Source organism: Medicago truncatula, chromosome 8 (assembly GCF_003473485.1).
Source record: "Medicago truncatula cultivar Jemalong A17 chromosome 8, MtrunA17r5.0-ANR, whole genome shotgun sequence".
In the NCBI taxonomy this organism is placed as follows: Eukaryota; Viridiplantae; Streptophyta; class Magnoliopsida; order Fabales; family Fabaceae; genus Medicago; species Medicago truncatula.
In genome coordinates this window covers 12791255-12863343 of record NC_053049.1, presented here as the reverse complement: position 1 = coordinate 12863343, position 72089 = coordinate 12791255, and the positions used below count along the sequence as shown (strand labels likewise).

Genomic DNA, 72089 nt, shown 5'->3' with positions numbered 1-72089 from the left:
ATATAGATATAATCGATGTTTTTTCTCTCAAAAAAAAAATAAAAATATAATTGTTGTTTAATTTTTTTTTTTTTGTTGTTGAAGGAAATCGATGTTATATTATAAATTTTTAACATTTGATTTGGTTGGGCACATTATAACTTTTTACAGGAAATTAAAGTATAAAATATGATCTCGAAATGTTTGTTGTTTTGAAGGAGCATTTTGCATACATAAGATTGGACAGTGTATTTATTAGTACAATTTAAAAACTTATGACATGGTAGCTACTAGCTTAAATGCAATACGTGTGGGGGAAGACGAAGACTCATAGAAGTCTACTCCTCCATCATCTTAACAAAGGCATGCACTTATATCTGTTTATTTGGCCATACACAATAGTAATAAAGATATTATTTTATTATTTATTACAAATTAAAACATAAGTTAAGATAGGTTGGATTAGATGCAATAGTTTTTCTACCCTTTGAAAGCTATATTATTCAATGTGTATATATAGGGTTGCTAATTTACATCCAGATAAAAACAATAAGGTTTAAATTAGAAATCTACACCCACTTGATTATATAAACTCATTTTTATAAATTTTATCAAATTGTTTACACCCACCTCACTAATTTAAACCCATTTTCATCATTCCAAATATTGTTTCCTTAAAAGTTTGTCTCTATTACATGTTTTGTACCTTAAACATGTCATTGTGTTTTTTGTTTCTTTTTTTAAGAGTCTTCCTTAAGATAGTTACAAAACTGCCCTTCTATTTAAATTTAATTAAAATAGAAACAAAAAGGTGTTTTAGTAAAATATAAGTGGGTGTAGCTTACTATTTTACACCTTAGTGTTTTTAGGTGAATGTAAATTTGCAGCTATATATATATATATATATATATATATATATATATATATATATATATATATAGGGGTTTGCTAGAACACACCCACTAGTTTTTATGTGGGAGTGTTTTAGCAAAGCTACACCTTAAGGTGTATTTAACCACTTTTTAGTTATATACTTGCTAAAATACTCCTTCTAAAAAATAAGTGGGTGTATTCTAACAAATGCCTATACGATTTGCTAGAACACACGCACTTATTTTTTTAGAAGGTGTGTTATAGCAACATACACCTTAAGGTGTATTTATTAACTTTTTAGTTATAATTTGCTAAACACTCTCACATAAAAACTAGTGGGTGTGTTCTAGCAAATCCCATATATATATATATATATATATATATATATATATATATATATATATATATATATATATATATATTCTACATTTATTTTACCACTGATAAACCAGATTTGCCGGATTGTAGTTTGACCTACTTCTTAGTTAAGTTTAATTGTTTGACTCATAAGTTTATTATGAGTTATGTGTTAGAATATCAAGTATGTGTAAGAGTTTTACATTAGATGCAAAAATTGGATGTAGATTTACTTTATAAGGGAGATGATCATAAATGTAATATTTAAGATTTTAAACTCAATTATATGATTGCTCTAGACCAACGTGGATGATCCTCGGACTCCCTAATAACCCAATATTATGATAGTCTAAAAAGTAGTGCTATGTAGCGCGACTCAAAAGCCCATGAATGTAGCACGACGTGGCAATTAAGTCTCTAGCAAATATAAATATGGGAAAGAGAAAATCATGAATAAAAGGAAAAAAGCTCATCCAACGGTCTGTAATGTGTCGTGCCCATTCGTTCTTGTATTGCTGTCGTGCCATTAAGCATTTTCCTAGTCTAAATTTTCACTCCAATTCTATGATATGCTCATCTCCTCATTTTCGGTATTCATTCATGCTAACTGTTTGCCATCATTCACTTTAAATTTTCACTCAACTACTTGGTACCTTGCCAACAAACACCTCTTCCATGTCAGCAACCTATCAATCAATAGCAGTTAGACACCTATATATAAGATCCAATGAATCAATCCACACTATTTATGCAACCTTAATATGACATTGACACTTCAATGTCACCTAAGTATTTTCCATTATTGGACGTATAAGTAACATAACTAACGTCCCCGTGAGCATAGCTCAGTTAGCAAGGACAATGCATTGTTATATGTAGGGGCCGGGGTTCGAACTCCGGACACCCCACTTATTCATCTTATAAGATGAATTCTAGCCACTATGTTATCTGAAAAAAAAAATAACATAACTAACTGCATGCTTGATAATTGCAGTGAAATCAAAATCACAAAAAACACAGTCGGTAAATATTTCGTCTCTAACACGTGGCGACAAAATTAAAGATATACTTTTCTCTAAAAAAAAAAAAATTAGAGATATATTTTGTCCTTTTCATTCTCAAAATGTCCCCAACTGTTTTAACTTTTTTTTATTAGTACTGAGTCTAGTGACCATCCTCAATCTACATTCCGCATCAAAATATATATTATTTGTATTTAATTAAACTAAATAAATATTATATCTTACCACTGTAGTGTCCACATAGTCCATATCAAGCAATTGCCAAGTTCTTGATGCATTAAATGCATGCTAGTATTTTTCCCTCTAATAGCAAAGCAAAATTATAAATTAATTGGCACCAAGCAAAAAGTTTGAAAGTTCTTGACATACAATATTTTGGGGTCACGTGGATTGGTGGAATAGGAGTGCATGACTTAGCAATGTTTTTTTTATTTTTATTTATTTATTTTTTTTCCTATTCTCTCTATAAATGTAATAGGATAGTGTCTGAATGAAATAGGCTTTTATACTTTCTGCACAATTTGACATTCTGACCTGACAGGACATTTGTCGCTACGTCGACATCAACTTTCTTTGCCAGTGGGTTTCTGTCATGTCATCACTTACCCCAAACCGCCTTTTCTTGCCGAACAAAATATTTGACGCCACGACGACATTTAGGCAGAAAGAAATAAGTTATGTTTTGTCATTTTCTGCTATGGTGACATGTTGTGGCCCTGGCGACAGGTTTTTTTTTTGTCATTTCCCGCTATGGTGACAGGTTGTGGCCTTGGCGATAGGATTGATGAATTGAAACAAACTTCAGGGTATGAATTACTGAAATCATAAGTATGATTTAATGGTTTTGATAGTCTTGTATGTGAAACCAAGATAATTGTGTAATGGTTTTTAATGAAATTATTATTGTTACATTGTTTTAAATAATGATTAAGATGTTATACACTAAAATTATTACTGAACCATAATTATGGTTTAATGATTTTGATAGTCTTCTATGAGAAACCAAAATAATTGTCTAATGGTTTTATGAAGTGTTTATGCAAGGTGTATAAGGAAATGACTTATGCATAATAACTTTTGCCGTCTCTCACGAGTTTCTTGTTTCTTTTGTACTTTTTATTGTGTATTAGTTTTGATTTTTTGAATGATGTGCAACATATTTAAAGATGGTGACATAAGGATTGACTTCCATATTTCTTGATGTTGAGTTCATATAATGCACTTAGTTTGAATTTTTAGGAAGTTAATACAAGTAAATATTCATATTGGTATTAATTTTTCAGTTGAAAACAGATGCAAAAGAATACTAGAATAGAAGTCATAGATGTTGGGTTCTGCAGAAAAGGCACCGTGCAGAAAACACGAGCAAGTGGAATTTGAAATGCAGAAGTTTTGTCGAGAGTAGGCATGGCAACAGAATCCGTACCCGCGGGTACCCACCCGAATCCGTCCCGATTTTGACGGGGAAAATCCGCTTTGACTGGGTTTGGGTTTGGGTTTGGGTTTTCCCCGATTTTAAAGGATGGGGGTGGGGCGGGTAATGGGGAAACATGTACCCACCCCGAACCCGTCCCCGAACCCACCCCGATTTCAATAAACAATGATTTTTATCTACTTGTGTTAGCAATTTCAATGAACAATGATGTAGTTTTGGAATATTGCTTTGGTTATGTGGTTGTTTTGATGGTAGTTTGGAATACTCTTATCTACTAGTACTATATTATTTGGTTTTGATAAATTTGATATTGGTTTTGATAATTTGGATTACGAGTTATATGGTCGCTACATTACTTTATTTGAAATAATTTTATTGTATGTTCAGATGAATTTTGGGTTCATGATATATGTTCTAGTTTTGGGTTCAATTATTCATCCCCGTCGGGATACGGGGCGGGGAACGGGGCTTTATCAGGGAATTGGGTTTGGGGATGGGGTAGGTAAAAACCGTCCCCGCTCCGCCCCAGTGCCATGCCTAGTCGAGAGATAACAAGAACACTTTTTTCCAAGAGAAATATTTCTATTAGTTAGTTAACAATAACATGTTTAAGATTTATTCTCCTACTTTATTTTTGAACTTTTTTGGGTCATGTGTGTGCTCCTTCTTTAGATGTATGAATCAACCATGAAAATTAGATATTTTGTTAACTAGATCCGCACGGGCTAATTATATTTTTGAAAATATTAAATCCCATATTATTTCATGGGATCAAATTTCTAATAAGAATTTTTGTTTACATACGATACAACAACACAATTAAAACGTCAGTATATCGGAACTTGTATTGAATTGTAAAATTTCTCTTACAAAGTTGTAAATTGATAATATATCTTACATTTTAATAGTGTTTTTTTAACAACCCAAAATGAAATTTATATTAAACGGCAAAAGATCCTCTCAACACAAGATGTGTCAAGAAAGAGCAATAGAGTTCAATAACGAGGATTGAAATGTTACCCAACAATGGAATAAAGTGTTAAAGATTTATCTGCCTCATAATCGCATATCCTCTCGGGATACAACATGTTCCCTAATATGAATCATATCAAAGGTGACAAAACAACTTGAATCTGATAAACACAGGAGATGCAACCAGGAAGCATAACCTTGATTTTCTAAGGAAGAGGAAAATAATTTTTTTTTTTATGCAGAGCTAGGTTCTCTGTCATGAGTGCTTTTTCTAGGTCAAAAATAAAGGACCGTGAGTTTTTCTTATTGTGAGCAGGCTTGGTGGTTCCTTATAATTAGGAAGTAATTAACACATGGTCAAAGCAAAAATTAAAGTAAACATTGGAAGAGAAAATTATAAGTAAGGCTAATTTCCCAACCCACATTTACAACTTTCTAAATAAATCAACATGTGGTCAAAATAACAGTTTATTAAAATAAAGCATATTTTTAATTAACTTTTGAAATAAATAGAACTCTAAAATTACAACAAAGAAGATATAAGCAGTGCAAAAGCAAACTGATAAACCTTTACAATATGTATATTGATTTTATGAGCTAAAAATGTGCAATGCAAGAGATTGCCACATCGCCTTGTTTGAATTATTCTTCATTTATCTATAAGAGAAATGAACATCACACTCAATGTCAGATTTATATAGCCAAATCCCATTGCATCAACATGAATAGATTAGTAGTAAAATTGATTTCCCGCCAATATAGTTCAGAATTGTACATACTTTGGTACCTAGGTACTATTACACACATTTGTAAAGTCATACTAATCACATAAAGCATAGGCTTCATTCATTGTTTCTACACTTGAGAGCACATCCTGCTCTTTTGAGCTCCCCTCAAGAGAATTTTCACTTTGGTTTCCGTTATGTCTGGAAATCCGATAATTGTTGGTGGCTTGATAGCAACCAACATCAATGAGATAGCAAGATTAAAGTTAACAACCTTGGGTCAGAACAGTTTGATTAATTGGTTTTATGAAGAGAAACATATTCCTGATTTCAGAAGTGATATGCGTGTGACATCTATTCTATGGATTAATGATAAGGCAATGCTGGGATTTGAGAAGACACACCAGATGTACATGAAGGAGAAAGAGGCTCAGAGAAGTCAATCGAGGGAGCCGGTTCAACACCCTCATTCAATGGAAGGGGAGTCTGGCCAGTAGGCACCGCAGTATCAGTAGCCGGTACCTTTGTTTGTTGAGTTATTGTATGGGATGGCAAAATGGATGCAAGATGCTTTGCTCAGTTGTGCATTGATCCTCCTTACTTCTCTCCGTAATTTACTAAAGCTGCCAACAAGAAATGTTAGGGACCTAGAAACTCCTATCAGAGGTTGGAACTAAGGAGAATATGAGAGGTTATTTCTATGAGGAGAGAGAAATGGCCTCAAGGAGGGAGCAACAGATTGAGGAAGATTTAGCCAATGGGCAATGGGCAAGCAGACGAAGAGGATACCTATTTTCATCATTGTTATGTTTATTTGAGTCAAATAATGTGTCCTTAGAAATATATAGTTGTATCGCTTATCATTGTAATGCATTTGAACGTGATTATTATTAATGAATTTTCTTGTTTTTAACTTCTTCTAGTTTTGTAACAAATCAATTTTCTTCACTTTGTATTGTCTTCAGTAACCTGTTAAGAACTTTTGATCTTCAATTTTTCATCCTTGATCCTTCACATGATGTCTTGATTTAATGATTTACATGATTCCTCACTTCAAAACACTCAAAACGCCTATGGAGTGGCATGATCTTGGAAACAATACAATATGTTCCTAAAATCATCAACAATTCCTCAGACTCTCATCTTATTTGTCTTCAAATGTAAAGGAAAAGTACTAAAAACATAGCAAAAATATCATATGATGCTCTGTCATCAAGTCCCTAACTCAAACAAAAACACAAATTAATCCCTTATTCATCACTTTGTTAAGTCATTTACATATGACATTTTGCAACATTTTTCTGGTAACAATTGAAAATAATAATTCACAACAGTAATTATACATGACACATTATCTTACAAATCAAATAGTAATGTGAATTTTTGTCTTCATGGTTGTTGAGGCAGAAGTCAACATCATCTTCAGCCGTAAAATCCCACTAAAAACAAAAAGCTTAACCAACATTGACAACAATCATATACATGACATGGGGACTAACATTCGTTGTAGCTTTATACACAAAATCAACATCTAGGTACAAATCCAATGTTTCGCTACAGTTTTCCCATTCTATTAACAACAGAATTCCTCTATATTGTTGTCACAACTCACCATCGATCCCCAATCCTCCTCAAACACCACCTCAAATAGATTAATATCCTCCACCTCTACTGAATTCATGCATTCGAACACTTGGTTCTTTCTATATATATACCAGCATGTACAAACCTAAAGTAACATTAGGGTTCACTACACATAATTGAGATCTAGTAACAATCGAAGATTGTAACTAAATCATACAAATTGTTACCAATTAAATTTGGTAACATTTGAACAATTGTTAGGAAAAGTCCATATTACTAAAGAGCTTTAGTAACACTTTATAGTAGTAGTAGTAACATTAAAAAAATGTTACCTATTTGTATTTTGTAACACTTTTTATCATCGGTAACATAAAAAAAATCTCAAATCTAAATTTTTGAGAAGTTGTAAAGTTGACTACACTAAAAAATTGCGAGTCTACCAAAAACTGTTACTAATTGAAATAGATTAAAAAAAGTGGATTATATATATGAGGTTTTGTAGTGCATTCACCAAAATGAATCTATCACATAGCAAGTCTTTTTACACAATCCAAATAAATCACAATACTACATTTGGATCAGCTATTTTGGATAACAAAACAATAAAAAAAGATATCCAAACTAAACCTACGAATCACTTTTTCCACAAAAATTTTGAACAAAAAAAAAAGAAATAGCCATGATGGGATCTAAGCAAGCTAATGCAAAAAAAATCTTGGTTGTACTTTTAATTGTTTAACAATCTTTCAATACCATATTTTATAGCTTCACTTGAAGCAACAACAATCTTCTAGCTGCAAGTATTTAGAAGGAATGTAAGCACAAAAACAAAATAAAAGTAAATTTGAGGTATAAATATTTGAACCAAATCCAATATTTACCAAAAAATTGAAATATAAAATGGAGCAAAATTTACTTTTACTAAAGATAAAGCAAACAACAAAATCTTATTGATTTAAGTGTTGCCATTTTTCTGAGCAGAGGAAGGATATGATATTGTTATAACAATCACGTAGAATTATGAATTTTCATTAGAATAATTTCTTAATGCATATTGTGTTAGCATCCACCAAGATTTGTTGAAAGTAAAACTAATCCTACCATATTCATACACAGAACATACAAGCTACTCAAATAGTGATCAAAATCAGATCGGAGACGGAAGGAAGACAAAATCAGACCGGATAACTTCCGTTTTTTTTTTTTTTTTTTTCAAAACTTCTTCCTAGAGGTTTTGTATTCTAAGATACAACATTTTGATCAGTCTATTGAACTAAAGATACATTGAAGCAGGAATTATAAATAGGAAATCAAGCACAATGCTAACTTGAATTCTGATCCTCCACAATTCAAGGTGTGGAGGAGGAATTGGATCCAACATCTCACAAAATATCTTCAAACATTTTTTGACCCTATGTCTTTTCCACATAGTTGGCAATGGGCATGTTTGCTATCTAAATCTAGCAACTCTATGCATTAACTATGTTGTTAATATTTATGAACAGTAAAAAAGATATCTATGCTTCTTCTATTCAAGTTGCTTTATGTACAAAACATATAAGTAGGCATGATCATGCTATTATCATATCAGTGTGACTATTTTTAAAACATGTTGAGGAAACTATACTTGTTAAATATCTTTAGAATTAGGATGGAAGGCACAAGTTGATTCTGCAATCAAGATATCCATTTCAATTACAATTGAGAAGTGATGAACATTCGAGTCTCGGTATAAACAAGTTAATGTTACTTGAAAAAATTAAGTACAAAAAAAGAGTGTTCTCAAACCTTTAATAAGCATTAGCTTCCTCTTTTTCACTAAATCCTTAGAACTTTTCAAGGAAGAAGAGAGAACTATGCAGAAGGTGATGAAACAATTGAGAAACTGTCACAACCAGCCTTATGATCCCCAATTCACCTACAAACAATTCATAAAATAACTTCAATCGAAACCAATTCCAGAATCACTGATATAGCTAAGCAATGGTCAATAACCACAAATAAATTTAGTACTAGAAACGCTAACCAAGCAAATTTCTAAACCATTTCTTAAATGTGTACAAGTTTCAAACTAATTTACTTGCGAGTCTACGAATCGAGTCTTACAACATAAAACATCAGTGTCGATGCTAGTCATTAATAATATTTTAACTCCAAAGAAGCAAACTTCAAAGTTTCACTACATAGGATCATAATTGACAACACATAGCATGATAACATAAATCCCACATGGCCATTCTACAGAGAAATAAAATGTAAATTTTAAGAGAGAAAAAACAAAAAACAGAACCTTTTATTCTATATACCATTAAAAAACAAAATTGTTATGTACCAAAAAAAAAAAAACAAAATTGTTATACTTTACAACGATACCATCTGGGAAGCACTAACTCTTCATATTTAATGTGTGTCCGGTGTCAGTCAGATGTCGGATTTATTTGATCAAATTCAATTACTTTTCTTTTTTGTTGTTTTTGGATTTTTAAACTCTTGTATTTGTATTTTCAAATTCTATTATTTACCGAAGTTGTTACTAGGTTGAATCACGACGAAGTCGACGTTTCGTGGCACTGCCAAAATTGTGCAAGGCAGACTATCAACCACGCCGTCTCAGGATAAAACAAGCCCAGCTACAACTGTGCGGTTAACTATGCACTATAGAAAACCGTTCGAGAATTACACCCTCAAATATGGTACTAAGACCACTCTTTAATACTGAAATCACCTTAATATGATATTGTAACCACTCTATTATGGTGTTGAGACCACTAAAATATGGTGTTTCCACCATTCTAACTTTAATTTCTCCAAAACATCAATATGGCACTACGACCACTTAAATATGGTGATACCACCATTTCTCCTCAAATAGAAAAATATTGAAATACTTTTTATATGTACCGTTAAGATCATTCTTAATTCCAACGGGACATTGTTATTCCAAATAGGGACTATGATTTTAAAAGTACTCTTTATTCTGAAGGGACATATATTATCGAAGGGACTATGTTTTAAGACCATTCTTAATTCCGAAGGAACATTAAACTGAAAAGGGACTATGGTCTTAAGAACACTATTAATTCCGAAGGGACAAAAAAAGGAGATGAAGACAAGAAAGACTTGTTAACACAAGTCAAGAAAGGGAGAAAATAGAAAGAGTTCCCGACAACTCAATGAAACTCTTTGGTGTGTTTTTTGAACTGAGTGGAGTCCTCTATTTGTATAGAGATTCTGTAACTGTTTTAGCAAAAATTGTGACAGTAGTTACTCTAATGGATAAGATAAAAATGAAGTTTATACATTAATCAGTTCAACAACACTTATGGATAAGATCAAAGGTACAAATCCATACAAGTGAAGGAAACAAACTATTGGATTTGAATGAAGGAAATATAAGAAATTTAATTAAACTATTATTTTTATCACAACCATCATAAGTTAAATTTATTGAAAATGATATTCTCTAATAAAAATAATAATTACTATTATTTTTATCATTATCAAATATTTAAAATTAAATACCACAATTTAAACCCAACTAATGTGTGTGTTCTATTTTATGTGGGACCCCACACTCTATTTTTTCAATTCACACAACATTAGATCAAAGTATAATTATTTAATGTTTAATCTTCCAATTTATTTTCCAACATCACAGTAATATTCCAACATTTTTCAATAGAATAAAGCACAGAGGATTTAATATAGTCAAGTTACAGTCTGAAGGAGCGTGGTTAAACGAACAAATAACTTACATCATATCCTGAATAAAATGTGTGCTCTAAGAAATTTAGATTAATCTTTATTCTTCAGAGAATAACTCAAATGTTTCAGGGATAACACCATAAAGTAGTGCTGCAGACCCTGTGATCAGGTACAAACCAATCACCCTGATGAAAATCTATACAAACTCAACAATTTCAATGTCAAAGTCCATTTAAATATCAATCTAATGTGAACAGTTTCATTTTAATAAAAAGTAATAGGTAGAAAGTTATTATCAAAATATACACAGTTAATGCTAAATGGATAGAATTAGAATCGCTATGGTTGTGATGAAGAATTGAAAGGTTATAGAAATTCAATAAAGAGTAACTACTATTAGAAACCCTAGATACTCATTAAAATCAACAAATACAAGTTAAGAACCACTGAAACCCTAATAAGACTTATGTGTTATAACAACCTCTGAGACGGTTAACATCAATTTCGTATAAAATTGATATACAAACTTCAAAAAGGAATTATCAACAACAGCGAGGCACGATGAGGATTCACGATGCTTTTGCAGTGGTAAAGAAATAGGGAAGGAGATAGCAGATAGGTGAAATATGAGCAAAAAATGAACAAACCAATAAAGCAAAAATCAGTGAAACCTTAATGAAATGTGAGTGAAGATAACAATCAGATTTGATTGCTGGTAGTGGTAGGGGATCAGAAATAGCAATTGATGTTGAAGAGAGAATCTGTGAAAACAATTGTGATTATTGTGGAGGCTTCAACGGAACAATCTGATTGTCCGCCACACAAGACCATGGGCACAATGAGGCCATGTGTAGATATAAACGTGTCCATTACGACAATGAGTTCAAAAGTATGGGATTATCAGGATTCAACCTTTGCAACGCCAGTGGCATCAACGCGGCTGCCATATCAAAAATTGATCAAACTTGACCACTAAACTGACAGTTGATGTTCGTACTTAAAGAGCAATGGTGAAGAGGCAGCTTGTTTTCACCTCAAATAGATAAATATCTTTATATTAGTTTTTTTCATTACTAATAATATGGTTGCAGTTTGTTTTCACCTATATTTAGATTCTTTATGTTGTCATACATATGCAAATAACTAACCGTTAAACTCATTTACCTTCTTGTTTGTAGTCACAAATGAAAAAGGATCGATAGAAGAGAAAATATAAATTGAACAAATATAGAAGTTGATAGCAAAAAAATGTGCGAGGGAGAAAAATTTGCCAAACCAAAACACAAACCGTCAAAAGAGTAACACGTAAGAATGCATGCATGACTTAGCACCAGAAAAAGCTGAAACTCCTATCAAATCACCATTCCGTTGGTTCTCACCCCCATTTCCAAAAATTTCATTTCTCTTCAATTCTTACACAAACAAATCATTACAACCACCATGATAATAACAATGACAAAGACCACCGCAACGCACACAAAATTAAAACCCGCATATTAGAAGAAGAAGAAGAAGAAGAAGGAACCAACAAAAAAGAACAAATAATTATGAAGCATGTCACGCCTCCTGCATATTTTGAAGTAAATGTGATTAATTCTAATCGAATATGGCAAACGGACAATGTTATAAAAACTGGGGTCGCCTATAATGCCGCGACAATTGTCGCCATCATAGTTGTGTCTCGTTTTTGCTTCTTTATCTTTAAACCCCTTCATCAATCTCGCATCATTGCACATATCGCTGTAAGTATATAAATTCATTCCTAATAGTATTAATTCATTCCCAAAAAAGTTGTATTAATTCTTTTTTATACAAAGTAGTCATAATAGCTCGTAATTAATTGTGAAATGAATTTTGGTTAAAGCGAGTTTTACACATACCTACAAACACCTCAATATATATATATGTATATATATATATATATATATTTGTGGATATGTTTAAAATATTAATATAGGTCAAGAGCAATGATATTTGAACAACCATTTGGTACAATCTATTTGACAATCTTTCTTTTCTCTCTTTTCATTGGTAAAAAACAATGGAGAGAGAAAAAAGAAGAGAGAGAGTAAGAATAGAATGTGAGTATGAGAGAGAAAGTTGTCTAAAAGTTGTCATAAAGTAGTTGTACAAATATCATTTCTCATAGGTCAAATGTATACTGGGATTTAACGTTTGTATTAGATCAATCCTTTTAATTTTGTCATTTTGAAATTGAATTTTTGTGTCGGTAATAGTATGCACCATTACTCTTCCATTAAGTCACTTATTTTTTAAAAAGCTTGTGTCCATTAAATGTTTGACACAAAATCTTTGTTCAACACTTTAGGTACAATTTTTTTTTGTCAGGTAGCCTAGTGGTTAGAATTCACCTTTTTTAAGGTGAATAAGTGGGGTGTTCGGGAGTCGAACCCCGGCCCCTACATATAATAATGCATGTTCCTGCCAACTGAGCTATAGCTCACGCGTGATATAAAAGAAGGATAGTGCTCCTTAATGTTATCATATTTGTCCTCATCTGATTCCTCATTCTCCAACTATGATGACTAATATTCTTCATCCGAGCTTTTTACTTTTCTCATCAATTTTTTTACCAATTATGATAGACACTCGTATTTTTTCAAACGGAGAATCACCCGAAGCGTAACGATGCACACATTATTGACATAAATGACCAATTTAAATATAAAAAAAACATATTAAAATGACTGATCCGTTACAAACGTTACATTTAAAGGATCATATGATGCATTTGACCCACACTACTAGAAAAAGTAAAATTAGCAAGGAATATTAGTGACGGAAAAAATGAAATTCCTCACAAATTTCTTGATCGCAAAATTTAGTGACGGAATTAGAGAGGGATTTTACATTTTCCCTCACTAATTTTTGTTTGTTTAGTAGTGCCATAATATATAACAAGTGACACAATGATTGAATGTTTTATTCCTTATAGATTTTTTTTCTTTTATACAAACACAGTTATTGGGTGCATATATATATATATATATATATATATATATATATATATATATATATATCCATTCTATTATAAACAAAATGATTTATTGTAATAATTTGTGGGTTTTCCAATTATTAAATGTAGGCTGGTATTGTATTACCATTGCTATGGGCTTTTGCACCATCTACGGCCCTATACCTTTTTCCTGTATCTAATATGATCAGTGTCGAAGTTATATCAACTATTGGTGTTATATATTATGCATTCCTAAGTGGTTTGGAGGTGAACTTGAATACCATTTTACATGTTAAAAAGAAAGCTGCAACTATTGCAATTTCTGGGATAATTTTTCCAATGGTGATGGGACCAGCTTTATACCTTCTACATCGAAAATTTTATGGCAAGGGTGATGGATCTAATCTTGAAGAAAGTACAATAAATGTTTATATATTATGGACTTTAGTTCTTACTGTGACAGGTTTTCCAGTTGTAGTCCACACCCTGTCTGAGCTTAAACTTCTCTATACTGGTCTTGGGAAGGTTGCATTAACATCAGCCATGATCAGTGACACATATGCTTGGATTTTATTCGTATTATTTGTTCCATTTTCAGTTAATGGTACAGAGGCAATATACACGACGTTAAGCACTGCAATATTTATATTCATTTCCATCTTTGTGGTGCATCCTATCATTGTAAAGGTCATTGATCGCAAGACAGAAAGAGATGAATGGGATGCTAACCAACTAGTTTTTGTCTTTATGGGCCTTATGGTTTTCTCATTCATAGCCGATACTCTTGGCACACATGATGTTGTTGGGGCTTTTTTATACGGGTTGATTTTACCTCACGGTAAATTTGCTGACATGGTCGTGTCAATGACTAATGATTTTGGTATTGGCTTTCTTGCACCGATCTACTTTTGTGGCAATGGATCAAAACTCATGGTGAAAACCATTTTCTTTCAGCCAAATTGTGCCTATACACTTATCATTATACTCTTGTTGTGTGTTCCAAAGATTTTAAGCACTTTGTTTGCCACTTTCTTCTTTGGCATGCGTGCTCAAGATGGTTTTGCTCTAGGCTTGCTTCTCAATACCAAGGGTGTCGTTGCACTGATAATGCTCAATATTTCCTGGGATAGATCGGTATTGATCTACTTGAAAATTATTATTTACTCCCTTTTTTAATAACGCTAACGTCAAAATTATAAAAAGTTCAATCTTTGATTTGCTAATGTGTATTTGTAGATTCTTTCTCCACCAACATATGCTGTTTTAACCTCTGCAGTTCTTCTAATGACTATAGTGGTGGCTCCTGTCATCAATGCCATATACAAGCCCAGAAAGAGATTTGAGAATAATAAGCTAAAGACTATACAAAAGCTTAGACTTGATGCAGAGCTTAGGATTCTAGCATGTGTTCACAATACTCGTCAGGCCGTAGGAGTTATTAGCCTCATTGAATATTTCAATGCCACTAGAATTTCCCCTATACATGTTTTTGGCCTTTACCTTGTTGAAATCGTTGGACGTGTTGGTGCCCTTGTTGCTTCTCATATGGAAAAATCTAGTGGCCAATCTGGAACACAAAATCTTACACAATCCCAGCTAGAGTTAGAAAGCATTACCAATACCTTTGAAGCATTCAAAGAGGCATATGATGCTATTAGAGTCCAAACACTAAATGTTGTGTCAAACTATGCAACCATTCACGAAGATATATACAACTCGGCTAATGAAAAATGTACAAGTTTGATTCTCCTTCCATTCCACAAACAACTAAGTTCAGAAGGTGCACTCGAAACAACTAATACTGCATACAAAGATATAAACTTGAATGTGATGCAAAGTGCACCTTGCTCTGTGGGAATATTTGTGGACCGTGATCTTGGGTCATTACCAACTTTAAATTTTCGTATTTGTATGATCTTTGTTGGTGGTCCTGATGATCGCGAAGCCTTAGCTGTTGCATGGAGAATGGCAGGACGCATAGGAACCCAATTATCAGTGGTTCGGATGCTCCTGTTTGATAATGCTGAAATAGTAGACACCTCAAGTCATGCTGAACCACAAGGGATACTATCTATTGTAATGGATAGTGAGAAGCAGAAGGAGTTAGATGATGAGTATGTGAATGGATTTAGATTGACAGCGATGAACAACAATGATTCTATATCTTATTCAGAAGTTAATGTCCATTCAGGTGAAGATATTCCCACAACCCTCAATGAACTAGAAAATTTTTATTGCAATTTATATATAGTTGGACAAGGGAATCGTAGGAACAATCGTGTCTTTTTAAATTTATTGGACTGGTGTGATTGTCCAGAACTTGGAGTTTTAGGGGACATTTTGGCATCAGATAATTTTGTTTCGAGATCATCTGTGCTAGTTGTGCAACAATATGGGTATGGGGGAATGGTTTTGGAAAAGCAACCCAACCATGTGACCACCAATAACGATGGTTTTGAGTGGTTGTAGTGAATGCAGAATGAGAATAATGGTTTTTGAAAAGATGATATATGCATATCATGAAAAATATTTCTTACAAAAATACTAGATTTTGTTGTGCTTAGATTTTGTAGCCCAATTAAAGGATACTTCTACTGCTCCATGAAAATAAAAACAAGTTTATCCAGGTTAAAAGTATATTTGTTTGAGAGTGGTAAGGTTATCTTTTAATTAAGAATGTATATAAAAATTTAGCCTTAATTGTAATTTTGATCCCTTTATTTTTAGAGGATCATTCCTCCAATTTTAAAATTCCGCAATATAGGTCCTTTCCTCAAATTGTTGGACTAAAAAAAATGATGGAGGACATGTTTCTTGGACTAAAAAAAATGCTATTATCACATTGTATGCTAATTAAGTTTAAATACACAACTTCATTATTTTTTTAGTTCAAGAAAATGAAAGAAAGATCAAAATTGGAGAATTTTAAAACGGGGTACCGTTTTCATAAACATGTGAAAATAAATGGATCAAAACTCCAATTATGTGAAAAATCTATACATATCATTGCCTTATAATTTTGTCAATTTCAATGTCAGAATTACCGTATTGTAATCAGATTTTATTTTTGGTCCCATCAAGTGATCCCCGCTTCAGTTACTATAAGTGAATTTCAACTATAGATTGCACACCATAAAATGTATTATTGTTATTAATTGACATGAATAAAATTTATAGTTATGAATTCAACTTAAAAACAAAATAAAAAGTAATATTATTGCTATCATTAAATCTTGAAATTAGAGCTGTCAAAACAGGCGGCTCGGACGGACTTCAGGCTTTATCGGGCCGGGCAAAAAGCCCTGTTGCAATATGGGCCTGAAATTTACAGCCCGAGCCCGGCCCTACACGGGCTGCGGGCTAACGGGCCAGCCCGTTTTATATAAAAAAAATAAAATTACTATAAAATACCTCTATAAAATACCCCTAAATATTGAACAATAAAAACATGTAGATTATTATATTTTTTTAGGTAAAACTGCACTTTTTGCCCCCTAAATTTCAAAATGTTGTGATTTTGGTCACCTATTAAAAAAATGGCAAAATAGATATTTCGCAAAATTTATGGATGAATTTGGCTGATTTTTGAAAATTCAAGAACGAATTTGAGGTGTTACTCTATCTCAAAAACAATAAATTTATCGCAACTTTCAATATTATAATGAAGATCATATACATTTTAGTAATTAATTAAATAACATTATAAAATACTTCTTTTGTAAACTACACTTTACTTCTGGCCAATTACAATATCTTCAAGTCTTTTCTTTAGGTATGTTACAACTATATCTTCACCATTATGGCAAGTTACGAATATCTTCCAATCTTTTTTTGAAGTAACTCTCAACATAACCTATAGTTCCTAACTAGGGGCGGTTTTACCTTCCTGCAAGTCTGGTCAATATTTGAACTCAACTGATACTTTCTTTGTATCACTATAAAAAATTTGACCTGTAATGACAACCAAAATCCATCACTATAGGGTTAATTTTTGTAGCTAAATATCCATAGGACATTGGCCGTGCATTTTTCTCAACAACTAGCATCGGAAATGTGCCCGTATGTCATTGTCAAATGGTTGTAATTGCACGTTTTCCACCTTTACCTACGGACAAAACTGTAGGTAATTTTAAGGATACCATTTTAAAACATTAAGGACCTCTACCTACGGTTGCGGTTGTCACTAAAACTTATCAGAGTTTTATTTTTATTTTTCTATTTTCTATTCTACTATAAATTCTAAAAATGAATAATTTATAAAATTAACAACAAAAGTTCGAAGTCCACCAGTTGTCAACCCATGTCAATAAGTTAGTAAAATAATCTTATAAGCTCGTGAGAAAAAATTGTTACCAACAAGATCAATAATGTGTGGCTCAATGACTTGATGATATGATATGTTACACCGAGCGGAAGATATTCAAGTCACTTGATTATGTTGATATTATTAGAACATATTAACCGCGAAGAGGTCTCGAAAAGGACATTTACCTCCTAATTTTATTTAGCACACTATTGTCAGATTATATTTCATATCTCTTATTTCAAATTATACTTTGTTGACAAAATAACGAGCCTATTTAATTTCGATTTATAACTATTTATATATTATGTCACATGTGAATTTGAAGTTAAAATTTTGCGCACCATATAAAATTCTTGACTTCGCCACTGTTCCTAATACTTGCATGACTTTTTCAACAACCGCAGAATCAATTAAAGCTAATACCTTTCATTCAAGCAAAATTAGGTGTATGCTTCCTCTGCAGGATTGACACGACCTTGTGTAGTCCAATGAATAATCACCCGAACCTTCACTTGAAAATCAATCTTTCTACCAACACTATCGGAAACGTGAGTTATCTTTGAAACCCCATTCCCTCAAATAACAATTATTTCACCATTAAAAAGGTTAAAAGAATAGCAAACAAAGTAATTAATAGTGAAATAAATGATAACTTAGTAAAGATATAATGATTTTGTTGTGAATTCCGTTCTCAAAGTCACACCAATACGAACTATGATGTGTGGAGCAAAGGAAAGTAGTAACCAATATCAAAGTGAACACAAGCAATAATCAACAATAACAGCACCTAGATCTAATCTAGGAATCAAAGTGAAAAGCACAAAACACAAGCACAAGATAAAAGGGAGAGAAGAGAGAAACAAACACACCAAATATTGTTCACCCAGTTCGGTCCAAACTTGACCTACTCTGGAGGAGAGATTGAACTCTCCAATCCACTATCAATGAGTTCTTACAAAGAGATACAAAAGGGTTACAAGAAATTAGCTTTGACAAGTTCACAAAGAACAACCCTAATTTCTACCCTTTTTCCCCAATCTCACCAATGAACAAGACACTCAATGATTTTCACTCACCAAGGTATTTACCATGTTTTCCAACCCAAGAGAACTCTAATCAAAGACCCTAAACCCTAAAGTTGCTTCCTTTGATTTCCCAAGTTTCTCTCTCTTCAAGCTCACCTTCAAAATCTGCAAAGAACACTTTTATAGCGGTCTTCTGCGTCAAAATCGTGCCACGTTTTTCCCCAATCGTGCCACGATTTATGCGTACGATCCAAGGTACGACCAACCTTATCCTGAAAATCTTGCCCAGCAAGCCAAAAAATCGTGTCACGATTTCCCAAAATCGTGTCACGATTGCCAAATCTAATCACGATTTCTCTGCTTCCCAACTTTGCAATTTGAAGACATTACACAACAGATTTATATCAAGCTCTCATTTGCTGGACATATTGTTCGTAACAGAAAAGCAGGATATCAAAACTATAGTTTGTAATGCTTAGTAAGAGAGAAGATGTTGGATTAACAACTAAGTAGCATAACTGTATTTATTTATGGTCTTGTTAACAAGTACCTTAAGGGCATTGTTTAAGAAACCCACAAAAAAAAATTATGTCTTGAAAATATAAGTCAAACACTTGTTAAAGTCATAATTACAATTTACAATACGAAAGTTGCTACTTTTATATGCTTAAACAATATCCTTAGAGCACTTATTAATATTTTCCTTTATTTATAGAGCAATTCTAGAAAATTTTATGCATATATTGCAAGCATTTGTGCAAAGAACATATAGAAGACAAAATTTTAAAAGACGTGTCAAAATTAAATACTAGACCAAAAACACAAAAAACAGCACTACAATTATTGTTGTGAGTTGGACATGGTAAAATTCTCAATATGGTTCCCTGGGAAAGTTGTTCCAGGGAACAAATTTTGCTTCCTGAAAACAAACGTTATGGTTCTTGGGCACACAAATTGTATTGTATGCTAGGTAACAAACTCTTACAGTTTCTAGGCAGCAAAACTATCATATATACTACGATGTATGCATAGAGCAGTGACTAATACATTTAATTAAACATATTTTCTTTTTTTGCTCCCTTTATTTCCTTTTTAATTTCTGGAGCTCTCTCTTGCTCGAAAAGAGATTATTGTTAACCTTATCATTTTTTGTAAGTCCTATAGATTACATAATTGGAGTTGGTTTCTTAATATAAGACCTATGTGATACTATTATTTAAGTGAAACAATATTTCCATATTCAATGAGAAGAAAATCGTTGCTCCATAGATTACATTCTACAAGAAGAAACTGGTATTTTGCTTCTTGCAAAATTTAAATTTAATCGCGTAGTTTAAGAAATCAATTTAGAATTTTCCAGAATTTGAACTACAATTGTAAATGTTTTATGTTTATCCTAATGAATTAGCTAGGAGGAAATACATGCCTTCCATTAGAAATGTCACTGTTGTATGCCTTGTAATAATCAATGATATCTTTTGGCTCTTGTGATTTTAGAAACTATGCATTATGTGTGCAAGTAATACATATGAGTATAATATTAAGAATTTAGAGTCTTGATTATGTATCTTCATCTAATTGTTTAATCCTACTCAAGAATTTTCCAAACTCTGAATTGATGTCTAGTGTTTTCTTAACCTATTCTAGAAATCTCATGCATTATTGCATAAAGTAATGTAAATAGTAGGAATAAACGGAGAAAAAAAGAAGCAACATTGCTTCACTTACCATGTTCAGTTATCATTCTCCACTACAAATGTACCTTTAAGTGTTAAAGTTTGGGTTAATAGTGTTTTACCCTCCTGTAATATAGGTCATTTTCGATTTTATCCCCTATAAATTTTTTTTATTTTTTTATTTCGTCTTTGTAATTGGAAGATTTTTGGTTTTGGACCATCATGAATTTTGACGGTACAAAATCGAAGATATGGCAGGGGGTAAACCGAAATTTGCTAAAATTAATGGGGATAAATCGAAATTTGCTCAAATTACAATTGGGTAAACATAAATTTGCTCAAATTACAAGGGGTGAAATTTTCCATGAAGGTCCAAAACCAAAAAATCTTCAAATTACAAGGATGAAATTCAAAAAAAAAAAATTTACAAAGAGGAAAACCGAAAATGACCTATATTACAGGGGGTAAAGTACTATTAACCCTTAAAGTTTTACTATTGACACCCATGAAGGGCATACATCTAGAGACGTTCCAAACTAATACTTTTATATGACTTAGCATGATATAAAGTTGCCTTCATTGGTACAATACCACTCATCTTTGATAATATTCACTGTTGTTCCGATGTTGATCTTTTTCTAGTGTTGGTTTGAATGTTTCAGAACTCTAGTGCAGAATTAACTTTAAATGGAGGGAGCACTTTTTGAATTGAATATGTGTGATGATGTTGGTAAATCTTCAATGATACATGAGCATGCATTTCTCTCGGTCTTTGGTGTTTCTGCCATTATTAGGGATTTTGGAATTTAAGGCTCTGTTTGGTAAAAATAGCGGATAGCTGATAAGTTAGCTGGTAGCTTTTAGCTGATAGCTTTTAGCTGATAAACTAACTGAAGTGTTTGGTAAAAATAGCGGTTCAACTAGCTGATAAATGTAAAATGACATAAAGGGTATTCTTAATTCATAATAAAAATTATATCATTAATTTAAGTATTTGTAATTTTGTAAACTAATTTTTCTTTAAAAAAATACTTTAAATTTATTAATTTAATATATCCTATGTATTATAAATTAAATTAAATTTTATTCACTAAAATTTTATCTTATATTTATTATCATTTAAGTGTTTCTACTTTATAAAGAAAATAACATTTACCTCAAAAACAAAAAAAAAGGTAGCACTAATAGAGTAATACTAATAACAGAGAATAAAGAAAATAACACTTGCCTCAAAAAAATAAAAATAAAAATAAAAGTAACACTAAAAGAATAATAGTATTTTGTTTCGTAAAAAAAAAAAAACGAAGGTATATATTTTTACAAAAAAAAAAAAAGCAGCTGATATATATACAAAAATTGGAATAAAGGGATAATAGTCTTTATTACGTAGCTTATTATAAAAATTATAATGGATAAAAGTACAATTTAAATGAAATAATAAAGGTAAAATTTGAAGAAAAAGTGAGAAGCTATAAGCTATAAGCTCAAACGCTATTTGGAATAGCTTCTGAAAAATAGCTTATAAGCTCGTGAAATAAGCTATAAGCTCATGGTGAAAAAGTGTTACCAAACAGAGCTTTTTTTGTCAAACGAACTTATAAGCTAAAAGCTCTTTTTTTGGGTTTCCCAAACAGATCCTTAGTATATTTTCTTTCTAGTTGTAGGCTAGTTCCATTATGTGCTATGACATTAGGTGTTTTGTTACATGCTATTTGTTCCTTCTTGGCTTTAGTTTGTAACAACTATGTACTATGTGTTGATGGCACTATGTTTCCTTAATTATAACTGATTAATAAATTTGTACTTGCCTTTTCTTAAAAAAATGTTCAAACATCTTTGGTGTGTATGAAATATTTGAGAGATATTAAATATGATTTAAAAGTGTTTTCACAATGCATTGGACCGTTAATGAAGATTTTTAATCAATAAATTCAGCATTAAGAGCCCGAAATAGTGACCCGCATTAGTCGCTAATGGTAAAGAAATTCAGTTCAAAATAATCACTAAATTAGTCACTAGAATCGGTTGCGAATTTGTTCAGCAAAGAGCAGTTGCAAAATCAGACTTTAGATTCAGTCTCTAAATTAGCCTCCAACAGCAGTCACAAAAGCAGTCGCTGAATTTTTGTTGGTCGCAAAGGATTTGCGAGTATTGGATTAGCAACTCTTTTTTTGGTTACTATTTCCGTCATGAAACTATTTAGTGACCGGTTTTGATGATATAGCGACCTAATATTCGGTCTCTAAAAGGCTGATTTCTATGGAAGCGGGGAAATCCACCACTTCAAGAAGTCGATGTTAATAACACAAAACTTAGCCAACTAATTAATCAGCGCATTCATTTTCTTTTTGCAAAGTATCATTAAAGGAGATCACGAAAGAAAGAGCACAAAGCTTCCTGGTGAGAGTAAGCAAACTTGCATGAGGATGAAAGTCATTCTATTTAGTATCATTAATTAGATCCAAAGCTGACTGAAACATTTCAAAATAGCTATTAGTTCAGCCAATGAATTTTAAGCTCTACCACAAGTTCCAGAAAAACATTGAATCCGAATTCCCAAATCGTTTCTCAAAAGACCGCCATAATATGCATTACCAAGATTGCCAAAAGAATAGCCATCCACATTAACTTTAATAATACCTTCAATAGGGGGGTGCCAATGAACATGACCGGTCACACATTGCATAAGAATAGGACCAAGAGCTTGGACCATTGATGAATGATACGAGAATATATTATTCACTGAAGCCAAAGTGTCTTTCTTCACATCTTGAAAAATCTCATTATTTCTATTCCGCCAAATCTCAAAACATGTTACTATGAACATAGTACCAATCTCAAACCAAATTTGACAATCTTGTAAGTAAAATTTGTTAGGATAACTGTGATGAAAATACTTCCAAATAGACATTGCACTAAGGCAATCACGAAGAGTATGCATGTCACTCTCAACAGCTGCACCACACCTATGACAAGAATTATTAGAAGTAAGATGGCAGAAACCTTTGAATGCATTAGTAGGAAGACTACCATGCATCACCAACCAACAAAAGTGTTTAAGGTTTTCAGTAACTTGTAGGTGCCAAAACCAGTTTCAGCAAGTAGGTGGTGCAAAATTATGAATTGAATCCCGATTCAACCACTTATATCCATGACTGGCCATATAAATACTATTAGGGGAAGCACTCCAAATGAGTTTATCATCAATTTAATTGTGGATGGTAATACTACGAATACAATCTAGGGAAAAAGGAGGAAGTTGAGTCTAGAAGTTGTTGAAGTTCCAGACACCATTTTCTCATAAATCACAAAGGCGAAGGTTTGTGTTTCTTATATTAACATATGGCACATCTTTTCAAAGATAAACATTATCAATTTATTTATCACCAAAAGTATATTTGGCCTTTCCCGACTCTAAATAAGAACCTTGGCCCCAAAATTTCCTTTGCCTTCACTATAGCTCACCAAATGCAGGAATTTCCAGGCTTAAAGGAAGTATGAAGAATATGAGTGTCATTCAATTATTTGCTCCTCAACAGTTGAACCTACAGCTTTTGCGGTTGGTGTAAGATGTCCCGAATGTGTATACCAAGCAAAGAGATATTCGAGTTTCTGACAGTGGGAATACCTAAAGTTAGAATATACACAATATATATATATATATATATAGGCTTAATTGCTTTTTTGGTCCCTTAAGTTATTATTTGGTATCGCTTTCATCCATTGTAAAAAAAGACTGTTTGAGTACTTTGTTTATATCAATGTTACCTGTTTTCGTCCCTTATGTCAAATAAAATAAAAAAAAACATTAAGTGAGGGCATACGTACTCAAACGGTCTTTTTTTTATTTAAGGGACCAAAGCGATACCAAATAATAACTTAAGGGACCAAAAGAGAAACTAAGCTTTATATATATATAGAGTCAGGATCCGTTGACACCCGGTATCAACGAATTCGTTGACACCAAATCTCAACCGCCAATCTATTTTAATCAAAGGCTAATAATATTCTCTAAATTGACTCACGCTAATGTATCCTTACGTAATTACTTTTGATGACAATTTAAAATCCCAATTATGTTTGTTCACCAAAAAAGAAACTCAATGATGCTCAATTGTTTTTTCTGGACAATGCGCTACTCTCCACCACATCCATTCCTTGATTTATTTCTCATATAGATGCAGGGGCGTAACCCATCATGACCAAGTTTGGCTACCCCAAAATATATACTTTTCTTCAATTTGCTGGTATATAATTATATCCAGCTACCTCAAATAATAAACATTGAGCTACCCTAAATAAATTCAGTTGTCAAAAATTAATATAAATAATAAAGTAAAAATATCAATACATGATTGATGGATTTATTTATTTTGGTTTGATGCTTACCGTCTCAATAATAGTTATAGAGAAAACTTTTCAACGGTAAAAATTATTAAGACAATAGTAATAAACAAATTAAATGGACAATAGTTTCTTACAAATAATCTATTTGCTTACATTGGAAAATACATTATTAATCTATTTAGTAAACAGTCAATTAATTTATCTATTATTCATGAAATCGATTGGAATTAGAGGAAGCTAGTGAATTCATGGAATTTTCGATGGCTTCGCTTTGATTGGTGGAACTTTAGGTGTGAAAATTGACTTTTAAAATTTAGATTTGTGAGCAACAAAGATTGCTTTTAATTGTGTTCTTGAGTTCTTTAAAATTCAGGCAATTTTTTTTTTTAAATTGAGTTCTTGAAACTCAGGCGGAAGAATTATTTTTGAAATTGAGTTATGATCAATTTCTAAATTTCTTTGATCGGTGAAATTAACATGGAAATTGTGTTTCTAAATTTTGGATGGGTTAACATTGATCGATATTGGATGGGTTGGTTATTTAATGTGTGTTGGAGAAGATGAGGCAGAACAACGGGCATGGGATCAGGTGAGATTAAAAACAAAAGATACATAAGTTAATTGAACCAATAATTATGGACCATTGGATTAGACAAAATTGATGGTTGGGATTTAGTGTCAATGAATTCATTGACATCTAGTGTCAACGAATCCTGTCTCATATATATATATATATATATAATACATAAATTTATTAAAAAAATTTAAGAGTTTAAATTTGATTCGTGTCAACTCAAAAAAAAAAAAAAAAACGAGTTTAATCATGGTAAGTTGATGGTCCTAAACAACTTTGCACACACAACTAATCAAAATATTCAGAATTGTCACATATATTAAAAACATTAATTGATGTGACAATTTTAAATGTTTTGATTTATTTTGGGTGCAAAGATATTTTGGTCTGTAAACTCACCATTATTAAACTAAAAAATATATATGATTCGTATCAAAAAGTTTTACACTTTTAATAAACGACACATTTGACACAATATTTTTCCATAAAAAAGTCAAATGCTCAATTAATGACACATTTGACTCAATATTTTTTCCAAAAAAAAAGTCAAAATGCTCAATTACTGACATATTTGACTCAATATTTTTTCCAAAAAAAAAAAAGTCAAAATTCTCAATTCAAAAATGTTTATTATTCACAAGTTTTAAACTTTCAATAAATGCATATTTGACTCAAATTTTTTTCACAAAAAATAAATAAAAATAGTTTACTTACATTATTAATCTTTAAACCATAGCATGAGTCTATAAATATATTTCAAGATTGTACTTCTCATATGCAGTTTTTATGTTATTTGATGTTATTTCTCAAGGTAGTTATTCTTCCTTGAAATTTCACAAACATGTATATTTGATGTTCTTATACATGTATATTGGCAGGTAGATGTAACCAGCTATTAAGTTTTACATTCCCATTTTGATCGTCAAGACCTTCATTTTCAACCCCAAATATATAAATCTGCATCACAAAATTAGAAACGAGCTCAAAAATGCATGTGTCGTCAAGATTGATGCCATTATCACGAACAAAAGCCATCCATCCCACAAAAGGTGTGTGTTGCTCCCGCATGAGAATTCCGTCATAGGTTCTCATGCGGGAGAAACACACATCTTTTGTGGGGGATGCATGGCCTTTGTTCGTAATAATGACATCAATCTTGACGACACATACATTTTTGAGCTCGTTTTTAATTTTGTGATGCAGGTTTATATATATGGGGTTGGAAAAGAAGGTCTTGACGATCAAAATGGGAATGTGAAACTTAATAGCTAGTTACATCTACCTGCCAATATACATGTCTGTGAAAATTTAAGGAAGAATCACTTTAGTTAATATTATCTGAATCACATGTCTCTGATCGTCTTGAGTAGGGATCTGATTTTTAAATAAAATTTGCTGTTTAAAAAGATATGATATTTTTGCTAATTTTAATTTCACTTTGTAGATATGTGTTTGAGCTTGGAGTTACATGTTGTATTTTAATTTTTTTACTGTTTCGCAGTGCTTGGAGTTACATGTAGGCAATATCAAGTAGGATCCATGTAATCAATGAGCACGCCATGTCATCTAAAGAGGCGGGGGATCAGAAATTTCCGTTGACTTTATAAATAGGGGATCAGAAACTTAGTTTTAGAAATTGGGGTATAAAAAGTTATCAAATTTAAAAATAGTGGGATCAAAATTGTATTTAAACCTTCTAAATATTATGTTGAAAGTATTGTTATTATTTTTTAAAAATTGTAATTATCACATGTGAGTGAGTATAAGCTAATTGAGTACTTATATTAGTACTTTTAAACCCTATTGATTTGAAATATTTGGTATGCAGATAGTTAGTGTTGAATCTCAATTGCTAATCGCAAAAACATGCGAGGTTTTCCTTAAAGAGGTCCCACATCTTGCTTGGTTTAATACTAAGGGGAGAAACAAGAATACTAAGGACATTTTTTTGGATCGTTACATATATTTAAGAAGAATTTATAGCTCAATCTATACGATAGCTATTCATTAATGATAGTTAGTCATTAATGAATTTGTAAATTGTAGCCTTTGAATATTGATATTATTAATGAAAGAATAAGTCGATTTTTCCTTTTAATAGAGAAGAATGTCCTCTTTTTTATATTGATATTAGGTGTTGTGATGTTTACTGTCTGTTTTGCTGGATGGTATGTGAGTGTATTATCATCGCAAATCCCTCCTCCCGGTCAATTTTGCTCCGCAGCGGTTAAAAAACTGTTTGCATAAACTTTATCCAACTCGTGCGATATTCCAGCTATATTTACTCTTGTTCCTATGTTTTGAATAATTAAGGGTACATCCCTAGTTTTTTCTCAATACAAAAGACCATCCAATCATAGATACAACCCAACTTTATCCAATTCCAATGATAGGTTTTCCAGCATGAATCACGACCAGTTATACAGTGTTTGGTCGGGATGTCTGATATTGGGCAAGTAACGGTCTAAGCACAAGCGCATGCAGTACTACACAATCGTTGCTGAATAGAGTTTCAGATGGGCACTTATGTTCTTTCAAGTTAGTGTCCACAATGCAGCTATGCTCATTCATGAAGGGATTTAGTACAAAAGACAAGGAGGATGCAAGCCGTGATCTATGAACTTATTGGTATGTCAGATTGTCAAGATGAACAAAGAGGGATGCAATGATGTTTTGGAAACAATTTATGGCCCAAAAGTTTAAGGCCAATAACGGAAGCCTTGGTGGTGGTCTAGTGGATGGATAGATGTGATTGGCGGTGGCTGAGGTGGCGAAAACAGTTTTAGAGCCTAATTTATGAAAGTCAGCATAGCAAAGTACAACAACACCTGTCAGATTGAAAACTAATCCATGACATACATAATGAAGCACATAAATGACATATGATTGGCATAACCAAGATGTCAAAATATATGGCGAAAACAGTTTTTTTTGTGGCGGTGACCTGAATGGGTATTTTAGTGGTGGTTTGTCCAATTTTTATGGTCGTGACGGATTCGTCCAATGCTTCAATGAATAAATTTTTATGGGACGTTTTGAGAATCACCATTATAAATGCGACGACCTAGGCACATCTAGTATTTGATTTCGGTTAGGTAGAGTTATTCCGATAGATGGAGCCGCCCCTATGGAAAGGCCGCCATTAGGTGGAGAGAGCTATCAAACAGATGTAAACTCTCTAATTGAAAATGTTTTACAATTTGTTTTGAGTAGAGAGAAAAGAGTTATCTGTTAGATGGAGCTACCACTATGAGAAAGGCCATTCATAGTAGGAAAGAACTATCAACGAGATGGAGCAAGTTCACGATTCACCCATTTTGGTTATTTTCACTAAGTGGACTTTTCTATATTTTCTATAAAGACTTTTATTTAGATTTTCGGCAATATGTTTTTAAAGATTTTTATTATGATTTTCGACAGTATATTTTTAAAGGCTTGTAATATATTATGGGATTTGATTTTATTTTCACCTCATTACGATATTGGATTTTCGTTGAAGTATGCTTATTTGATTGGAAATATTTAAAATGTGTGAATTTCCATGTTTATAAACAGTTGTGGATTACTAGAATTTTGTACGGTTATTAGTTTTGTAAATGAACATTAGATTTGAGAAAAGTAATTATCGGTGCCCTTGTGCGTTTCCCTTTTAGTTGATGGTGGTTGTTGTCTCTCACTATGTCCTTGTGACTTAATCTTTTATTTTGTATATTTTTTTAGATTCCCAAGCAGCTAAGTAGAAAGCTACTAGTATATTTGAAGTTTGGCGATGCCACTCTTTTTGGTAGGCTTCCTTCATGGATGTCTTTATTGTTTATGTATATATATGTTGATTCAAAGTATCTCCATCTATTTGGAATCTAGGAGTGTTTTATTTTGAGATGTATACCTATGCAAATATGTCTTTGAAATTCTGAATGAAAATACAAGTTGATAAACATAATTAAAATCTTGAAAAATATTCAAAAATACAAATGATACTTTGTCGAAATTTCAGTGGATATCATTTTAAGTGAAAATCAATTTAAAAATTGTTTAAATATAGTTTGTCAAGTTTCGTCAATAGATTTTTCGGACTAGAATGTTTTAGTTTGTGCACCGATCACAATTGTGAATTTTGGGTCGTGAAAACTTCCTCTTAACCTTTCAATTGAGTTGTGCATTTATACTCAATATTGCTATTAAAAGAGATGTTTCAGCTACATAAATTTAGAATATACACAATATGTATATCTATAGTAAGTACCTAAATTATTTTGAATTTATTAAAAAAAAATGTTAAGAGTTTAAATTTGATTCGTGTTCAATCACCAAATTAGAAAGAAAAAAAAAAGTTTAATCGTAGTGGGATGATGACTATCCAAAACAACTTTGTACACACAGTTAATCAAAGTATTCAGAATTGACACATAAATTATAAACATTAATTAGTTGACGTGACAATTTTAAATATTTTGTGTGAAAAATGTTTTGAACTATCAACTCACCGTCATTAAACTAAAATAATATATCTAATTCGTTTCAAAAGTTTTACACTTTCAATAAAAGACATATTTACTTCGGTCCTATATATAAAAAAAAAAACAATTGACTTTTTAGATTCATTGAATAATTGATGTATTCGGTCTATATTCTAATCCATATGCATCAATTATTCAATAAATCTAAAATATGAATTGTTTCTTATATATAAGACCGGAGTGAGTATTTTACTCGATATTTTTTCCAAAAAAAGAAGTCAAAATGCTCAATTAATGACATTTTGACTCAATATTTTTCCAAAAAAAAATAGTCAAAAGTTTCGATTAAAAAATGTTTATTATTCGCAGATTTTACACTTTCATTAAATGCATGTTTGACTTAAAAAATTTCCTCAAAAAATAAAAATAAAAATAGTTCAATTAATTACATTATTAATCTTTAAACCATTTCATGAGTCTATAAATATATTGCTCAGGATTGTACTTCTCATATGCAGTCGTCATGTTACATGTTCATTTTATTGTGTTTGAGGGTTTATATGGCCTTCACATACCTTTCTTCTTCCCTTTTCATAGACCTCCATCAACAAAACTATTTCTTTATCGCCAAATCAAATCGACGAAATACCAAATTAGTATATTATGTTGGACAAGAACAACAACACAGTCGCAGTCACAGGGGAGGAATCCATTCATAATGATCAAGAAACCATAGCTACTCCTGATGATGAAACACCTAGAGGCTTTATTTCTATTTGTGTTGCCGCGCATCTGAAACAGGCGAAGGTGTGAGAAAGAAAGAACTGAGAAAGAAAGAACGTCCCAAGAAGAGTGTCAGATCACAACAGGGGGAGAATGTGAAACGTGAATGCAGTGATCAGCAACAGATGATGCCAAAAATCAACAAGAGAAATTTCAGGTAACAACTAACATCACATGATCTTTTTGCTAATTTTAATTTCACTTTGTAGATATATGTTTGAATTGTAATTATCACATGTGAATGAGTATAAGCTAATTGAGTATTATATTAGTACTTTTAATTAAACCATATTGATGTTGAAATATTTGGTATGCAGATAGTTAGTGTTGAATCTGAATTGCTAATCGCAAAAACATGTGAGGTTTTCGTTAAAGACGTCCCACATCTTGCTTGGTTTAATACTAAGGAGAGAAACAAGAATCCTAAGGACATTTTTTTTGGATCGTTACATATATTTAAGAAGAATTTATAGCTCAATCTATACGATAGCTATTCATTAATGATAGTTAGTCATTAATTAATTTGTAAATTGTAGCCTTTGTATATTGATATTATTAATGAAAGAATAAGTAGATTTTTCCTTTTAATATAGAAGAATGTCCTCTTTTTTATATTGATATTAGGTGTTGTACATGTTTACTGTCTGTTTTGCTGGATGGTATGTGAGTGTCTTATCATCGCAAATCCCTCCTCCCGGTCAATTTGGCTCCGCAACGGTTAAAAAACTGTTTGCATAAACTTTATCCAATACAAAAGACCATCCAATACAAAATGAAATGATCGTTTTTATCACTTTTGTTACCAGCAGATCCCCAGACAGACTACTCTTCTTTTATCAAATAATATTAAATAATATTATTCTTGAATCTTATTCGTGAAATAAAAAAAAAAGTTTTATATATTCTTCTAATTTGTATTTCTAGGAAACTACTATAGAATCCTATTTTTACTTTCTATTTTACTTTAATTTCTTTTATTGTTCTCTTTAATTGTATTTTTCTTTCGTTCAGATTAAAAAAATTACAAAGTATACCTTTTTTGCAGATCGAGGTAAGAAATTCAAATATTTTTTTATCTATCTATCAGATTTTTTAATATTGTATGAAGTTTTATTAAAAATAATAGATTCTAAGTGAAAGTTTCGTCCATTAATTGCTTTAAAAATTTAGTATGCATAGATATGAAAATTAAATATTTGATACTCTAAGTCATGATTTGATGGATTTTTCTATTTTTTTATAGATATCTTATATCTTAAAAAAGTAATAGAAATTTAATTTAATATTTTCTTGTATTCGGAAATAAAGATATTTTTAAAGTAAAATCACTTATATGTTGGAACTTAGAATAGAATAAACCCTTCTGCATGGAGAAGAGGAGTATCAATTTATTCCCTAGGAACAATAAGATTTAATCCGAAATATTGACAGATTCTTGCGGAGTCCGAACTAAAGAGATATTAAAAACAAAAAAGATCCACTGTTCCAATTTCATTTCTATCCAATTTGAATATCAGAATAGTGGATATAGTTATGATTCAATAGGTTAGGTCCACTTACTTTTTTTTAGAATCTTTCCTATTTTTTGATTGGAATAATAGAAAATAGGATAGGAATATCTTATAATTAAAGGAAATATCACAATCTAAAATTAAAGGAAATATCACAGTCTAATATATATAGAAAAGAATACTCTTTCACTTTCTAACTAGAATGAGTTTACTCTATTCGAATTCATTCGAATGATAACAATAATTTAATAGAATAAAAACTCGATTTTTTAATGAAATTCAACTATTCCTTAGTTTTTTTTTTTTACAAAGAGAAACTTCTTACAAATATCAAGAATATCTCTATTCTTCCTTCAAATCGGAATACTACTGTTGTCATTTATTGACAAAAAAAGCCCCTTATCGGATTTGAACCGATGACTTACGCCTTACCATGGCGTTACTCTACCACTGAGTTAAAGGGGCTCCATTTAAGTCAATTCCCGAATAAGGAACCATCCAATATGGATATGAGTTTAGTACATCTATTTGTTACTGCATATACTCAAATTATATATAAATTATATATATAGAATATATTTTTTTTTTTTACATAGCAACTTTTTAATGAACAATAAATTGGATTTACCTAGTAAGTATAGTTAAAAAAAGGATTTTTTGAATTTGGATTTGAAAAATATCAATGGAATGGATTTTTTCAAAACTGATTCGAATTGAAATCATCTTCATCATAACACAAAATTCATTTCATTGATACATGTACCCACTAATTCAATCTTCTTAACACTTTGAAAGAAATGAGGTGTTAATGCCGCGCCTGTTCCATAAAATCAATCATTCCCTGAAAAGATTCTCTCTTTCTTTTGTTTTCTTTCACATTATTTTTTTAAGATAGATTATTATTTTTTTTATAGTTTTATAGAGTGGTGATTGGAATGAACAATTTCGAAATCTAAATTTTAAGGAATTCTGAAAGATCCTTCTGATCAAATCATATCATTATATTGACAATTTCAAAAAATTGTTCATACTATGTACAAACATAGTAGAATGGAGGTCAAGCAAGTATGCCCCCATCGTCTAGTGGTTTACGACATCTCTCTTTCAAGGAGGCAACGGGGATTCGACTTCCCCTAGGGGTAGGGTACTACAAAAGGAAATTGATCAAGGATCAATAAAGACTAAAATTGATTCTTCCTGGGTCGATGCCCGAGCGGTTAATGGGGACGGACTGTAAATTCGTTGGCAATATGTCTACGCTGGTTCAAATCCAGCTCGGCCAAAATTTTTACTGATCCACCATGCAATGATATAACCCATTTGGTGTTCTCTGAAAATCATCAATGGACTCCTATACAGAAGAATAAAATCTCGAGTGCTATTTATTTTTTCCACAAATTCGAATTTTGAAAAATTCCTATCGGGATTTTAAAATATAAAGTCTTAGGAAAGCATTCAAGTAAAAAAAGAGTCTTTTTTGTTTCCTTGATTCATTGATTTTTTAATCAAGTTAGCAATAAGGAACGGATTGCGAATAATCCGTGTTGATCTCGCTAAAGTGCAGACCCATAAAAATATCAATATATAAGTCTGCCTCTTTCAGTTACAGTACAGGGGTTCGAATCTAAAATAGAAAAACAAAGGGTTTGAATGAAATAGTAAGAATATGTATGCTATACAACTTTTTCCCTGGGATTGTAGTTCAATTGGTCAGAGCACCGCCCTGTCAAGGTGGAAGCTGCGGGTTCGAGTCCTGTTAGTCCCGATGGATACAAATCCAAAAAATATCAATTGATTTCGTATGTGAATTGAAAGGGAATAAAAAGAAAAAAAATCTCATTTCTAACATGGATTCCTTTTTTCTTTTTTAGTTTAAGGTAAAGGTTCGGACGAAGAAAGAAAAAGGAATTTTTCATTGCATCAGAAAGTAATTTTTTTTTTTTTTTGTTGGTATGGATAAAAGATCTTCCTATGTTATACTATTTAATTCTCGACGATGAATTGATTTGATAGCTCAGATATTGTTATTCGTGATATTGATTCGATTTTATATCATTGAGATAAAATTTATACCACTGAATTTACTGACGAAAGATTATTCATTTCTATGGGATTAAATCCCGAAGTATTTATTAGAAATAAAAGAGAAAGAAAACATAGTGATTATGGAAGTCAATATTCTCGCATTTATAGCTACTGCACTCTTCATTCTAGTTCCTATTGCCTTTTTACTTATAATTTACGTAAAAACGGTAAGTCAAAGTGACTAATTTTAATTAAACATGACTTCTGATTTCTTATCAATGCGATGACAATGATTGAATAAAGAAAAAAGGGTTTTCATTTCGGGTCTTTCTTTTAAATAAAATGATCAGACTACAATCGGCAGAATTCTATGAAATCCATATAGTATAGTAGAAAGAAATCAAATCTATTTCTTTCTACTATACTATTTATTATGGTATATTATTTTTTATGGTATGGTAAAAATGGAATGTTTTACTTAAAAAAAAAAAGTTTAATATAATATGGATGGACCAATTTAAATATTTCTTTTCATATGGGTATATCTATAGATATCTATGGAATGTCAATGTCAATTCCATAGTGTCCACATTTTTTCTTTGTTTGATCTAATCTATTATATTTGTATTGGTTCCAATCAATCTGAAATAATCAAAAATACATTTTTATTCTTATTATTTGAATTTTTAGATTTCACATTCTTTTCATAATCCCGATAAAAAAAAAATCTTTTTATTTTTAGCATTCCAAAAAAATGAATTGATTAAATTGATTAAATAATTGACAACTGATCAGGGGATTCGATGAAAAAGATTTTCATATTTAGAAAAGATTGGTGATAACCAGTTCATCGAAATATAAATCTTAAAAAGAATTAAGTTTGGAGTAGTAATCCGTTTCCAATTATCTGTATTCCCGGAACAATAAGATGGGAACAATTCAAATATTTGTTTGATTTAAAGAGTATTATTTTTTTCAATATTATATTCCACCATTGGAATACAATAGAGTTTCGAAATGAAGTATCGAATTGCATTTCATTAATTAGTATTTAGTTATATTAATAAAATAACAAAATTCAATAGTTAAAAAATGGAAGAACTTAGCTATAAAATAAAATAATTGAGACATTTTGATCACTTAACTCAATTAGTAGTCCTTTTAGAGTCCACTTCTTACTCATACTACAAGGGAAAGGAAAAATGTAAAAACTACCATTAAACCAGCCCAAGCAAGACTACCCTTAATTATTCAAAACATAGGAACATAACAAGAGTAAATTTTTTAAAGAACTATTCCAGAAACAAATGAAATGATCGCTTTTATCACTTTTGTTACCAGCAGATCCCCAACAAATGAAATAATATTAATTTAATTTATTTGATAAAAGAAGAGTAGTCAGTCTGTCTGGGGATCTGCTGATAACAAAAGTGATAAAAGCGATCATTTCATTTGTTTCTGGAATAGTTCTTTAAAAAATTTACTCTTGTTCCTATGTTTTGAATAATTAAGGGTACATCCCTAGTTTTTTCTCAATACAAAAGACCATCCAATCATAGATACAACCCAACTTTATCCAATGATAGGTTTTCCAGCATGAATCACGACCAGTTATACAGTGTTTGGTTGGGATGTCTGATGTTGGGCAAGTAACGGTCTAAGCACAAGCGCATGCAGTACTACGCAATCGTTGCTGAATAGAGTTTCAGATGGGCACTTATGTTCTTTCAAGTCAGTGTGCACGATGCAGCCATGGTCATTCATGAAGGGATTTAGTACAAAAGACAAGGAGGATGCAAATCATGATCTATGGACATAAGTGGATAGATCATAGATGTGACTGGCAGTGGCCTATGTGGCGAAAACAATTTTTGGGTGACGATGAGCTGAATGGGTATTTGAGTGGTGGTTTGTCCAATTTTTACGGCCGTGATGGATTCCTCCAATGCTCTCAAGGTCGAATTTCAGCGTTTCAATGAAAAAATTACAAGGACTGGACCCAAACTGCAATATTGTTACTGAATAACAAGGGAAAATATGGATTTTTCACAGGTTTTCTGAACCTAGCTCAAGTATATTCTACGTCAGGTGTTTGAGCAGGGAATATCACTTTGAAGGATATAACATAAGTCCGGGACTGTCTCTGCCTTGAGCCTAATTGATATTTCAACAAAGGAGAGTCCACGAAGACAAAATTATCCTGGGAATGCAAAAGAATGAAAACATTATAAGGAATATAAATATTTATGCAAGGATGAACATTATTGTTATAAAAGGATTATATGATCTTCATCTCCATTATTTCAGAATTAAATCTTACATGTCATTACAGGTAAATTACCCTCAATTTATCAAAGAATAATGTAGGCCTCACCATAACATTAAAAAGTTGTGCTCTAGCTAGCATTTCCTTCGATAAATTGAAATAGTTATTTTTTTTTCTAATTCTCCTCAATGAAATTTTTTCAATTCATAATTTTAGCCCGCAGGAAGAATTTTCTATTCTTTGAGTGAAATTTGACATACACAAAAATATTTAACTACACATGAAGTAGTTAACTGTCGTAAAAGAAACAATTTTTCTACTGAGGCGTTAAGACGACCAATTGTACATGACCAATTGATCATTTGAATCGAACGCAGCTTGAATTCCTCGAAAAACATTTTAATTTATCTATCCTTGAGAGAAAATGTTCTTGGGAAACCGCCATATGTTCACTAGAGTCAGAGACGGTAACCGCAATGTTGCAAACTAAATTCTTACAACGCTCCTATTTATAGAGTTTGAAAAGTACATTAGTTAGGCGAAGTGGTGCTCGCCTAGTGAATGAAGCCTTCTTATTTAGATTGAAAATCCAACTGTCCTTTGTTCTTTTTTGAAATTGCCTTAGTTCAACTATCTAACAGTTTCTCACCTAGCTAATAGAATTTAGAAATTCTCCTTGGATCTCTCTCTTTTTGGTCGCTATTACTTTGTTGTAGCTCATCTAGAGAATAATGATTTCTCCAAATTCCTTTGACAAGTCCTAGCTTAGCTTCCAATGAGTGTACTTGCATCGCGTTGCCCCATTCCTGTGTAATCATGTTAAAAACCTACAAAAATATATGGGAAATAGAACATAATAGCTTTTCTGGCCTATTGTGTTATAGAAACTATATTTACATTTAATTGGGAATTTTTTACTTAATTACTTGCAAAATTATTCGACAAGTGTTAGAGAAAATAATGTAGTATGGCACTTATCAAGGAGGAAAGGAAATCTACAGTTGGTGGTTCTTGACAAGCGATTTATAATCATTTTAATTCGTTTATTGAGGATAATATGTGTTAGCAGATCTTCTTTTGTTGTGCTTCTAGAAGTTTACCTGGAATCATAGTGATGGGCGGTCTAAGAGTAGGTTTGATAGGTTCTTGTTATCTTAAGAGTGGAGCTCTCACTTTGAAAATCATTTCAAAAGTCATAAGATGGAGAGGCCTTGTGTAGAAGACTTAATTTTCAAGTGTCTTTGCATGTTATATAGTCTAGATCTGATTAGATTGTTCATTGAAGATGAGGTTAAACAGAAGGTGTGGAACTTTGATAGTTTTAAAAGGTTTGGACCTGATGGAATTAGTTTTGATTTTATCAAAGATTTTTGGAGTGACATTAAGTAGGATTTCATGAGGTTTCTTTTTTAGTTTCAGAAAAATGGAAGATATGCTAAAGAGATGAATTCTACCTTTATTGTTTTAATTCATAAAATGGAGAACCCTCAATGGTTAGCAAATTTTCATCCAATATCATTTGTGTTGTTTGTACAAAGTTTTGGCGAAGGTGCTTGCAAACAAACTTCGTAACGTTATTGGTAGTCTCATTTTAGAATCTCATTTGACTTTTTTTAAAGGTAGACAAATTCTAGACGAAATCATTATTGCTAATGCGAATGCCACACAAGGGCAGCATGCCTAGGATGGAGCAGAGGAGTTGAGGTTGGACCGTTTAAGGCGAAACCATCCTCCAACTTTTAAGGGGAGATATGATCCACAGGGAGCTCAGACTTGGTTGCAGGTGATCGAGGAATATGGTGACTACCGAAGACTAGAAGGGGAGGTTGGCTACTCACATGTTGGCGAAAGAAGCATAATTCTGGTGGATGAATTCTAGGCGGAGGTTGGAAGTTGGTGGTGTTGCAGTAACTTGGGCAATGTTTAAGGAGGAGTTTATGAGGAAATACTTTCCAGCTCACTTAAGGAGCTAGAAGGAGATAGAGCTCTTGGAGCTTAAGTAGGGTAGTATGTCTGTGGATGAGTATGCGGTGAAATTTTAGGAGCTATCTCGATTTTGCCCATATATCAATGCGGAAGGTGTGAAGGCATCAAAGTGCATTAAGTTTGAAAGCAGTGTTCGTTCAGAGACTTATCAGTATGGTTAATTTCATGAGATTCAGGACTTTGTGACCTTGGTGAATAAATGACGTATTTTTGACGATGCGAGTAAGGCAAAGACTAGGTACTATAAGATGGTGAATGATAGGAAGAGAAAGGGACATGATTGTGGAAATCCTTATGGTGGAGGTAACAGAAAGGAGAAGGACTTTGGTGGTGGTTCAAAGCCAAGTAGGGGAGAACTAAAGTGCTATAAGTGTGGAGGCTTCAGACATTATGCTAATAAATGCAAGAAGGATGAGACTTGTTACAAGTGTGGTAAAGCGGGACATAAATCTTTTGAGTGCAAAAGCAAGGAGGTGGTGTGCTACATTTGAGGAGGAGCTGAACCCATCGGTGCCAAGTGCACAAAACCAAGAAGGAGAAGTCAGGTGGAAAGGTGTTTGCTTTGAACGCCGAGGGGAGGACCGGAGCCGGACGACTTAATTAGAGGTATTTGCTTATTTAACAACACTCCTTTGATTGCTATTATTGATTCGGATGCGATGCATTATTTTATTTCTCTTGTTGTATATTAAGTGTCTTGTTAATTTTGTTAATGTGGATTTTGAGTTAGACTTAGTGTGTTTGTCTTTGGAACTTTTGGACGTGATTTTCGGAATGGACTAGATGTTATTTTTTGGAGTTAACATTAATTCTCTAACCAAAATCGTAACAATCTCTAAGATGGAGGATCGGGTAGGCAGGGCAAGTGGTGATGTCTTTGGGTAGCGAAGCTTGTGATGTTTGTTTCGTTGAAGGAGAAGAAGTTGCATGCTAAAGTATTTTGCTTATTTCGATATCAAAGTATTTATTTAAACACAAAAACACAACCTTTGAACATTTTTCTTGTCATCGTTATTTATTTTCAAAGTCATCGATATTAATATATACTCTTTGAGGCTACTTATGATTTATTAAGTATTGCCTTTGAAATGGAGAATTTACTTCACATATTTTGTGCACTAGTTTTGATATGTTCCTGAAAATAAGTTGTTGTGATGATTTCTATTTTTGACATGTTCATGAAACTATTTTCATTAGTTTTAAAATGTTGTAAAGCATGGTTTTGAAATTTGTGTTTTTGGAAGATTTTGATATTAATATGTATTCAATTTGGATTGCATTTGGACTTGGATTTACTTATGATTAAGTAGTAGATTTTCAATTGAGTTTTGATGGTACATATTTTGACATAAGTTTCGATATGATTTGAAATATGGTTTTAGAGACGTTTTGAGAATCACCATTATAAATGCAACGACCTAGGCACACCTAGTATTTGATTTTGGTTAGGTAGAGTTATTCCGTTAGATGGAGCCGCCCCTATGGAAAGACCGCCATTAGGAGGAGAGGGCTATCAAACAAATGTAAACTCTCTAATTGAAAATGTTTTACAATTTGTTTTGAGTCGAGAGAAAAGATCTATCTGTTAGATGGAACTACCACTATGAGAAAGGCCACTCATAGTAGGAAAGAACTATCAATGAGATGGAGCTAGTTCTCGATTCACTCATTTTAATTATTTTTACTAAGTGGAGTTTTTCTATATTTTCTTTAAAGACTTTTGTTAAGATTTTCAGCAATATATTTTTAAAGGTTTTTATTATGATTTTCGGCAATATATTTTTAAAGGCTTGTAATGTATTATGGGATTTGATTTTATTTTCACCTCTTTACGATATTGGATTTTCATTGAAGTATACTTATTTGATTGGAAATAATTAAAATGTGTGAATTTTCATGTGTATAAACGGTGCAGATTACTACAGTTACTAGTTTTGTAAATGAACATTAGATTTGAGAAAAGTAATTATCCGTGCCCTTGTGTGTTTCCCTTTTAGTTAGTGGTAGTTGTTGTCTCTCATTAAGACCTTGTGACTTAATCTTTTATTTTCTATATTTTTTTAGATTCCCAAGCAGCTAAATAGAAAGCTGCTAGTATATTCGAAGTTCGGCGATGTCACTATTTGGTAAGCATCCTTGATGGGTGGATGTCTATATTGTTTATGTATATGTTGAGTCGAAGTATTTGCAGCTATTTGGAATCTAGGAATGTTTCATTTTGAGATGTATAAATATGCAAATATGTCATTTTGAAACTCTGAATGAGAATACAGGTTGATAAACAGGATTAAAATCTTGAAAAATATTCAAAATACATAGGATATTTTGTCGAAATTTCAGTGGATAACATTTTAAGTGAAAGTCAATTTAAAAATTATTTAAATTATAGTTTCTCAATTGTCGACAATAGATTTGCTGTGAGTTGTGCATTTACACTTATGATGCCCTAAATATTGCTATTAAAAGAGATGTTTCGGCTACATAAATTTAGAATATTCACAATATGTATATCTATACCAAATACCTAAATCATTTTGAATCTATTAAAAAAATGGTTTAAGAGTTTAAATTTGATCCGTGTGCACTCACCAAATTAGAAAGAAAAAAAATTAGTTTAATCGTAGTGGGTTGATTATATAAAAACAATTTTGTACACACAACTAATCAAACATTTAGAATTGTCACATAAATTATTGCTCACATAACAAACCAAAACATTCAGAATTGTCACATAAATAACCAAGTTGCTTGGGCTTCAGTGGCGATGAGCTCCTTCCAAGGACGTATCCGGGGAATACCGAGTTCGATTCACAGGGGGAACAACGCTTGGTCAGTGAATCGCACAATTAGCAAAAAGATAGGGGGCAAAAGTGCAATTGAACACAAAGATAGGGTGCAAAATCAGAAAGGGGGCAAAAAGATAGGGTGCAAAATCGCTTAAAAAAAAGAGGGGGTGCAAAATCGCACAATTGACAAAAGATAGGGGGTAAAGTGCAATTAAGCCCATAAATTATAAACATTAGTTGACGTGACAATTCTAAATGTCTTCATTGATTTTGTGTGCAAAGATGTTTTGAACTGTCAACTCATCGTCATTAAACTAAAATAATATATCTGATTCGTTTGAAAAGTTTTTTTTTTTTTTTTTTGGTAGGTAAACGAAATGGCAAAGCCATTATAAAATCACACACACAAGTGGAGGTACTGGGGTTCGAACCCCGGTCATGACATCCGACCTAACAATTTTGACATTTTGCCAGTTGAGTTAGAACTTCAGGATCGTTTGAAAAGTTTTACACTTTCAATAAAAAACATATTTGACTCGATATTTTTTCGAAAAAAAGTTAAAATGCTCAATTAATGATATTTTGACTAAATATTTTTCCCAAAAAAAAAAAGTCAAAAGTCTCAATTAAAAAATGGTTATTATTCACAAATTTTACACTTTCATTAAATGCATGTTTGACTCAAAAAATTTCCACAAAAAATTAAAATAAAAATAGTTCAATTGCACGAGTCTATAAATATATTGCTCAGGATCGTACTTCTCATATGCAGTTTTCATGTTACATGTTCATTTTATTGTGTTTGAGGGTTTATATGGCCTTTACATACCTTTATTCTTCCCTTTTCATAGACCTACATCAACAAAACTATTTCCTTATCGCCAAATCAAATCGACGAAATACCAAGTTAGTAAATTATGTTGGAATAGTAAGTGATTCTTCTTAGAAATTTCACAAACATGTATATTTGATGTTCTTATATATATAAAGACGTGTGGATCTAGGTGTCTCAATTTCACCGTATTTTGATTTGATTTGGTTGAAACAGGCGAAGGTGTGAGAAAGAGTGAACGCCCCAAGAAGAGTAGTAGATCATTGAAGGATGATTACATGTCAGATGTGGAGGAGGAAGTGGAAGTGAAGAAGAAGAAGAATGGGAAACATGAGGGGGAGAATGTGAAACCTGAATGCAGGGATCAACAACAGATAGTGCCAAAGATTAGCAAGAGAAATTCCAAGGTAACAACATCAGATGATCTTTTTGCTAATTTTTTTTTTGGTTTTCACACTGGTTTCCAACCCATCAAAGGTGGACGACTAATCCAGCTCATACGCACTAGCCAAGTGTTGTTCCTTAAAGAGGTCCCACATCTTGCATGGTTGAATTCTAAGGAGAGAAACAAGAATACTGTGAAGCTATCTGATGTCGCTAAAATGTACATGTTGAATTGAAAGTTCTTTGCCTTTGAAAATTATATCATTTGTATTTAACAATCCTTCATGATATAATGAACCTTCTCATAACAAGAAAAAAAGTCGATAAATCTATCGACAACCAACACATCTGGGATTCAGAAAGTATTTCTTCAATGCATGGATAAGGTGGACATTTTTTTGGATCGTTACATATATTTAAGAAGAATTTATAGCTCAATCTATACGATAACTATTCATTAATGAATTTGTAAATTGTAGCCTTTGTATAATGATATTATTAATGACAAAATTATAAGTAGATTTTTCCTTTTAAGAGAGAAGAATGTCCTCTTCTTGCTTTCTTTATGTTCCTGGTATTCTTCTATATATCTCTTATTCAGATGCGATCTGGTTTTGGTAATGTGTCTTCCATTTCGTGTTCGTGAAAAATAACGCCATGAACGAGTTAGGATGTTTACTGATTCTCTTCCCGGTGGTTCACAATATGGATTAACAATCTGATTTTGTTCATAAACAATAACTCTTTCGTTCTTTGTTTTCATACTTCTGGTCAAATCCCTCATCTCGGTGAATTTGGCTCCACACCGGTTAAAAATTTGTTTCCACAAGTTTTATACAACTTGTGCAATATTCCAGCCATATTTACTCTATCAATTACTTTTATGTCATAAAATCTATTGAAACACAATTAGAGTAAAAGTTTTACTATATCATAAAACATATATTTGACTGAATTTATGTATTAAAATTAGAGTGAATAATATAATATATATTTTTAAATGAGGAATGATATATTATCATTAATAATGGAAACATCAATGAATATTTTACAACCGTCTTATATGGAATTTAAAGTTTTTCCCTTGAGGTTGAAAATTGAAATTTTTATGCGATTTTAACATTGTTCACCTAAACCAAACCCACTTCCAAAGAAACCACCTTCCACCACCAAACCGTCTTCCTTCCACTATGTCCACCACTTAAACCACCAAACTTTGTTGTTCCTTGGCCTTGTCTCTTTTCTGATGATGTTTCTCCACCCAAACCGATCATCAAAGCACCTACCACCTCCATCCAACAGAAAACCATTGCCCAAGCCCTAAGTAATGTGTGTGATATTCCACTGAGTCAGCTTCATCAACCTTGCATGAATGTCGATCGTCTTACTATTGAGATATCTGAAGAAGAATACTTAGCTGGAATTGATGAGTGTAGGTTTAATCTACATGGAAGAATTATATGGCCAAAAGGGTCAAATGCGGTTACTATTGATAACTTGTTTGCCAAGCTGTCTGTGCTATGGAAATCCATAGGAAAATGGGGGATTACATCAATTGGGAGAGGATTTTATTACTACACGTTTTCCACCCTTAAAGATATGACAAGGGTTAGATCGGTGGTTTCTTGGTTATATAATACAATGTCTCTACCCATTGACTAAGCTTACGAGGACAAACAAATACCTATTTATTTTAATTTGTAATAAATGTTTTATCTCCGCAACACCCTCACCTTATACCATCGTCATAAAATATTTATATAAAAAGAAAAAAAGTATATACAAGAAGGGGGCCAAACTAAAATCCTGAAAAAGCTAAAAGGAAAACGAAAAAATAAAAGAAAAGCCAGGCCAAATCGGTCATTAAAGAAATTCTTCCTAAAAAATGGTAGTAAAGAATCCAACGAAGGCATGGATTCCAACCATATTAAACCTTGAACAGAGTGACCATGCTTTGATTCGTACAACATGTACTTCCAATTCAAGCAGAGAACCTTCATTTTGAAATTGAGGATGCAATATGTTCTAAAAGCTATAGAAACACAATTAGTGTAAAAGTTTTTGTCTATCATAAACCATATATTTTACTGAATTTATGTATTAAAATTATAGTGAGTAATATAATATATATTTTTAACTGGGAAAGGATAAATTATCATTAATAATGGAAGGAAAATTCTATGGTGAAGTCATAAAAATGATTTTTTTGGTGAAGTTAACACTGCCTCTGTTTGTTACAGCGGTGGATTAGACCTATACCCACGTTTTGGCAAAAGCTACAATTGTAAGCTTCCCAAAAATCATGGTAGATTAGCATTGGGAAGTGGTATTTATGCTCCCACCACTATACCAAACAGGCAAACTTTAACATCAAAAATGTAATGAGTAACACCTTACCGTTTGTAAAATGAAATCAAAAGTTCAGTCCTCTAGTATCATCAATTCATCAGATTAACAAGACTACACTTAATCTAATTTTATCCTACCTTGTTATAAGCGTAACACCTCACAAAGTGGAACACTTAAGACTATCACACAATATCATCAACTCTGTTTGCATGTTAAAGATTCCAACGATAAAATAGTACATGTAAGTCCAAGATGTTGCAAGCATTACTAGATGAATTACTATTGATCATTAATCAGTAATCAACAATTTAAAAATGAATCAAACATTAAAATAAAAATTAATTTTTTCAAAAGTTAATTTTTTGACTGCACCGTAGAATCTCCCATAATGGAAACATAAATGAATAGTTTACAAACGTCTTATATGGAATTTAAACATTTAAATTTTTTCCTTGAGGTTGAAAAGTGAAATTGTTATCACTAAGTTGACATCTAATTGACTAAATAAAGTTGTGTTAAATATGACTACTTTTAAATGATATTTTTGAAAAGACTTTTGAAAGATTTTATTTAATGTGATCTTCATAAAAAAAAATGTATAAGATTTCTTCTCACCTAGGGTTCCATCTCCACCAATATTTCCACCATGGATGACTTAGTTTCTGATTGTTATACAACCCCTGATCATCCCAGTTTTAAAACCTGGCTGTTGTGAGAGTCTGTTTTTTCAATCGTTTGATCCAATAACGGAAGCCTTGGTGGTGGTCTAGTGGATAGATGTGATTGGCGGTGGCCGAGGTGGCGAAAACAGTTTTAGAGCCTAATTTATGAAAGTTAGCATAGCAAAAGTACAACAACACATGTCAGATTGAAAACTAATGCATGACATACAAAATGAAGAACATAAATGACATATGATTGGAATAACCAAGATGTCAAAATATATGGCGAAAACAGTTTTTTTGTGGCGGTGACCTGAATGGGTATTTTAGTGGTGGTTTGTCCAATTTTTATGGTCGTGACGGATTCCTCCAATGCTCTCAAGGTCGAAGTTCAGTGTTTCAATTATTAAATTTTTATGGGACGTTTTGAGAATCACCATTATAAATGCGACGACCTAAGCACTTCTAGTATTGGATTTCTTTTAGGTAGAGTTATTCCAATAGATGAAACCGCCCCTATGGAAAGGCCGCCATTAGGTGGAGAGAGCTATCAAACAGATGTAAACTCTCTAATTGAAAATGTTTTACTATGAGAAAGGTCATTCATATAGTAGGAAAGAACTATCAACGAGATGGAGCAAGTTCTCGATTCACCCATTTTAATTATTTTCACTAAGTGGAGTTTTCTATATTTTCTTTAAAGACTTTTATTTAGATTTTCGGAAATATGTTTTTAAAGGTTATTATTATGATTTTCGACAGTATATTTTTAAAGGCTTGTAATATATTATGGTATTTGATTTTATTTTCACCTCATTACGATATTGGATTTTCGTTTAAGTATACTTATTTGATTGGAAATATTTAAAATGTGTGAATTTCCATGTTTATAAATGGTTGCGGATTACTATAATTTTGTATGGTTATTAGTTTTGTAGATGAACATTAGATTTGAGAAAAGTAATTGTCTGTGTGTTTCCCTTTTAGTTGGTGGTGGTTGTTGTCTCTCACTAAGTCCTTGTGACTTAATCTTTTATTTTCTATATTTTTTTAGATTCCCAAGCAGCTAAGTAAAAGCTACTAATGTATTCGAAGTTCGGCGATGCCACTCTTTTTGGTAGGCTTCCTTGATGGATGTCTATATTGTTTATGTATATGTTGATTCGAAGTATCTGCAGCTATTTGGAATCTATGAGTGTTTTATTTTGAGATTATACATATGCAAATATGTCATTTTGAAATTCTGAATGAGAATACAAGTTGATAAACATAATTAAAATCTTGAAAAATATTCAAAAATACAGATGATGCTTTGTCGAAATTTCAGTGGATATCATTTTAAGTGAAAGTCAATTTAAAAATTATTTAAATTATAGTTTGTCAAGTTTCGTCAATAGGTTTTACTGACAAGGATGTTCTAGTTCGTGCGCCGATCACGATTTTGAATTTTGGGTCGTGAAAACTTCCTCTTAACCTTTCAATTGAGTTGTGCATTTATACTTATGATACACTAAACATTGCTATTAAAAGATATGTTTCGGCCAATATACACAATATTGTTAGATAATAAAGTATTAGGTTTAAGTTATTGGGCCTTTATATTAGCAAGTTAGAGTCCTTTAAGTTTTATTATATATTCTATTATAACCTTTTCTAATATTAAGTTATTGTTAATTATTTAAATCCTAGCCATCTTTGTATTATATTTCTTTTGCAAACTCGATATACGGCCGAAGTACTAACTAATTTAATTTTTCCTTAAAAAAAAGTAATATAAGATGTTCAATCCCTCTGTACATTTGTTGTAGCCTCTTTTAAGTCAGAGAAAAGCAAGCTCTGTATAAACTAGCTAGCTAACAAGAGGACATTTTAAGATCTCAAACGAACACTATCAAACAATACGAAATAGGTTTACAAGTCATATTTTATTTGAATATGATTTGTAGGAAATGAGCCCCTCAATTGAGTTGAGAAATATGACAGTTCAATTTTTGAAATTCTTATAGGGACTAACAGTTGCAGGAAAATTTTCGAGGGGCTAAAACAAAAATCTGGTATATTTATAGAGACAAAAAACATATTTAATCCAAAAAAGTATTCTAAGATGTTCAATCGTACCGTCCATTTATGGTAACCTCTTCTAAAGTCGGAGCAAAGCAAGCTCTATATAAACTGTTCTAAAGGAGTGCAATCTAAAATCTAAAGCGAACACTATCAAACAATACGAAATAGATTCATAAATCATGTTATATTTTGAATAAGATTTGTAGGAAATGAGCCCCTCAATTGAGTTGAGAAATATGACGAATCAATTTTTCAACTCTCCTAACAACCATAGTGTGAACATGAAATGGATGTAGATCATAATAATTTGATTAAAAATCTTATGAGTATAAACATGTGAAGCTCATCTCGTAGACCTTCCTTATTAATTATTTGGTGTTATTAAATTAATTAATATACATAGAGGAAACACAAATTAGAGTTACTCATTCCAATCTATCTAAACCCCAACATATGGAAAACACAAAAAAAGAAATTATATATTAATTTCTCATATATCGATCCTCCGAAATGTCAACAGCTCCTATCTATCCTCCGCTGCAGGATGTTTTACGGATTCAAGGACGTATTACTATGTTTTGGATAGAAATTATTGTATTAGTAAATGTATGAACGTGATTTGTTGTATATATTATTCATTCGAAGGCTTTATATTGTAAATTTTAATGTATCCAATACTAAAGATAATGTACATGCTAAACTTTCTAGATACGTTTAATGTGGATATTACACCTTGTCTCGGATAAGTTTATCTCTAGTGAGAGGGTTACTTATTCCTTCAAAAAAAAAAATTAGTGAATTAGTCTCACATTTAAAAGATGAAATCGAAAGAATAAGAAAACAAATATCTTGCTTTCTATGTTCCCTTTGAGCCTAATGTTTTTCTCTATCTTGAATTAACTAGGTCACCGTTCTCATGTGAATTTTTTTTTTTATATTATAAGAAAAAAGGATCAGTACCATAGTCGTCACCACCTTCCTTCTTCATGTCTAACGAATAGGGGTACTTTAGGGTCAATTTGGAATCAAAATCACCCCTTATAAGTGTTTTTCCTTCTTTTTTAGCTAAATAATTCATTTCCACATATTTTCAATCTTATTTCCTTTGATTTTGTGATTTTGTTTTCTTTGTCCTACTCTGTTTTGTTTGATTTCCTATTTTTGTGCCGTGTGTTTTTTATTTCCCGTCGTCGTATGGTTTTTATTTTTTTATTTTGGTTGAAAGATAAGCTTTGAAATGTGCAGATCCAGTCAATGGCATGAGTATTTTGAAGACTTGAATATAATCATATTTGTAAGCATATGTACTCTACGATTTTATGTTATTAACATGGATGTTGTCAGTTTGTTCACATATTCATCATTTTTGTATATAGCAATTTTGAATTTTTATTGTTTTAATGTACTCGATAAACTTAAATAAATTGATATTGTTTAATATTCATCAAAAAATAAAAAATAAAAACAAGGAAATGCATGACCAATTGAGTTGATTCTTAAAAAATAATACACTCAATTTTGTTAAAAAAATATGATTATTGAATATTCAAAACTTCAAAACCATAGTGTGAATGAACAAAAAAATTAATAATATTTCAAACTTTGAAAAGAAAACTAAATGTGTAAATGAACCAAAAATAATATGTCGGTTCGGATAAGTGTTTAACGATGTGTAAACAATAACAAGCGGACCGTCCCAATCTTCATATCATGGTGTTTAGGGTTAGCCTATTTGACAACTCTAATTTCATGAGCTCATCACATTGATAGAGGAAGTTAAATCCACACGCTTAACTTCTTATCAATTGGAGTAATCTCTATCACCAACATTAAATGTACTCGATCAACTTAAATGAATAGGTATTGTTTAATATTCATCAAAAAAAAAAAATGAAGGAAATGCATGACCAATTGACTTGATTCATAAAATATAATACACTCAATTTTGTTAAAAAAAAATATATGATTATTGAATAATCAAAACTCCAAAACCATAGTGTGAATGAGTGAATGAACAAAAAAAATATATATCAACTTTGAAAAGAAAACTAAATGAGTAAATGAACAAAAAATAATATGTCGGTCCGGATAAATGTTTAACAATGTGTATACAATAACAAGCGGACCATCCCAATATTCATACCACAGTGGTTAGAGTTAGCCTATTTAACAACTCTAATTTCATGAGCTCATCACACCGATAATGGAAGTTAAATCCTCACTCTTAAGTTCTTATCAATTGGATTAATCTCTATCACCAACATTATACAGTTTTGCATTATTGTGTTTAGAGAAAAATTATTTTGGCTTGTTTTCTCTAGCAATAAGAAGTTAATAATATCATAACTAATAAGATTTCTTTTAGAAAAGAATTAGCAAATAAGGTGATAAAACTAATGGAAAAATAGAAATTAATTGTATTATATTTCTTTTGCAAACTCGATACGGCCGAAATACTAACTAATCTACATTTTCCTTGAAAAAAAAGTAATATAAGATGTTCAATCCCTCTGTCCATTTGTGATAGCCTCTTTTAAAGTCGAAGCAAAGCAAGCTCTGTATAAACTAGCTGACAAGAGTACATTCTAAGATCTCAAGCGAACGGTATCAAACAATACGAAATAGGTTTATAAATCATATTTTATTTGAATATGATTTGTTGGAAATGAACCCCTCAACTCAATTGAGTTGAGAAATATATGACGGTTAATTTTTTCAATTCTCCTAACAGCCATAGTGTGAACATGTGGTTGATGTATCATAATAAAAATTTGATTAAATCTTATGATGAGTACTCATAAACATGTGAAGGTGAAGCTTCAAGCTCATCTCCACGATTGTTCGATGGAAATTAAAAATGATTAGATAAGCATAAGATGTAATAGTATGACAAATGCAGTACAACCCAAACTAGAAAAATAAGCAAATTAAATAAGGAAATAATAAAAAAAGGAACAAATCAGATTGCTGCCAAAAGGTTTAAACACATGCAACCTCATTGAATATGATTTGTAGGAAATGAGACCCACAATTGAGTTGAGAAATATGAGGGTTCAATTTTTCAAATCTCCTAGCAACCATAGTGTGAACATGAGGTTGATGTATCATAATAATAATTTGATTAAATCTTATGATGAGTATTCATAAACGTGTGAAGCTTCAAGCTCATCTCGTAGTCCTTCCTTATTATTTGGTTAAAAATTCATATTAAATTTATGTTTTGTTAAAAAATTCTAATTTTTGTGGGAAATATTTTAACAATAATCTACACATTTCGCCACAATTTCATTACGAAAAATACTAAATTAACTTAAAAATAGGGATCAAAAGTAGTGATTGAAATTCTTATAGCGACTAACACTTGCAGGAAAATTTTAGAGGGACTAAAACGAAAATTTAGTATATTTATAGACACAGAAAACATATTTAACCCAAAAAATAATCTGAGATGTTCAATCGTACTGTCCATTTGTGGTAGCCTCATCTAAAGTTGGAGCAAAGCAAGCTCTATATGAACTAGTCTACAGGAGTACACTCTAAAATCTCAAGCGAACACTATCAAACAATACGAAATAGGTTCTTAAAACATGTTATATTTTGAATAAGATTTGTAGGAAATGAGCCCTTCAATTGAGTTGAGAAATATGACGAATCAATTTTTCAAATCTCCTAACAACCATAGTGTGAAGATGAAATGGATGTAGATCATAATAATTTGATTAAGAATCTTATGAGTATAAACATGTGAAGCTCATCTCGTAGACCTTCCTTATTAATTATTTGGTGTTATAAAATTAATTAATATACATAGAGGAAATTTGGATGCATATTTCTCCACCATTGGTTGATGGAAATTAAAAATGATTAGATAAACATAAGATGTAATGGTATGACAAATGCAGATGACATCATTTAAGAAGGAGAAGTAGCCTTATAAAAGGGAATGCATAAATTAGAGTTACTCATTCCAATCTATCTAAACCCCAACATACAGAAAACACAAAAAACAAATAAATATATTAATTTCTCATATATCGATCCTCCAAAATGTCAACAGCTCCTATCATCGGTGACAATGATGTGAATCCAGTCATTTTTAGAGAATACATTGGCGTGAAGTCCTACCCAGATTCTTTAAATAATTTCCCAGCTGATATTATCGGCCGCCACATCCCTGAATTCCATTTCATTTTGGGCTTTGCCCATGAGACTTACGTCGATGGAAAAGGCACCGGAATTTTCAACGCCAGTCGGAAGATTCCTTTCTTCGGTCCAGACAATGTTGATGATATCAAGACCAACCATGGCAATGTGAAGGTGGTAATAAGCATTGGAGGCCGTGATACTAAATATCCATTCCATCCTGCACACAAACTCGAATGGTGTGACAATGCTGTCGAATCCCTTAAAAAAATCTTCCAATTATACAACAGAACCAACTCCTGCTACAATTTAATTGATGGCATTGATATCAACTATGAGTACATCCATCCAGATGTTAGTGAAGAAGATTTCTCCTACTGCATCGGGGACGTTATAAAAAGACTCAAGAAAGATGCAGGCATCGATGTGGTATCCATTGCTCCATCGCATGAAACCCAAAAACACTAGAAGACACTCTACTTGGCTCGCACCAACGATATTAATTGGGTTAACTATCAATTCTATATCGATACTCTCAAGTCAAAGGACGAGTTTGTGAACCTCTTTCTTAATCTATCAGATGAATACGGTTCTAAAAAACTTCTAGCGGGAGCCAGCACCGATCCAGCTGACGCCGGTAAAGGTAAACTTTCACGAGAGGACTTCCTTGAGGGTTGTGTCGATCTCCACAGCACTCAGTCACTTCGTGGCATTTTCATTTGGAATGCCAATGACTCCGCGTCAAACCCCAATGGAAAACCATTCTCCCTCGAGAAAAAAGCACAAGAGATCCTCAATAATTAAATCATCATAATTAATTACTAGCTATATATAGCTGGTAATTAAAAGTCAAATTCACTATATATCTATTTTTAATTATTCGGGTCATCCATCAGACTAATTGGTTAGGTCGTTTGTCCGAGCAATAGTCTGTTACATCTTCTAAATAATTAACACCCGAGAGTACTTTTATTTTGTATGTGTGTTTCGTGTGCCGCACAAATTCCTTGTGTTCCTTGCATCAATGTTATATTTTAATGAATGAATTTTGATGTTTTTTATTTTTATTTACTTCATATTGGGTGTCCTTTTGTGAGTTGATAATAAGAAACAATTTGTCGGGCGAGGTTTGTTTATGGTTTAAAATGAATCCCATTTCTACATGACTATAATGTAAAATATTTTCGATGTAAGAATCATAAACATATAAATTTTTTCTTAAATAACAATATTGTATGCGTGCATAAACCAAAAATACTACACTGAAAAACGCAAAGTAATGACAATGGTAATGCAAAGTTTAAAGGCAAATCATAAGTAAAAAAAGAGCCGTGCTTTTTTCAGAATTGAGTTTTTATTATCTTATGAAATACCTCAAATATTATGTCCACTTTTGATTTTTCTTCATGTGCATATCCATTTAACTCTTGTGTGATCATCGAATCGAACGTGACGAAGCTAGAAAGAGGTGGATGAAAAAGAGGAGGACACATAAATACTTTATTTAATAATTTTTAATGTTAGCTCTGAATAATTTATTTTTACATGCGTCTAGCTTCCAAGAACTTAAATGGAGTTTAGATGAAAACCCTGATGGTATGGCTTAATTAGCAATTAAAGTCATCATTTGAAGAGAGATAATTTCCAAAATTAAATACAGAATTCAAATAACATTGAATTGTTATTATTTTTTTCTTCATAAGTTTGTATTTAGCTCTCTCCTAATGGAGACTTCTACTTCTTTCGAGAAATTAAAAGGATCTAATTAACCTTGTTGAAAGATGTGCCCATATTTAATATACTCTTTATCTCAGATAAGTTTATTTCGAGTGAGAGCGTTACTTATAAATTGTGAATTGGTATCACATTTAAAAGATGAAATCGAATGTATTAGAAAACATATATCTTGCTTTGTATGTTCCCTATGAGCCAAATGTTTTTTTTCTAATTCTTGAATTAACCAGGTCACCATTCTCACATGAAATTTTTTAATTTTATATATATATATATATATATATATATATATATATATATATATATATATAAAACAGTATCATGGTTGTTACCACCTTCCTTCTTCATGTCTACCGAGTAGGGGTACTTTAAGGTCAATTTCGACTCAAAATCACCTCTTATAATTGTTTTTCCTTCTTTTTTAGCTAAATAATTCATTTCCACATATTTTAAATCTTACTTCGTTTGATTTTGTGATTTTTTCGTCTTTCCCCTACTATGTTTGATTTGATTTCCTGTTTTTGTGCAGTGTGTTTTTTATTTGCCGTCATATTACGTGTTTTTTTATTCTGATTGAAAGATAAGCTTTGAACTGTGCAGATCCAATCAATGACATGAGTATTTTGGAGACTTGAATATATTAATATTTCTAAGCATATGTACTCTGTATTATATTATTAACATGGATGTTGTGAGTTTGTTCACATAGTCATTCGTTTTGTTTTTAGCAATTTTGAATTTGTATTGTTTCAATGTACTCGATCAACTTAAATGAATTGATATTGTTTAATATTCAACAAAAATAAAAAAAAAAGAAGGAAATGCATGACCAATTGACTTGATTCATAAATAATAATACACTTTGTTTTGTTAAAAAAAAAAATATGATTATTGAATATTCAAAACTTCAAAACCATAGTGTGAATGAGTGAATGAACAAAAAAATTAATAATATTTCAAACTTTGAAAAGAAAACTAAATGTGTAAATGAACCAAAAATAATATGTCGGTTCGGATAAGTGTTTAACGATGTGTACACAATAACAAGCGGACCGTCCCAATCTTCATATCATGGTGGTTAGGGTTAGCCTATTTGACAACTCTAATTTCATGAGCTCATCACACTGATAGAGGAAGTTAAATCCATACGCTTAATTTCTTATCAATTGGAGTAATCTCTATCACCAACATTAAATATACTCGATCAACTTAAATGAAGAGATATTGTTTAATATTCATCAAAAATAAAAAATGAAGGAAATGCATGACCAATTGACTTGATTCTTAAAAAATAATACACTCAATTTTGTTAAAAAAAAAAAATGATTATTGAATATTGTTATACCCTGTTTTTGGACCTAAAAATACTAGGCCCAATTTCATTTCAAACTTTGTCAATTATCAAATTTCAACTGCACAGTTCAAATTGTCTCTGCCTCGCAGTATTTTCAATCACAATCTTACCTATGTTTTTCTTGCATAAAACCTTTCGAAATGTCTTTACTTGTCTTGTAAGTCATTCAAAAGTGTCTCTGAATCATTACATTGCTTTTTCTACAGTTTATTTCAAAATTTGCAAAAGTCATACAGAAGGGTATTTTGGTCATTTCCTGCAGTGGGACCCATTTTCATCCTTGTGACTGTCTCTGAGTCTTTTCAGATTGTTTTTTTTTGCATTTCATCAGTAAACCTTGTTAAATTCATTTCAAACTTGCATCTGAGTCAGTGTCAAGTCAATTTGATTCTGTTTAGGTCAATTTTAGCCCTAGGGGCATTTTGGTCATTTCACACAAAATTTTGGCATAGAGAGGTTACTTTGAAGTACCTCATTTAGGCCATTGGTTCGTTTTAGTCCATTTTGTCAGTTTTATTTTTTGTTTCGCTTTACGTTTGGTCAAATTACGTTTTTTACTCAATTTTATTTTTAATTGCATTTTGGTCCCTCAATTGAGGTCCCAAAATTGCATTTTGTCCAAACTGTTTTTTAAATTTCATTTCAAGCCTTTTTTAATTAATTTTGCAGTTTAGTCCCCAAATTCTTTGTTTTTGCAGAAAGGTCCAGAAGCCAAGTTTGCCAAGGCCGTGCCATTTTTTTCTCCAGGTCCAGGTGTCACTTTCTCATTGGCTCAGAAGCACACATGTCAAGCTATAAAAGGTGTACAGTGCCACACAGACCCATGAATTACACGCCACATCACAAACAGAAATCACAATCTCTCTCCTTTCAGTTACGGATCAAAAACCCAGAAATCATCAAGAACACTGAACAATCACAAACCCTAACCGTTTTGGATTCAACCAAAAATCATCAAAAATCAATACGAAATTCAAGCACAGATCCATCACAGTTCTCAGTGATTCATTGAAGAATCATCATCATAGAACTATTTTCTCTGCAATTCAAGCGCAGATCCATCCCCGTTTGGCGACGAATCCCAGCACGATCACAGAGATCAGAGTGAAGAAGAAGAGGGAAAGAAAACGAAGATCTAAACCGGCGAAGAAGAAGAAACAAGAACACCGGTTCGTTTTCGGATTCAAGAACGAAATCAACAAACAGCACCAGAATTCAAGTTTCTCAAAGATTCCGTTTCGAAATCTCCGTTTGAAACCGCAGGTAAAACACGTAAAACTCATTTCCTCCCTCAAAAGTGTTAATCATAGTTAAACCTGCAAACAGAATCCAAAAAGTTTCCAGAATCATAAAAAAATCATAACCGTAAGCAAAACATAGATCCATAGGAATCCAGAAGTTGTAAGCAAGAACGAGTGCCAGAGAGATAGCGAACACAGAATCAATGTAGATCTTAAAGTTTTACAAGTTTCTTTCAAAAATTCTTTGAAAACCTAAAAAGAAAAATTCTCAAAACCGTAACACAAAACTGTAGATCTACGTTGATTCACGCCTTGCATGTAAAATCCAGTGCCATATTCGTGTTTAGGATGAAAAAGGATGTCTGAAAACGTAAGTTTTTTTGAAAACGGTGAAGTTCGTTCAACTCCGGCGGCGGCGCCGCCACCCTTGGGCGGCCGGCCACCACGCCGGAGGAACAAGCCTCACCGGGGAAGATGAAGATCTTCCATTTTTCCAGAATCCGGTGAGAGGTGGGAGGTGAGAGAAGAGAGAAGAGTTTAGAGAGAGAAGGGTTTAGAGAGAGGAAGAAGAGTGTAAAATAAAAAAACCGGTGCTAATTGTGTTTATATAGCCAGTGAACCGGACCGGTCCAGGACCGGTCCAATCCCCTCCATTCCTGGCCGTTGGATCTAGGGTTTCCTACTCTGGATCAATCCAATGTCTCCTGTGCAATCTGGGTTCTAGTGTGTTGGGCCTTTGGTTTGGGCTTTGTTCTTTTACGTTTTTGTTTATTTTCCTGCTATTGGCACCATTTTTCTTTGCTGTTTGAACCCCTGCACGCTTAAAATTTTCTCTAAAAAAATCTCCAAAAATTATCACATGTATCTTGATGTATTTTCATGTCTTTTTTTTATATTTCTCAATGGTTTTAAAATGATAAAAAAAAGCATGTGATATTTCTTGGTTAATTAGTGTGTTTAGACATAAACTTGTGCATTTTTTAGTAGCATATCCCTCATGACTTGTTGACATGTGATTTGAACTTTTGGAATGCAATTTTGTGATAAATTTGTTGCTGATTACATGTTTGATTTGCTGCTTGTATGTCTCAATTTCATCTCCCTTCTTGGCTTGCAATTAGTATGCATTTTTGCTAGTAAATAAAGTGCCACGTGTGCTATAAACTTTAGCATCAAATATGTTCTATTTTTTCACATTATGGCACAAAACAAGACTTCTAAAAATGCCACGATGAAGGGATTATGGGTCATATCTATGCTAGAGTCTTATGACCATTCTCATGCACATTTTGTCACTTTATTAGTTTCTTTTATGTCTTTCCTCTTAATATTTTTTTGTGCACTCCTTTTATTCTATGCTTTATCTTACTAACATTTTCATCTCATGTGCCATACATTTCATAGCATTTCACTACCTCCTCCACTTTCTTTAGCCTAGCATTTATTTTTTGCAAGTTTTAATTCATTTGGTGATGTAATTTGTTATCATTGGTTTGTAGCTTGGCAAAGGGGCCATAGAATGTATTTAGGCAACTTTTGTAATATGGACTATGGACACTATGACGCACCGGCACGCACACACTCACCCTAGATGTATGCCTAGGATTGCATGTGTAGATGTATGGCTAGGATTGTATGGTTAGATGAACGCTTAGGTTTAAACACTTAGAGAAAATCCAACTTTTTCCAAAACATGCAAATAACCTCACTTGAAAACTTTTTTGAAAATAAGATAGGAGTCAAAACTCCTTATTTCCCTTTTATTTTCTTAAATAAAATTTCTAATAAACTTTAACTATACTTGGACTTCATTTTGAAAAAGCTAACTCCACCTCACTTTTTTTCCAAACCTCATGCCCTTGAGGCCTCTCATCTCTATTCTTCAAAATCTCTTTTCAAACTTAAAATCAACCAACAAAAACAAAAACTTTTTTTTGAGAATGAACTACGATCGGGTTTTGATCCCTTAAAAGGGTACGTAGGCAATGAGTGAAAACTCCTCCAAGCCGAAATAAAATCAAATTTTACTTCTTCTCACCCCCATTCTTCACTAATCATACCTTCTTTTTTTTTACAAATAGGCAATAAAACTAAAGCGTAGAAATAAACTTAGGAGAGCGGTTCTTATGGAATACCATAATCGCTCCGGGTGCCTAACACCTTCCCGTAGCGAAAACGACCCCCGAATCTAGAACTTTTTAAGGGTTTTTCTCCTTTTACCCTTCCCAAGAAAAAAAAGAGATATCAACGGTCAAAGGGTTCAAGAGCAATTAATGGCTTGGCACCCAAAAACCATGATAACAGAAATGGCGACTTCACTGGGGACTTCTTTTTAGCGGGTCGCGCCTAGTTTTCCTTAGTTTATATTTACGCTTTGTTTTATTGCTTACATATGTGAATACTTGTTTATTTTCATTTGACGTGTGGGGTGAGAATATCAAAAGTCCTATACCCGGGCTGAGTGAACTTATGTTTAGGTAGAGATATAATCGACAATTCGATCCGGGGGTTGCCTCGTGTATTGGATTATGCGATCAATCTCACATAGCTGAGGCATTTTGAAGGTGATATTGTCGGCGTGTGTTGTCATGCTTAGGCACTTCACTTTCAATTGTTCGACGAAGCTATGAACCGTAGTTACCAAACCCATCCTAGCCTTTTTAGGACGTAGTGCGGTGGCTAAATTGAGTGTTGTCTCAAACTTTAGTCGTCACGCGATACTACACTCAAACTAGACCTTCTCACAAATAATCATGGAACGGGTGTCGTCCTGTACTACCATGATATATGTGAGAGAGGTTGCAGTTTGGGAACTGTGTTAGAACCTTGGTTACTACTATCCAAAGCCTTAGTTCACCGGACGCCGTGTCCAGCCGTAGCCCTGTTACTTTGAATCTCAACCCATCTTGTTCTTTGTAACTAAACAACCCAATCATGCATACATGCATTCATGCATAAACATTTTTCATGCATTCATCGAAGGGTTTAAACAAATGGAAATTTTTGTAAATAATCACAGGTATGAAGAAGACTAAGTGCTACAAGTTCAAAGAAGTGGATTTGGTTAGTTTGAGAGAGTTGGCACTCAAGGTCAAGAGTCAAACAGGGTTCCGACTCCGGTATGGGGGATTGCTTACTTTGCTCCGAACCGATGTGGAAGAGAAGCTAGTGCACACTCTAGTGCAATTTTATGATCCAAGCTTCCGTTGCTTCACTTTCCCGGACTTCCAGTTTGTTCCTACTCTCGAGGCTTACTCCAATCTAGTGGGTTTACCTATAGCCGAGAAGACGCCTTTCACCGGTCCCGGGACTTCTCTTACTCCTCTGGTTATTGCTAAGGATCTCTACCTCAAGACTTCCGACGTCTCTAACCATCTTATTACCAAGTCCCACATCCGGGGGTTCACTTCAAAGTATCTTCTTGATCAGGCTAATCTCAGTACTACTCGTCAGGATACACTCGAGGCTATTCTTGCTTTGCTTATCTACGGGCTCCTTCTCTTTCCGAACCTCGACAACTTCGTGGACATGAATGCTATCGAGATCTTTCATTCCAAGAACCCGGTTCCTACTTTGCTAGCGGATACCTACCACGCCATTCATGACAGGACTCTCAAGGGCCGTGGGTATATTCTTTGCTGCATATCTCTTTTGTATAGGTGGTTTATTTCGCACCTTCCGAGTTCCTTCCATGACAACTCGGAGAACTGGTCCTACTCTCAGCGGATTATGGCCCTCACTCCCAACGAGGTCGTCTGGCTCACTCCGGCCGCTCAGGTGAAGGAAATCATTATGGGTTGTGGAGACTTTCTCAATGTACCTCTTCTTGGTACCCGTGGAGGAATCAACTACAACCCCGAGCTTGCTATGAGACAGTTTGGTTTCTCTATGAAGTCGAAGCCTATCAATCTTGCCACATCTCCAGAGTTCTTCTTCTACACGAATGCTCCTACCGGACAAAGGAAAGCTTTCATGGATGCTTGGTCCAAGGTTCGAAGGAAGAGTGTGAAGCATCTAGGTGTGAGATCCGGTGTTGCTCATGAGGCCTATACTCAGTGGGTGATAGATCGAGCTGAGGAGATTGGTATGCCTTATCCAGCTATGAGATACGTGTCTTCATCTACTCCATCTATGCCTCTACCTTTGCTCCCCGCGACTCAGGATATGTATCAGGAGCATCTAGCTATGGAGAGTCGTGAGAAGCAAGTGTGGAAAGCTCGGTACAATCAAGCTGAGAATCTAATCATGACTCTGGATGGTAGAGATGAGCAGAAGACTCATGAGAATCTGATGTTGAAGAAAGAACTAGCTAAGGCCCGGAGGGAATTGGAAGAGAAAGACGAGCTGCTTATGAGGGACTCCAAGAGAGCTCGAGGACGACGAGACTTCTTTGACAGATACTGTGATTCAGATTCCGAGTCCGATGATTCTCCGACTACTTCCTATGCTTGAGGGCTTCATTTGTTTATCTTGTTGAAATTTCAAAGTCTTCCTTTTGAAAATGCTATGTAGTTTTGATTATTTGCAAGATTTCTATTTTGTTTAAAAATCCTTCGATGAAAAAAGAAGTCTTTTGCATTTGCATTTGCATATCATGCATCATATGCATCATGCATTGGTCACAAAGGCTTCCAAGTGCTCACTATCTCCTGGTTTCTCTGCCTCAGTGTGAAAAGTGGCTCGTGCTCAGAGGATCTACGAACCCGATAGAATCGATCGAACCACAGAATACAGAAGAAAGAAAAGGGCTATGGAAGAAGAGAACGCTCAGCTCCGCACCGAATTAGCCACTCTAAGGGAGGAATTGGCTAAAGCTAATGACGTCATGACTGCTCTGCTAGCTGCTCAAGAGCAATCAGTTACAGCTATCCCTACAACCACAGCTGCACCGGTGACTACGAGCGTGCTCCCAACCACTTCTGCAGACACTCGCTTTGCTATGCCAGTGGGGTTTCCGTATGGGCTTCCACCGTTCTTCACTCCCAGTACTGCAGCAGGCACTTCGAGCACTGCTAACAATGTTCTGATCTCTGCAACAAATGCTGCCTCCATCAATGCTACTTTGCCACAAACAACAGCAGCTGTCACTGAGTCTCTTGTGCACACTCTGCCTCAAGGTATTAACATCAACACACAGCACGGAAGCATCCCCGTAACCAGGACCATGGAAGAGATGATGGAGGAACTTGCTAAAGAACTCCGTCATGAGATCAAGGCCAATCGAGGGAATGCGGACTCTTTCAAAACTCAAGATCTTTGCTTAGTGTCAAAAGTGGATGTTCCTAAAAAATTCAAAATCCCGGACTTCGACCGGTACAACGGGCTAACTTGTCCTCAAAACCACATCATCAAATACGTCCGGAAGATGGGCAATTACAAAGACAATGATTCCCTTATGATCCACTGTTTTCAGGATAGTTTGATGGAAGATGCCGCAGAGTGGTATACTAGTTTGAGCAAGAATGACATCCATACCTTTGATGAATTAGCCGCTGCTTTCAAGAGCCACTATGGGTTTAACACCCGACTGAAGCCAAATAGGGAGTTTCTCAGGTCCCTATCTCAGAAGAAAGAGGAAAGTTTCCGTGAATATGCGCAAAGGTGGAGAGGGGCAGCTGCCCGTATCACTCCTGCTTTAGATGAAGAAGAAATGACCCAGACGTTCTTAAAGACCTTGAAGAAGGATTATGTTGAGAGAATGATCATCGCTGCCCCGAACAACTTTTCGGAGATGGTCACCATGGGAACCCGTCTTGAGGAAGCCGTCAGGGATGGAATCATTGTGTTTGAGAAAGCTGAATCCTCTATGAATGCATCGAAGAGATATGGTAATGGACACCACAAGAAGAAAGAAACGGAAGTGGGGATGGTGTCAGCTGGAGCCGGTCAACCCATGGCTACCGTGGCTCCTATCAATGCAGCTCAAATGCCTCCGTCATACCCATATGCACCGTACTCTCAGCATCCGTTCTTCCCACCGTTTTATCATCAGTACCCTTTGCCACCGGGCCAACCTCAGGTCCCTGTCAATGCCATCGCTCAACAGGTGCAATATCAACCGCCAGTTCAACAGCAGCAGCAGCAATATGCTAGACCAACTTTTCCTCCTATACCAATGTTGTATGCAGAGCTTCTTCCAACTTTACTCCAGAGAGGGCATTGTACAACTAGACAGGGTAAGCCCCCACCTGATCCGTTGCCTCCAAGGTTCAGGTCTGATCTCAAATGTGATTTTCATCAAGGTGCCCTAGGTCATGATGTCGAGGGGTGCTATGCTCTAAAGTACATCGTCAAGAAGCTTATAGATCAAGGGAAGTTAACTTTTGAGAACAATGTGCCACATGTCCTCGATAATCCGCTCCCAAATCATGCTGCCGTGAATATGATTGAGATATGTGAAGAGGTCCCCATGCTGGATGTCCGCAATGTTGCAACTCCTCTGGTGCCACTCCATATCAAGTTGTGCCAAGCTTTATTGTTTGAACATGATCATGCTGAATGCCAAGAATGTTCCCGCAATCCTTTGGGCTGCCATGTCGTCCAAAACGATGTCCAGAGCTTGATGGACGGCAATTACCTTACTGTCAGTGATGTTTGCGTAATTGTGCCGGTCTTTCACGATCCACCTGTTAAGAAGGTGCCTTTGAGGGAGAGCATTGAGCCGTTGGTGATAAGGTTGCCAGGACCAATTCCTTATGTTTCGGACAAGGCTGTTCCATACAAATACAATGCTACTATGATAGAAAATGGAGTGGAGGTGCCTCTAGCCTCCTTTGCCACAGTAAGCAATATTGCCGAAGGGACTTCTGCAGCGCTAAGAAGCGGGAAGGTTCGTCCGCCATTATTTCAGAAGAAGGTAGCTACACCGACCATCCCACCAATTGAAGAAGCAACTCCAACCGTTGTTTCACCCATTGCTACAGATGTGAACCAACCAGGCAAATCTATAGAGGATTCGAATTTAGATGAGATTCTGAGGATAATAAAGAGGAGCGACTACAAGATCGTTGATCAATTGCTGCAGACTCCTTCGAAGATATCTGTCTTGTCATTACTCTTAAGCTCTGAGGCTCACAGGAATACCTTGTTGAAAGTGCTGGAGCAGGCTTATGTTGACCACGAAGTCACGGTAGATCGTTTCAGTGGCATAGTGGGAAATATTACTGCTTGTAATAACCTCTGGTTTAGTGAAGAAGAGTTGCCGGAAGTGGGAAAGAGTCACAATCTGGCTTTACACATCTCGGTGAATTGCAAATCAGACATGATATCAAATGTGTTGGTGGATACCGGTTCCTCACTCAATGTAATGCCCCAGACAACTCTAGATCAGCTGAGCTACCGAGGGACCCCTTTGAGGAGGAGTACTTTCTTGGTCAAAGCTTTTGACGGATCTCGAAAGAATGTGCTGGGGGAGATAGACTTGCCGATAACCATTGGCCCTGAGAATTTCTTGATCACCTTCCAAGTGATGGACATTAATGCATCCTACAGTTGCCTGCTGGGAAGACCGTGGATACACGATGTGGGTGCGGTAACCTCCACCTTACATCAGAAGTTGAAGTTTGTGAAGAATGGAAAACTCGTTACAATCCATGGTGAAGAAGTATACTTAGTCAGCCAGCTGTCTTCCTTCTCTTGTATTGAAGCAGGGTCTGCTGAAGGGACTGCTTTCCAAGGTTTGACCATTGAAGGTGCAGAGCCTAAGAAAGCTGGGGCTGCTATGGCTTCTTTGAAGGATGCACAGAGAGCCGTCCAAGAGGGTCAAGCTGCCGGTTGGGGCAAGGTGATACAGCTCTGTGAGAACAAGCGTAAAGAAGGTCTCGGGTTCTCCCCGTCATCAAGGGTTTCCTCGGGAGTCTTCCACAGTGCTGGGTTTGTTAATGCTATCATTGAAGAAGCCACTGGATCTGGTCTCAGGCCTGTATTTGTTACACCATGAGGCATTGCGAGAGATTGGGATGCCATTGACATTCCTTCAATCATGCATGTTTCTGAGTAATGTGTCTTGTTGCTTTAGTGCTTTGTTTTCAAAATAACAATCCTCTCGCTCTGCCCAAAGCGAGAGTGATACTTTCTGTAAGGGCATGTTTGTTTCGGCATTGCCATTGATGAATAAAAATTGTCGTTTCTTTCACGACTGCTTTTTTTTTTAGTGCCTTTTCTTGGAAAATTGGTAATGCCAGAAAAAACCAAAACGTCTGTATTTTCTTATTAATTTCAAAAATCTGCATGAAAAAAAAAACTCTTTCTAAAATCATCCAATCATTATATGCAGGTTGAACCATAATAAACCCGTTGAACACAGTAATCCTACGGTTCCTCCAAATTTTGATTTCCCTGTATATGAAGCCGAAGATGGGGAAGGTGATGACGTACCATATGAGATCACTCGGTTACTTGAGCAAGAAAAGCAAGCCATTCAGCCTCACCAGGAAGAGATTGAGCTTATCAACATAGGTACCGAGGAAAACAAGCGAGAAATCAAGATCGGTGCTGCTCTAGAGGAAGGGGTCAAAAAGAGGATCATCCAACTCCTCCGGGAATATCCGGATATTTTTGCATGGTCGTATGAAGATATGCCAGGTCTAGACCCTATGATTGTGGAGCATCGGATCCCTACCAAGCCTGAATGTCCTCCCGTCAGGCAGAAATTGAGAAGGACTCATCCAGATATGGCTCTCAAGATTAAGAGCGAGGTTCAAAAACAGATTGATGCGGGTTTCCTCATGACAGTTGAGTACCCTGAATGGGTTGCCAATATTGTACCTGTGCCAAAGAAGGATGGTAAAGTCCGGATGTGTGTTGACTTCAGAGATCTGAACAAAGCCAGTCCAAAAGACAACTTTCCATTACCTCATATTGATGTACTTGTTGATAACACTGCTCAGTCTAAGGTGTTTTCCTTCATGGACGGTTTCTCCGGTTACAATCAGATCAAAATGTCTCCTGAAGATAGAGAAAAGACATCTTTTATCACTCCATGGGGTACTTTCTGCTACAAAGTGATGCCGTTCGGCCTAATTAATGCTGGTGCTACCTACCAAAGAGGAATGACTACTCTGTTTCATGACATGATTCACAAAGAAGTCGAAGTATATGTGGATGATATGATTGTGAAGTCAACAGACGAGGAGCAACATGTTGAATATTTGACAAAGATGTTTGAAAGATTGAGAAAATACAAGCTTCGATTGAATCCCAATAAATGTACATTCGGCGTCAGATCCGGGAAGTTATTAGGCTTTATTGTCAGCCAAAAGGGCATTGAAGTCGATCCTGACAAAGTCCGGGCCATCCGAGAAATGCCAGCTCCACAGACTGAGAAGCAAGTCAGAGGTTTCCTCGGGCGTTTGAATTACATCTCCCGATTCATATCTCACATGACCGCAACCTGCGGGCCGATCTTCAAGCTACTCAGAAAGAATCAGCCTGTTGTATGGAATGATGAATGCCAAGAAGCTTTTGATAGCATCAAGAATTACTTGCTGGAACCACCTATCCTTGTCCCACCCGTGGAAGGAAGGCCTTTGATTATGTATTTGGCAGTATTTGATGAATCCATGGGATGTGTACTTGGTCAACAAGATGAAACTGGAAAGAAAGAACATGCTATCTACTACCTAAGCAAGAAGTTTACCGATTGCGAAACTTGGTATACAATGCTTGAGAAGACTTGTTGTGCTCTAGCTTGGGCTGCCAAACGCCTGCGTCATTATTTGGTGAATCATACAACTTGGTTGATATCCAGAATGGATCCGATAAAATATATCTTTGAGAAGGCGGCCGTTACTGGGAAGATCGCACGCTGGCAGATGCTTTTGTCTGAATATGATATTGTGTTCAAAACTCAAAAGGCAATCAAAGGTAGCATTCTTGCCGATCACCTTGCTTACCAACCTCTTGATGATTACCAACCAATTGAATTCGACTTCCCCGATGAAGAGATCATGTATTTAAAATCTAAAGACTGCGAAGAACCGTTGATTGATGAAGGTCCAGATCCCAATAGCAAGTGGGGTTTAATCTTTGATGGTGCTGTCAATGCTTATGGTAAAGGAATTGGGGCAGTCATTGTATCCCCGCAGGGGCATCACATTCCTTTTACCGCCCGAATTTTGTTCGAATGTACCAACAATATGGCTGAATACGAAGCATGTATCTTTGGGATCGAGGAAGCAATTGACATGAGAATCAAACACCTCGACATCTATGGAGATTCTGCGCTCGTCATTAATCAGATAAAGGGGGAATGGGAGACCCACCATGCTAAGTTGATTCCTTATCGGGATTATGCGAGACGTCTTCTGACATATTTTACAAAGGTTGAGCTGCACCATATTCCTCGTGATGAGAACCAAATGGCTGATGCTCTTGCTACTCTATCCTCCATGTTTCGGGTAAACCATTGGAATGATGTGCCAATAATCAAAGTGCAACGCCTTGATAGACCTTCGCATGTGTTTGCTATTGGGGATGTGATCGATCAGGCTGGTGAAAATGTGGTTGACTATAAACCCTGGTACTATGACATCAAACAGTTCTTGCTAAGCCGTGAGTATCCGCCGGGTGCTTCCAAACAAGACAAGAAGACCCTGAGAAGATTGGCCAGTAGATTCCTGTTAGATGGAGATATTCTGTACAAGAGAAACTATGACATGGTATTGCTAAGATGTGTTGATGAACATGAAGCGGAGCAGTTAATGCATGATGTACATGACGGCACCTTCGGGACCCATGCTACAGGGCATACTATGTCAAGGAAATTGTTACGAGCAGGTTACTACTGGATGGCCATGGAGCATGATTGCTACCAGTACGCCAGAAAATGCCACAAATGTCAAATCTATGCTGATAAGATTCATGTGCCTCCGCACGCTCTCAATGTTATTTCATCCCCATGGCCGTTCTCAATGTGGGGCATCGACATGATCGGAAGAATTGAACCGAAGGCTTCAAATGGTCATCGTTTCATTTTAGTGGCAATTGACTACTTCACCAAGTGGGTTGAAGCAGCATCTTATACCAATGTGACCAAGCAAGTGGTAGCTAAGTTCATCAAGAACAACATCATCTGTCGATATGGTGTTCCCAGCAAGATTATTACCGACAATGGTACCAACCTGAACAACAATGTGGTGCAAGCTCTTTGTGAAGAATTCAAAATTGAGCATCATAACTCTTCTCCTTACAGACCTCAGATGAATGGTGCAGTTGAGGCCGCCAACAAGAATATCAAGAGAATTGTCCAGAAGATGGTAACCACTTACAAGGACTGGCATGAGATGTTACCCTATGCTCTGCATGGCTACCATACTACTGTGCGCAGTTCAACCGGGGCAACCCCTTTCTCTCTTGTATATGGTATGGAAGCGGTTCTTCCTTTGGAAGTGGAGATCCCATCTCTCCGTGTGATCATGGAAGCAAAGTTATCTGAGGCTGAATGGTGCCAAAGCCGGTATGATCAGTTGAATTTGATTGAGGAAAAACGTATGGATGCCATGGCTCGTGGACAGTCATATCAAGCAAGAATGAAGACTGCTTTTGACAAGAAAGTCCATCCTCGAGAATTCAAGGTAGGGGAACTTGTATTGAAAAGGAGGGTAAGCCAGCAACCCGACCCAAGGGGCAAGTGGACGCCAAACTATGAAGGTCCTTATGTAGTCAAGAAGGCCTTCTCCGGTGGTGCTTTAATCCTTACACACATGGATGGTGTAGAACTTCCAAATCCAGTGAATGCCGATATAGTCAAGAAATACTTTGCCTAGAAATATGAAAAGAACAGCGTGGTAGGTCGAAAACCCGAAAGGGCGGCCTAGGCAAAAATGCGCTTCCCGGTGGATCGAAAACCCGAAAGGGCGGTCCAGGCAAAAATAAGGGACAAAAAATATATATAAAGCTCGCTGAGATTGTACACAACTCAGGCAAGAATGAGCGTCTCGATGAACCGAAAACCCGGAAGGGCGGTTCATGCAAAAATGAGATTGAAACAAAAGGCAAGTAACTATATCTGGCCAACCACCGTCTCCCTTGGGGCATCTGCAGCTGTTAATGACTATCTTCATCAAAAGCTCCTATGCTTGCGAATTCAAAGTTTTCAGGAAATGTAATGATTACCGTGTTCAATGTACCACCAACCAATAAAAATTACCATTTTCCAAGCTTTGTAAATCCGTGGAGTCACGCCTTCGGCTGACCACCACTCTTATACATCAATTTGAGCTTGTGCTTTTGTTTGAAACTCTATTTTTCTTCTACTTTCAAAGCTATATACAAAAACATTTTCTTTCTATTTTGATAATGACAATGCTTGAAACAAACATTTTGAAAATTGAAAACTTTTTGTCTATTTTGAAAAGCAAACCTGAGCAACAGGGTACATTCAAATGAAACATGCATGAGCGAGAGTATGTTGATGTCTATTTCAATATATGTTACAAGCAGGTTCTCCTCCAGGATAGTCTGTGGTCAATGGCAAGAATGAAAAAACAGAATGAAAATGCATGAAAATGAATAGGCTCGCTAAGTTGAAAACCCGGAAGGGCGGCTTAGGCAAAAATGAGCACCCCGCTGGATTGACAACCCGAAAGGGCAGTTCAGGCAAAAATGGGGCATTGAAAAGAATTTATTTCCCCGGTGGATCGAAAACCCGAAAGGGCGATCCAGGCAAAAATGGGATATAAAAAATGAATGAATGAAAATTGAGAAAATAATATGCAAAAAGCATTGACCACAGATGCGACGTCCACGGTAAATCCGGCATTATTCCCAGTAGAGTCTTCCGAGATTCTATCCCCAGCAAGTTGCATACCTACCTGCCCTCAGCCATGGTTCCGATACGTCTCCCAACGACGTCATCTCCAAAGAGGATTTCCAAGAATGTGTAATATAGCACGAGCCACTACGTGCCCAATACTCTGACGTCTTGTCTTCCCCGTGAAGTCGTGCCTACAAAATGCCAACAGTCATGCATTACAAGCATTCATACATGCATAATCATGCATATTACGTGCCCATGCATTTAATGAAACTGTTATATCATCCACGCATATCGCATTTCCAATGTCAACATCAGTCTCAATTCAATACTCATGTCAGGTTCTCTGCCAAAACCTTGTGAGCCAATAATATCGGTCAATTTCTGCCTTTCAATTCAAATCGACGTCAAGTCAATCTCAATCTATATTTTGTCAAATAAAAAACCAATCCCCAGTGAATATGTTTCTGTTTGGTCAAGTGGCTAGTTCAAGTCCAAGAACAGCTTGTACCTATCAATTTGCTTATGTTATCGGTCGAGTGCCCAGCTCAATCCAAGAGCAGCTCGTACCTGTCAATATGTTTCCGTTTGGTCAAGTGACTAGCTCAATCCAAGAGCAGCTTGTACCTGTCTATCTGTTTCGGTCCGGTGGAGTAACCAGTTCGCATCCAAGAACAAGCTCGCACCTGTCTATTTGCCTTGTTTTCAGTCGAGTCACCAGTTCGAATCCGTAAGAACAACTCGTACTTGCCAATTTTCTCTTTTTCCCAGTAGGGTCACCAGTTCGAATCCATAAGAACAACTCGCACTTTCCAATGTCCCCAAGTGAGTTACCAGTTCGAATCCATAAGAACAACTCATGTTTGTCCAGTAACCTCTATCCCCTGTGAAGTGACCAGTTCGAATCCATAAGAACAACTCACAGTTGTCTGTTTGTTTCATTCCCGGTCAAGTGGCTAGTTTGAATCCAAGAACAGCTTGTACCTGTCCAATTTGTTTCTGGTTTCCCGTTACTCTGCTATTCACTATCTTTGTCAATGTCTACCAATCCCGCAATGGATACGACATATTTTGTTAATACCAATCCCCATGAGGTCTTGCATTCATAATCCAAATGATGCATGGCATGCATATTATTTGAAAATGGGTAGGCGTATTTTTACGTCCAAACACAGTGCAAATGCTAATATTTAAGTATCTTCGTCCTGTCAAGCCAAAGACTCCGTCTCTTGACTCTCCAGACAAAGAAACTTAAATAGGGGCAGCTGTTATACCCTGTTTTTGGACCTAAAAATACTGGGCCCAATTTCATTTCAAACTTTGTCAATTATCAAATTTCAACTGCACAGTTCAAATTGTCTCTGCCTCGCAGTATTTTCAATCACAATTTTACCTATGTTTTTCTTGCATAAAACCTTTCGAAATGTCTTTACTTGTCTTGTAAGTCATTCAAAAGTGTCTCTGAATCATTACATTGCTTTTTCTACAGTTTATTTCAAAATTTGCAAAAGTCATACAGAAAGGTATTTTGGTCATTTCCTGCAGTGGGACCCATTTTCATCCTTGTGACTGTCTCTGAGTCTTTTCAGATTGTTTTTTTTTGCATTTCATCAGTAAACCTTGTTAAATTCATTTCAAACTTGCATCTGAGTCAGTGTCAAGTCAATTTGATTCTGTTTAGGTCAATTTTAGCCCTAGGGGCATTTTGGTCATTTCACACAAAATTTTGGCATAGAGAGGTTACTTTGAAGTACCTCATTTAGGCCATTGGTTCGTTTTAGTCCATTTTGTCAGTTTTATTTTTTGTTTCGCTTTACGTTTGGTCAAATTACGTTTTTTACTCAATTTTATTTTTAATTGCATTTTGGTCCCTCAATTGAGGTCCCAAAATTGCATTTTGTCCAAACTGTTTTTTAAATTTCATTTCAAGCCTTTTTTAATTAATTTTGCAGTTTAGTCCCCAAATTCTTTGTTTTTGCAGAAAGGTCCAGAAGCCAAGTTTGCCAAGGCCGTGCCATTTTTTTCTGCAGGTCCAGGTGTCACTTTCTCATTGGTTCAGAAGCACACATGTCAAGCTATAAAAGGTGTACAGTGCCACACAGACCCATGAATTACACGCCACATCACAAACAGAAATCACAATCTCTCTCCTTTCAGTTACGGATCAAAAACCCAGAAATCATCAAGAACACTGAACAATCACAAACCCTAACCGTTTCGGATTCAACCAAAAATCATCAAAAATCAACACGAAATTCAAGCACAGATCCATCACAGTTCTCAGTGATTCATTGAAGAATCATCATCATAGAACTATTTTCTCTGCAATTCAAGCGCAGATCCATCACCGTTTGGCGACGAATCCCAGCACGATCACAGAGATCAGAGTGAAGAAGAAGAGGGAAAGAAAACGAAGATCTAAACTGGCGAAGAAGAAGAAACAAGAACACCGGTTCGTTTTCGGATTCAAGAACGAAATCAACAAACAGCACCAGAATTCAAGTTTCTCAAAGATTCCGTTTCGAAATCTCCGTTTGAAACCGCAGGTAAAACACGTAAAACTCATTTCCTCCCTCAAAAGTGTTAATCATAGTTAAACCTGCAAACAGAATCCAAAAAGTTTCCAGAATCATAAAAAAATCATAACCGTAAGCAAAACATAGATCCATAGGAATCCAGAAGTTGTAAGCAAGAACGAGTGCCAGAGAGATAGCGAACACAGAATCAATGTAGATCTTAAAGTTTTACAAGTTTCTTTCAAAAATTCTTTGAAAACCTAAAAAGAAAAATTCTCAAAACCGTAACACAAAACTGTAGATCTACGTTGATTCACGCCTTGCATGTAAAATCCAGTGCCATATTCGTGTTTAGGATGAAAAAGGATGTCTGAAAACGTAAGTTTTTTTGAAAACGGTGAAGTTCGTTCAACTCCGGCGGCGGCGCCGCCACCCTTGGGCGGCCGGCCACCACGCCGGAGGAACAAGCCTCACCGGGGAAGATGAAGATCTTCCATTTTTCCAGAATCCGGTGAGAGGTGGGAGGTGAGAGAAGAGAGAAGAGTTTAGAGAGAGAAGGGTTTAGAGAGAGGAAGAAGAGTGTAAAATAAAAAAACCGGTGCTAATTGTGTTTATATAGCCAGTGAACCGGACCGGTCCAGGACCGGTCCAATCCCCTCCATTCCTGGCCGTTGGATCTAGG

General features: G+C 34.2%; 1 protein-coding gene, 2 long non-coding RNA genes, 1 other non-coding gene and 1 pseudogene across 4 annotated transcripts; 3 read left to right on the top strand and 2 right to left on the bottom strand.

The window, feature by feature from the left end:
* The first annotated feature begins 6047 nt into the window (after positions 1-6047).
* On the top strand, positions 6048-16098 carry LOC25479392 (cation/H(+) antiporter 15). Its single transcript, XM_024774897.1, has 3 exons — positions 6048-6131; positions 13759-14763; positions 14866-16098. The coding sequence occupies exons 1-3, from the start codon at positions 6048-6050 to the stop codon at positions 16096-16098; spliced, it is 2322 nt and encodes a 773-aa protein (XP_024630665.1).
* A 16606-nt stretch (positions 16099-32704) lies between these two features.
* Positions 32705-32776, bottom strand: TRNAT-GGU (transfer RNA threonine (anticodon GGU)). Its single transcript has one exon. It is a non-coding gene; the product is annotated as a tRNA-Thr (tRNA).
* A 3506-nt stretch (positions 32777-36282) lies between these two features.
* LOC120577307 (uncharacterized) lies at positions 36283-37296 on the bottom strand. The gene is made up of 2 exons (XR_005643372.1): positions 37252-37296; positions 36283-36536 (listed from the first exon to the last, which is right to left on the bottom strand). It is a non-coding gene; the product is annotated as an uncharacterized lncRNA (long non-coding RNA).
* Positions 37297-42159: 4863 nt separating this feature from the next.
* LOC112418494 (uncharacterized) lies at positions 42160-43124 on the top strand. The gene is made up of 2 exons (XR_003008693.1): positions 42160-42302; positions 42423-43124. It is a non-coding gene; the product is annotated as an uncharacterized lncRNA (long non-coding RNA).
* Positions 43125-51656: 8532 nt separating this feature from the next.
* On the top strand, positions 51657-52884 carry LOC120577309 (chitinase 2-like; annotated as a pseudogene).
* The last annotated feature ends 19205 nt before the right edge of the window (positions 52885-72089 follow it).

Bases quoted from the DNA above. Each gene is read 5' to 3' on its own strand.
- LOC25479392 (XM_024774897.1), top strand. From the start codon at position 6,048: ATGAGAGGTTATTTCTATGAGGAGAGAGAAATGGCCTCAAGGAGGGAG. The intron at 6,132-13,758 runs GCAAGCAGACGA...TATTAAATGTAG, and splicing joins ATTTAGCCAATGGGCAATGG to GCTGGTATTGTATTACCATT. The intron at 14,764-14,865 runs GTATTGATCTAC...GTGTATTTGTAG, and splicing joins ATATTTCCTGGGATAGATCG to ATTCTTTCTCCACCAACATA.